Source organism: Lagenorhynchus albirostris, chromosome 2 (genome assembly GCF_949774975.1).
Source record: "Lagenorhynchus albirostris chromosome 2, mLagAlb1.1, whole genome shotgun sequence".
Classification (NCBI taxonomy): Eukaryota; Metazoa; Chordata; class Mammalia; order Artiodactyla; family Delphinidae; genus Lagenorhynchus; species Lagenorhynchus albirostris.
The window spans coordinates 79,979,926-80,052,014 of record NC_083096.1 but is presented as its reverse complement, the minus strand read 5'-3'; the positions used below and the strand labels follow the sequence as shown (position 1 = coordinate 80,052,014).

The following is a 72,089-nucleotide window of genomic DNA, read 5'->3' as shown; positions in this document are numbered from 1 at the left end:
AGTATAATTGCTTTACAATGGTGTGTTACTTTCTGCTTTATAACATAGTGAATCAGTTATACATATACATATGTTGCCATATCTCTTCCCTCTTGCGTCTCCCTCCCTCCCACCCTCCCTATCCCACCCCTCTAGATGGTCACAAAGCACCGAGCTGATATCCCTGTGCTATGCGGCTGCTTCACACTAGCTATCTATTTTACACTTGGTAGTGTATATATGTCCATGCCACTCTCTCACTTTGTCACAGCTTACCCTTCCCCCTCCCCATATCCTCAAGTCCATTCTCTAGTAGGTCTGTGTCTTTATTCCCGTCTTACCCCTAGGATCTTCATGACTTTTTTTTTTCCCTTAAATTCCATATATATGTGTTAGCATACAGTATTTGTTTTTCTTTTTCTGACTTAACTTCATTCTGTATGACAGACTCTAGGTCCATCCACCTCACTAAAAATAACTCAATTTCATTTCTTTTTATGGATGAGTAATATTCCATTGTATATATGTGCCACATCTTCTTTATCCATTCATCCGATGATGGACACTTAGAGGAACATGGCGGAAGAGTAAGACGCGGAGATCACCTTCCTCCCCACAGATACATCAGAAATACATCTACACGTGGAACTGCTCCTATAGAACACCCACTGAACGCTGGCAGAAGACCTCAGACCTCCCAAAAGGCAAGAAACTCCCTACGTACCTGGGTGGGGCAAAAGAAAAAAGAAAAAACAGAGACAAAAGAATAGGGACGGGACCTGCACCTGTGATGGTTAATTTTAAGTGTCAACTTGACTGGGCTAAGGTATGCCCAGATAGCTGGTAAAACATTATTTCTGAGTGTGTCTTCGAGGGTGTTTCTAGACGAGATTAGCATTTGAATTGGCAGACTGAGTAAAGAAGATCACTCTTTACCCTTGTGGGTGGGCATTACCCACTCCTTTAACGTCCTGAATAAAACGAAAAGGTGAGGGAAGGACAAATTTGCTCTCTACTTGAGCTAGGACATCCATCTTCTCTTGCCCTCACATATGGTCGCTCCTGGTTCTGGGGCTTTTGGACTGGGCTATGACTTAATCCATTGGCTTCCTTGGTTCTCAGGCTTTCAAACTGGGATTGGAACTACACCACTGGCTTTTCTGTGCTCCAGCTTGCAGATCAGGAGATTTCTCAGATTCCGTAATCAGTGAACAAATCCCTCATAATAAGTCTCTTACTATCTATCTACCTATCTATCTATCTATCTATCTATCTATGTGTATATATATATATATCCTATTAGTTCTGTTTCTCTGGAGAACCCTGACTAATACAGCTACAAAGTATATGATTCTGATTATATAACATTCTGGGAAAGGCAAAACTATGAAGACAGTAAAATGATCACTGGTTGCCAGGGGTTTGAGGGGAGGGAGGGATGAATCGGTGAAGCAAAGAGGATTTTTAGGGCAGTGAAAATACTCCGTATGATAATATAATGGTGGATTTATGTTATTATATTATATTTGTTCAAGCCCATAGAATATACAACACCAAGAGTGAGCCCTAATGTAAAGTATGGACTTTGGGTGATAATGATGTGTCAGTGTAGGTTCTTTGATTGTAACAGATGTAACACTCTGGTGGGGGATGCTGATGATGTGGTAGGCTATGCCTGTGTGGGGCTGGGAGTATATGGGAAGTCTCTGTACCTCCTATCAATTTAACTTTGAAGCTAAAACTGCTCTGAAATAAAAAAAAAAGTCTAAAAAAATGGAATCAAAAAAATTTTTTTCAATAATTCTCTTTTTTTAAAAAAAACAAGGTGGAAGACTTGCTGTACTAAGCTACAATTGTGTTGTGTTGGTGTAAGAATAGTCAAGTAGATGAATAGGGCACCATAGAGAATCCAGAAACTGGTTCATGCACATAAAGACATTTGATTTATGATGACGTTGTCACTGCAAAGCACTTGGAAAAATAACTTATCAATAAACGGTGCTGGGTGGAAAAAAACCCACAAAGCTTGATTCTTACTTCATATTCTACAAAATACTAATTCCAATTTATAGACATAAATGTACTAGAAATCTTAGATGGTATAATAAGAAAAAGAACTGGGACTTCCTGGTGGTCCAGTGCTTGTGGCTCTGCACTCCCAATGCAGGGGGCCCGGGTTCGATCCCTGGTCAGGGTACTGGATCCCGCGTGCCTCAACTAAAGATCCCACATGTGGCAACGAAGATCCCGCATGCTGCAACTGAAGATCCCTCATGCTGCAACAAGGATCCCATGTGCCACGGCTGAGACCTGGAACAGCCAAATAAATAAATAGATAGATAGATAAATAAATAAATAAATTTTTTTTAAAAGAAAAAGAATGAGAGGTATTTAAACTGAAAGGAAGAAATGTCCCTACTTGCAGAGAACACCTTGGTCCATGTAGAGGATTCCAAGGAATCTACACAAAAAGCTACTAGAACTTACAAGTGATTAGCAAGGTCACAGTATAAAAAAGGTCAACATACAAAAATCAACTTGCATTTCTATTTATTTGTAATAAACAATTGGAATCCAAAAGTTAAAAACGGTACCAATAGATCTTCATAGATGAAGCACTAGGTATAATTATAATAGGACATGCAGGATCTTTATTTTGAAAATCAAAAAATGTTGATGAAATAAAGCAGAGAAGACCTAAATGAATGGTGAGACATACCCTTTTCACTGATTGAAAAATTCAATATAGTTAAGATGTCAATTCTCCCTAAGTTGATATAAAGATTTAATGTAATCCCTATTAAAATCCCAGCAGAATTCTTTGCAAATATAGAAAAGATAATTCTAAAGTTCATATGGAAATGTGAAGAAACTGAAGTATCTAAAACAATTTTGAAAAGCAAGAACATAGTTGGAAGACACATTACACATTAAGATATATCATAAAGCTACAGTAAAGAAGACGGTGGTATTGGTGAAAGGATAGATACATAGATCAGTAGAACAGAATAGACTCCAGAAATAGACCTTCACAAATTCAGTCTATTGATTTTTAATGATGATACAGAAGCAATTCAATGGAGAAAGGACAGTCTTTTGCACAAATGATCCTGGAAAAAATAGACATCCGTATGCAAAAAAAAAGTGAACCTTGACCTATATCTCACACCACATAGAAAATGAATTTAAAACGGATAACAGACCTAAGAGTAAGATGTAAAACTATAAAACTCTTGGAAGAAATTATAGGAGAAAATTTTCATGACTTTGGGTGGGGCAAAAATTTCTTAATACAAAACCAAAAGCATAATCCATAGCAGAACAAATTTATAAATTAGACTTTGTTGAAACTTAAAACTTTTTCTCCTCAAAAGACATTAAGAGAAGGCTTCCCTGGTGGTGCAGTGTTTGAGAGTCCGCCTGCCGATGCAGGGGACACGGGTTCATGCCCCGGTCTGGGAAGATCCCACATGCCGTGGAGTGGCTGGGCCCGTGAGCCATGGCCGCTGAGCCTGCACGTCCGGAGCCTGTGCTCCGCAACGGGAGAGGCCACAACAGTGAGAGGCCCACATACCGCAAAAAAAAAAAAAAAAAAAAAAGTGGGCAAAAGATTTGAACAGACACTTCACTTCAGGAGATATATGGATGGCAAAAAACACATGATGAACCCATTAGTCATTATGGAAATGAAAATGAAAACCAAATGGGAAACTCTTGCACACCTATTAGAATGGCTAAAATAAAAAATAATGACAATACCCAGTGCTGGTAAAGATCTATAGCAACTGGAACTCTCCTACATTGCTTGTAAGAATGGAATAATCATCCTGGAAAACATGTTGATAGTTTCTAATAAAGTTAAACAAATACCTATGTGACCCAGCAATCCTACTTTTATGTATTTAGTCTAGAGAAATGAAAACACATGTCCACACAAAAACTTGTACATAAAGGTTCATAGCAGTACTATTCGTAACTGTCAAAAACTGAAAACAACCCAAAATCGCCTTCAACAGATGAATAGATAAACAACCGTGGTGTATTCATACAACAGAGTGCTACTCATCAGTAAATAGGAATAAGCTATTAATACACAAACAACATGGATGAATCTGAAATACATTATGCTAAGTGGAAGAAGCCAGTCTCAAAATGTAACATAATGTATATTTCCATTTATATGACATTCGGGAAAAGATAAAACTGTAGTAATGGCAAACAGATCAGTGGTTTCTGGGGATTAGGGGTGGGTTGAGAGACTGATTAAGGAGTGTTAGAATTGTTCTTTATCTTGCTTGTGGTGGTGGTTATAAGGATCTCTGCATTATTAAAACTCATAAAGCAGTAAACCAAAAAACAGAAAAAGAGTGAATTTGCTGTGTGTAAACTTTAAAATACTTAATAGATAAATAAGTTGAGATATATTAGTGAAATGGAGCAGGACCCTATGGTCCTTGCCCCACCCCTTGTCCTCAGCCTGCCTTTTGTCTGTGGAAAATCTTTAGCCAAAGAATAGGTTTGATCAGAGAAGTGAGGAAATGCAGAAACCAAGGAAAACAGTCAAAGGAGACCAAATAATAATAGTTTAATCATTAAGCACAGTCAAGGACCTTTAGTTCCTCCTTAGGGGCTATAGACAATATTCTGAGCCATGTCCTGTGAGCTGTTTTGCAGATACCAAAGCCCCCACCAGGTGGAGGAGGATGACTACATGATGACCAAATTGAAGCCATGACATAAGCTGCCACAGTTCCAAGAAGTGGCCTCAAAGAAATGGGAGCAAACTCTGGAACTAAAGATTAACTGTACTTAAAACAACAAAGGTGACACTGATCAGACCACCACATTACCGGTTTCAAGATGACTGTCAGAGCTGACTGGGCTGTTCTGCTCCCTCCCTCTGCCTATACAGCCTTGAAACTCCCCTTTAAAAGCCCCTTCCCCTGAGCAGCAGTTGGGAGTTGGTTCTCACACAGGAGTCCACCCTCTCCCCTGATTTCTGGCCTTGGAAATAAAGCAAGCTTTCCTTCCTACCAACACTTGTCTCTCGAGAACTGGCTTTTGAACAGTGAGCAATCGGACGTGGGTTCGGTAACATTAGAGGTTGGACTCATCATCTTGGGTCAAACTGAAAGTCCACATAGCCTACAATTTTATGGCTGGTAGTGCAGTAAAATAAGATAGTTGCTATTTATGCTCCCTGGCCCCATATATGCCAGTATATTTTAATGGTTATCTATGGTTCTGTTAGGCATTACTGACTCATTCTTACTCTGGAAACACATTTATTTTACCTTTTAAGCCATTTACTAAAGGTCACAGTAACATGCAGTAATATTTTTTATAAGTGGAAATTTAAAAAATCTAGAAGAATCAACTGAATAACTATTTGTACTAAAAAGACAGTTCAATAAAGGGGCAGAATATAAGATCAACATACACAAATTGATGTTTTTTCCTATATATCAATTAAAAAAGTAAGAGAATAAAAGATCCCATTAACAATAGCAAGAAAGGGGGCTTCCCTTGTGGCACAGTGGTTAAGAATCCGCCTGCCAATGCAGGGGACACGGGTTCAAGCCCTGGTCCAGGAAGATCCCACGTGCTGCGGAGCAGCTAAGCCTGTGTGCCACAACTACTGAGCCTGCGCTCTAGACCCTTTGAGCCACAACTACTGATCCCGCATGCCACAACTACTGAAGCCCGTGTGCCTAGAGCCCATGCTCTGCAAAAAGGGAAGCCACCACAATGAGAAGCCTGCGCACCACAACGAAGAGTAGCCCCCGCTCGCTGCAACTAGATAAAGCCTGTGCGCAGCAATGAAGACCCAACACAGCCAGGAAAAAAAAAAAAAAATGAGTCCCTGGAATTCCCTGGTGGTCCAGTGGTTATGACTCCACACTCTCACTGCTGAGGGCCTGGGTTTGATCCTTGGCTGGGGAACTAAAATCCCACAAGCCATGCGGTACAGCCAAAAAAGAAAAAAAAATGAGTCCCTATCTTTGCAGGTGCAATGGAAAAAGTAGCAGCTCAAATAAAAATTATAAAAACAAACTAACAAACAAAAAAACCAGAAAAACAATAGCAGGAAAAACTAAACATTTCCTAAGAATAAACAAAAAAGTAATATGCAAGACCTATTTGAAGAAAACAATAAAACCTGACTAAAAGACATAAAATATGACTTGAATGAATATCTTGTTCCCAGGTAGGAAATCTTAGTATTGTACAAATTATTAAGTTTGCCCGTCTCCCAACATTAATTGGTAATGTCAAGGCAATCCAATCAAAATTTCAGTTGAATATTTATGGACCTTGATGAGTTGATTCTCAAATTTATATTGAATACTGGAAAAGAAAATGTGTTTAAAAAATTAAAAGAAAGACAAACATTGAAAAGAAATATTTAAAAACAAAGTAGCAGTATAGTGATTGAAACAGTGTGGTATAGTTGTGTAAAAAGATAGCCTCATGTACATAAAGGAATTTAGTTTGTAATAAAGATAATGCTTTTTAATCATTGTAAAAAAGGATGAATTATCAATAAATAATGTTTGTTATCTATTTGGGGAAAAAGGTAAAGTTAAGTCCTGACTCTGCATTGTATCAAATTCCAGAGATAGATATAAAAAACAAAACTAGAGAACTACTAGGAGGAAATATAAGAAAATATTTGTATAGTCTGGGAGAAAAGGAAGGCATTTATAATAAGTAAGAGTCTAAAATCCAAGAACAGTGAAGGAGAAGTCTTACACATGCAAATTCAAAACTTCTGTATATAAATAATAATAAATAAGGAATTCAACAAAAATTAAAATTCAAAATGTGTGAAGAGCTTCACACAACTATTAAAAAAAGACAATACAAAGATAAGCAAATGATATGAACAGTCCATTCAAATAGAAGGAACTAAAAACGGCCAATTCGTTTATAAAATGATCTTCAATCAGACATGTAACCAAAGAAACTTTAGGTAATATTATATCTGTTTTCCTCATCAGATTGGAAAACAAAACAAAAAGATTGGTCATATTCAGAATTGGAAAAGTGATGGAAGTGGGCATGCTCATCTACTGTGGATGGAAGATAAACTGATTAAGCCTTCATGTGGAACAAGTTTATCAAAACTGTGAGTTCCTTTTACCACCAATTCCCTTCCAGGATTTCCTACAGAAATAGTTACACATGTGTATAAACAAAGATGTTTATTGTAGCATTGTTTGGGGTATAGCTTAGGTGCTGGAGCCGGACTATGTGGACTCTACCCCCAACTACTTTTCTGACCTCAGGCAACTTAATATTTTTGTGGCTCAGTTTTCTCATCTGTAAAATGAGGAATAGAATATTACCTACCCTGTACATTGTTGTGAGGAACAGAGAAAATAATACGTGTAAAGTGCTCAGCACATGGCCTGGCACATCGAGTTCAAGTGTCAGGTGGCATTAATAGTGAAAAATTTGAAATAACTTCATAAATGTTCATCAAGATGGGGAAAGACTCTATTACGGGACACCATACTATAGACATATATATATATATATATATATGTATATTTTTAAAAATTTATTTTGAATGAGGTGAATTTATTGTACTGACATGGAAAGATTAGCAAAGAGTTTAACCAGCACAGCCCCTGTTTGGTTTCTGTAGCTCTCTTGGCAAAGGGTAGGGACAATCTAAGCAAGCACAGTTAAAGCTTTAGCTCACATTGAGTACATCACATCCACTTGCATTCCACTGACCAAAGCAAATCATATGGACCCTGCATATTGGGAGGAACTGAAGTCATATTAGTTAAGGGCTGGATGTACAGTCATCTTACAGGGGAGAAAGTGAATAGTTGGGAACAGTAATACCATCTACCAAAACTGGCTATCCATGACCCCACGAACCCACCATTGAGTAGACATCCCATACTCTGTGTGTCAGTGTGTGTTTTCTATTTACCTTCAGAATCCGTATCTATGGGCCACACATATGAGAAAAACACTATGGAACATTTGCCTGTGGATTCCCCGAGCAAATGAAGTTACAGTGGGACCTCAACGATGAGAGATAAATCCTGATTTCTTGTGTCTCCACTGGAAAGATGTAGATACTTAGGTGATCACCAGGCTCATTCCCAACTTAACTTTTTTGTTCCTTCACAATACGCTGGACATTCAAATTTGTGTTTAGTTCCTTGTAAAAAATTATTTCATTTAATTTTAACAACACCATTATAGGGTAGCTATTTTATCCTCATTATAAATTATTGTGTATCATAGGCCTTCCAGAAGCACTCTCTTATTGTTAAAACTCTTTGATTATGAGTATTAATTGTGCATGACAATTTTGAGCAGTTTGGGGGGATGGAATTGGGAGAACTCCCTTGCATCAGTGTTATACCAGTGTCTCAGGAATACATGTCTGCAACAGGTGTGCTCATTTTTCAAACCTAAGACCCAGCTTTGTGGGGTTAGGGCATGAGATGGCTTTGGGCTCTTGTCAACCACAGCAGAAGGGGGTTCTTAAGATTGTAGCCTCTTTCATCCTAGTGCAGTCACTAGGCCACTGATATAGGGCACTGACGTAATCCTAACCTGAGCCCAAAGGTCTAAGTCCATGTACTCAAAAGAAGTCTGTACAAATGTTCACCCATGGTCACAACTTTTACTTAAGCTCCAAATCTGACTCACTAGATGCTGCCAGCTAGTGTCCTGCTGTGACCCAACAGAGCAGGGACATAACAGACAGCAAACACAACTTGTCCACTAACCTGTCATCATGCATGTTTTGGTAGGGTTGGCATAGGCCAAAGCCCATCACTGACATGGTTTGGATACTATTAATCTTATCAGGTTGCCGTTGGCAGAGGGTGTACCTTTTCTGTGGTGTCATCAAAGAATTAATATGAACACCATGCTTATATAACCTGAGCAATGAATGAAACAGGACTTGGGGTTATACTTTATTCTGGAAGTTAACACTGATTCACTGGAAAACATTGGACAAGTTGCCTAAACTCACTGCACCTTCGTTTACCCATTTGTGAAATATCCTCTCTGTACCTCAAGGTTATCACAATCATAGGTCCTGGATTTTAGAATTGTTCTACAGATACCTCATTCAAACATTCAGCAATACTTATTATGTGCCAGGTAATCTTCTAGGTACAGTTGAATTTTCAACATATCTAAAAGTGAAATTATCTTCTCTTCCTCAACCCAGCTTTTATCTCCCATATTCTCTGTCTCAGTGGTGGCGTCAACATCCATCCAGTTGCCTGAGGCAGAAACCCCTGGGCGTCAGTCTCAGTGTTTCTCTTTCCCTCAGCCCTACATCGGTCCTCTCAAGTGTACCCTCACCAATTAAAAGAATCTATTACTCCCTTGCTAACCCTGCCTCAGTGTTTCACCCTTGTGGTCTCTCTGCCTCGAACACGCTCCTTCCTGATTTCACATAGCTGGCTTCTCATCATTCAGATCTTAGCTCAAATGTCATTTTGTCAGTGACATGTTCTTCAACCCATCCAATACAGAGCTGCTCCCCAGTCCTGCTCTTAATCTAGTACCCTTTTTTTTTTTTACCATCTTGTTAGCACTAATACTACCTGATAACTCACTTGTACACCGCCTCCCCACCGCCACCACCATTTTGTCTGTCTCCAACACAGGATCTGAGCTCTGTAAGTGCAAGGACATTTTCTGACTTGTTCACCTCCATTCCAGACACTGGGAATGTGGCTAGCATAACCACTATTTATTGTATTCATCCGGAAGAATCCAACCTGGTAAAATCCAGTTCTCTAACTATTCCTCACTTGCACCCAGCACACACTATGCGGACTGGTCTCGCAATCATAAACCTCAAGTGTCCCTTGCTGCTGTTTGGCACTTTTCTCCAGTCAATTCACTCTCCCACTTCCCCAGACAATTATTTCACACCTTTCCCTCCTGAAACCTCTAACCCCACTCCCCCTCCTCAAGCTCATCTGATGACTTTGTTTCTTACTTCACATAAACAACAAAAACAGAAGAGATCTTCCATGTGCTCTCCCCACCTCTTCTGTACATACACTGTGCCTCTGTGTGTTCCAATGCGTGGACTGTCCATGCTCCTATCTGGACCAACCCCTCCACTCGTGCATTGGGTCCCACCTCCTCTCACTCAAGGACATCACTCCTGCAGCATCAGTTTTTCTCTCGATTGTTTTTCCCTGAGCTTTCAATATGCTCTAATGTCACCCATCTGCAAAACAACCCTCCCCTTGACCCTATTTCCCCTTTCAGTTATTGCTCCCAGTTTTCTGCTCTCTTTTACAGCAAAACTCTTTGAAAGAGGCGTGAGACATTTTGTCTCCACTTTCTTTCCACCTATTCCATTTTTAAAACCCACTTCTGTATACAGAAATCATTCTTGTCACGGTCAACAATGACTACCATATTGCCCAATCCAGTGGTTATTTCTCTATCCGACCTTTACTCCACCTCTTAGCTTAGCTGCATTTGACACAATCACTCACTTCTTAAAGTGCCTCATGTGGCTCAGGGACACCATGTTCTTAGTTCTCATACTATGTCACAGGCTGTTTGTTCTTCTTAGTCTCTTCTGCTGGTTCCGCCTCATCTTCTTGACTTCTAAATATTAGTTGTCCAAGGCTTAGTCTCTTTTATAGTTTCAGTCATCTCTTAGGGGGATCCATCTAGTATCAAGGCTTAAGGTCTATCTTAAAATGAGGACTTCCATATTTATACATTCAGTTCCAATCTCTCCCCTGAATTCCAGACTAATCTGATTATCTATTCAAAATCTATATTTGAATATCTAGTAACCATTTCATGCTACTCCATCCAGAAATGAATTCTTCATGTTTCTCAAACCTCCTCATTCTCAGTCTTCTCCTCTCCATAAATGGAAACTCCATTCTACCATTTTCTTAGGCCAAATCCTTGAAATCACCCTTTATTCCTCTACTTCTCTCAGATACTTTGTCAGTGTCTTTTTTTTAAACTTAAAAAAATTTATTTATTTATCTTTGGCTGCATTGGGTCTTTGTTGCTGCGCGCAGGCTTTCTCTAGTTGCGGCGAGTGGGGTCTACTCTTTCTTGCGGTGCGCGGGCTTCTCATTGTGGTGGCTTCTCTTGTTGCAGAGCACGGGCTCTAGGCACATGGGCTTCAGTAGTTGTGGCTCGCAGGCTCGGTAGTTGTGGCTCACGGGCTCTAGAGCACAGGCTCAGCAGCTGTGGCACGCAGGCTTAGCAGCTCCTTGGCATGTGGGATCTTCCTGGACCAGGGCTCGAACCTGTGTCCCCTGCACTGGCAGGTGGATTCTTAACCACTGCGCCACCAGGGAAGTCCCTGAATCAGTGTATTTTATAGGCTCTACCTTTTTTTTTTTTTTTTTTTTTGTGGTACGCAGGCCTCTCACTGTTATGGCCTCTCCCGTTGTGGAGCACAGGCTCCGGACGCGCAGGCTCAGCAGCCATGGCTCACGGGCCCAGCCGCTCCATGGCATGTGGGATCTTCCCAGACCGGGGCACGAACCTGTGTCCCCTGGGCAGGCGGACTCTCAACCACTGTGCCACCAGGGAAGCCCGGCTCTACCTTTTAAAAATATCTAGTGTGTTACCACTTCTCACCACACCACTACCACCACAGTGACCCAACAACTATCATCTCTTGCCCAGACACCTGCAACAGTCTCCTAAGTGGTCTCCCTGCTTCCACTCTGCTCTCTTCTATAGACTTTTCATACAGCATTCAGAGTAGACTTATAGGCATCACCTCAACTAGCTGACTTGGAGTCTCTCAGTTACCTTTATACAGTTACCTAGCTGTGCTTTAGATGCCAGACTAAATATACCAACAGAACACTTAGCTTATAGCTAGTATCTTATCTCTGGTAATATACAAAAACAAATGTACTTTAAATTAAAAATAATGAACACCCTTTTGTTTGAGCTGCAGGTGGTTGATATTGCTGCTTTAGTGGATAAGTCTACCCACAGAGCCTAGAGGGGAAGAAATAAGTCAAACACAGAGACCAGGATGCAAACGCCACTCAGGAGCAGCCACATAGAACAGAAGCCCCTCCAGAGAAGCCAGCAAAGGGCACAAGTCTATGTTAAGGTTTTGAGAAAATACCCAGGTAGGAAATCAGTGTAGCCCCATTAAGTGACTTTCTCTTTCACCTTAACGTTGATCACTACCTGATTTTATTTGCTTATTACTTGTCTCCTCCTTTTGAAATATAAGTTTAAACTATAAACTTAATATAAGTATAATTTACTTAAGTGTTCTACAGATGAGATCAGTGGCCTCTATCTCCAGTGCCAAAAGAGTGCTTGGCACATAGTAGATGTTCAATCAGTATTTACAGAATGACTCAAGACACAAAGCTAGCTTCACAAACAGTGCTTTGTTTGAGTTTTTATGAATAAACCAACCTGAAGACATCTCCTTTGTACCTAAGTTCCCCCCTTTATTTAAAGGGGGTGAAGATGTGGAGAGTGCAACTTTAATCTGTGTTTACTGAAGGTGGAAGCACCAAGATTAACCTAAATGGGAATTCAGTATCCTTATGACATTACCCAGAGAATAACATGTTTCCTGTTCCAGCTTTGTCAATTACCATTCCAAGTCACAGTTTCTTCAACTGTGATGTAGGAACAATTACTGTACCTATTTATAGGATTATCGGGAGGATTAAATGAGACAGCAATTCTAACGCATCAATAAATGCAGGTATTTGGTTGTTATCATAACATTTGTATTAGTGGTACACAACTAATCATAAATCACTACATCTTAAATCCACTTAAAGTTTATGTTGAGTCATGGTGACTCACAATCTAATACATCGCTTCAATTTGCTCCCCATAATTCACTTAAGAAACCCATTGTGGCAAGGACATCTTTCATGATTTTAATTTTCTACCATTCAGAAGTTCCAGCCTACAGACCACAGGGAGTAAGTAAGAGGATTTCAGGGCCCAAGCCAATTTATTACTCGTGTAAACTGAACTTTACAATCTTGCTGTGAATTGCTGAGGGGCAGAGACGATGTCTTATTGAATGCTATAACCCCAGAGCCCAGCAGAGCACCTGGCACATGGCAGTCAATGTTGATTAAATAATAAGTGAGTGACGAGCGTTTCAGGTCATCAGTCGCCTAGAGAGGGCATAAACTGTGAGAATCGAGCCGCCCCACGCACACCCGGCTGCAAGCGCTCCTCAACAGCGGGTAGGATACCTTCCGGCTCTCTCCGCGCCCAGACCTCAGCGCCGGACGCGCCCTCTGGCGGCGGCGGCGCCCGGGGGTTAGGGCGCGAACGTCGGGAAGGAAGCGCGCAGGGCGGCGTAGGGCGGAGCTTCGCAGTGGCTGGATGGAGCGTGAGGGTGCTGCGACCCGCGAGGGCGGCATGCCCGGCTTTCTACAGACTCTTCAGAGCGAGAGCCGAGTCGAGGCGGCGCGGGTGCAGGAGCAGGACTTGCGGCAGTGGGGCCTGACAGGTCAGTGGCCACGGGGGAACTTCCGGCTACGCCGCCCGACTCTTCGGGACTCTCCTCTCCCGGCCCGGGACCCGGCGCCAGGAACGGTCCGGCGGCGCCGCGGGTGGACCGTCTTGTGGGTTTTTAACCCGCGGACAACAGGGCCTTCCCTTCTCGCCCCTGCGGTGGGGCTGGGTGGAGAGGAACCCCGCCTGGGGCCAGGTAGCCGTTATCCAGCCTGCGCAGCGCGCGGCGCCCGCGGACGCGGGAGGAATGTGTTTCCCGGCAGGGAAGCGAGGCCCGCCCGCGGCCCCCGCCACCCGGCACGCTGGCCCTGGGGAGGGGGAACTTCGTGAGGCCCCTGTCCGGAAGGTAGGACTGTCCTCTCCGAAGAAGCGGAGGGCGTCCTGGCGCCCCAAGGGTGTGGGTTTAAAATTTCTGTTCCGGTGGATTTGGAGGCCTGGCTTGGGAGGTTTAACTAGTTGCTTGTGTAAAACTATCAGAACTCTGATCCAAGCTTCACTTTTCTTCTTCGTTTACCGTGCGCGCGCATTTCTTTGATAATACTCCACTGGTTAATTCTCCCTCAAAGCTCTAATTTGAAGTATGCAGCTAAGCAAAGTTCATAAACTCATTACTGCATGTAGCTATTTTATTTATAGTAGCTTTTCCCTAGAAACTTTGAAGCGCGAAAACTTGCATCCCCCTGAGGTCTGCAGGCAGGGGGGCAGACCGCATCTCTGGATGGAGGTCATAGGATGGAGAGACCCAGGTCCTATTTCCCAGCCTGCTCTTGACTCACCACCTAACCTTTCCCATTTCATTTTATTTATAAAATGGGGAACGCAGTGCTGTGCCTTAACTGTTTTACTCTTGGATCAATAATAATGATATAGTCGTTAACTCATTGTTTATTGAGTGCTACTGAGAGCCACATGCTACAAGATGTTAGGTGCAGAGATGAGGATACAAATGTGGGCCCTGCTCTCCTAGAGTTTCTAGACTGGAGTCTGAGTGATTTCAAAAATATAAACAAGTATTTATTGAACTCATACTGTGTGCCAAATACGAAGGAAGTGTGAGGTTTTGTTATGAATGAAACAAAAGGGTCAGTTCTATGTCCAACTTAGAAGAGGGCTGGGAAGAGATAAATGGATAGGATACAGACGTGGAAGAGAAAGAACTCTCCCTTCTTGAGGCTCTGAGTCTATGAAAATGGTATCTCTGTGTCTGTGAGGAGTATGTATCCAACTTAAATATGAATTTACAGACTGATGCTTTTAAGTTTGGTGTAAAGTTTATATGTTTATAGAGCCAAAGTTTATACGTGATTATTTGTGTGTTTGCCTATTTCCTTGCATGTTTTTTGGGTATGGTACTATGTGTGAGAGAAGCCTAGTTCTAATGTGCACATTGGTACTGGACTGTCGGTAATACACTTGGAGAAATATACACATGGACCAGTGCTGTTACTGTAGTGAAATTGAGAAGATAGATAAGAGGTTGCAAGTTTGCCTGGATGAATTAGAGTGAGTGAATGAAGAAGTAAATAGACAAAGGTGGAAGCTTGGTGGTGGGCATGGATAAGTGGATAGTGGGGGGAAAGAAAAATTAGAAGATAGGTATACTCAGAGGAATAACCATTTAATGTTTTTTTTTTTTTTGCGGTACGCGGGCCTCTCACTGTTGTGGCCTCTCCCGTTGCGGAGCACAGGCTCCGGACGTGCAGGCTCAGCAGCCATGGCTCACAGTCCCAGCCGCTCCGCAGCATGTGGGATCTTCCCGGACCAGGGCACAGACCCGCGTCCCCTGCATCGGCAGGCAAACTCTCAACCACTGCGCCACCAGGGAAGCCCCCATTTAATCTTATAACTTGAAATTCCTATTTCTATTTGCCAGAATAAATTAATATTCTTAGAAACTATTCTTTGTGAGTTGGTTAAACATGGTTACTGATTTTTTTTTTCCTTCTGATTGACACAAGTAGTACATTTTCTCTGTAAATCATTTAGGATAATATTTTATGCATAAAGAAAAAACAGTAATATACATAATCCTATTACTGTTAACATCTTATCTATCCTGCCAGTCCTTGGTCTGTGCATGCATATGTGTGTATGTAATTTTTTTTTCTTTCTTTTCCAGGGTGGAGCAGGGACTGAGGGAGAAGTGCAAAAATGGGGTTTCATGTACATACTTTTTGGAAACCATAATTTTTTTCCTTATTATCATTTAGTCTTCAGTATCATATTTATTAGATACAGACTATTTCAGTGTATGGATGTGCTGTAATTTAGCCAGCCACTCTATTTAGGTATTTAGGTTCTTTTTTTGCTATTTTAAATAATACTAAAAAATATCCTTGGAATCAAATATTTATTATTGCTACGAATTTTTTTTTAATTGGGGTATAGTAGTTTTCCAATGTTGTGTTAGTTTCTACTGTACAGCGAAGTGGAATTCCCTGTGCTATACAGCAGGTTCTCATTAGTTATCTATTTTATACATATTAGTGTATATATGTTAATCCCAGCCTCCCAATTCATCCAACCCCCCCTTTCCCTCCTTGGTGTCCCTACGTTTGTTCCCTACATCTGTGTCTCTATTTCTGCCTTGCAAACCGGTTCATCTGTACCATTTTTCTAGATTCCACAAATATGCATTAATGTACGATATTTGTTTTTCTCTTTCTTACTTCACTCTGTATGACAGTGTCTAGGTCCATCCACATCTCTACAAATGAACCAGTTTCCTTCCTTTTTATGACTAAATAATATTCCATTGTGTATATGTACCACATCTTCTTTATCCATTCATCTGTCGATGGGCATCTGTGTTGCTTCCGTGACTTGTAAATAGTGCTGCAATTAACATTGGGGTGCATGTGTCTTTTTGAATTATCGTTTTCTTAGGGTATATGCCCAGTAGTGGGATTGCTGGGTCATATGATAATTCTATTGTTAGTTTTTTAAGGAACCTCCATACTGTTCTCCATAGTGGCTGTATCAATTTACATTCCCACCAACAGTGCAAGAGGGTTCTCTTTTCTCCACACCCTCTCCAGCATTTATTGTTTACAGATTTTCTGATGATGCCCATTCTAACCGGTGTAAGGTGACGCCTCATTGTAGTTTTGATTTGCTTTTCTCTTATAATTAGTGATGTTGAGCATGTTTGCATGTACCTCTTGGCCATCTGTATGTCTTCTTTGCAGAAATGTCTATTCAGGTCTTCGGCTCATTTTTTCATTGGGTTATTTGTTTTTTTGATATTGAGCTGCATGAGCTGCTTGTATATATTGGAGATTAATACTTTGTTGATTCATTTGCAAATGTTTTCTCTTATTCTGAGGGTTATCATTTTTTGTTTATGGTTTCCTTTGCTATACAAAAGCTTTTAAGTTTCATTAGGTCCCATTTGTTTATTTTTGTTTTTATTTCCATTACTATAGTAGGTGGGTCAAAAAAGATATTGCTGTGATTCATGTCCAAGAGTGTTCTTCCTATGTTTTCCTTTAAGAGTTTTGTAGTGTCCGGTCTTACATTTAGGTCTTTAATCCATTTGGAGTTTATTTTATTTTATTCATTCATTCATTCATTCATTCGTTCGTGGCTGTGCTGGGTCTCCGTTGCTGCACGCGGGCTTTCTCTAGTTGCGGCGAGCAGGGGCTACACCTCGTTGCAATGCGCAGGCTTCTTGTTGCAGTGGCTTCTCTTGTTGCAGAGCACAGGCTCTAGGCGCACAGGCTTCAGTAGTTGTGGCATGCGGACTCAGTAGTTGTGGCTTGCAGGCTTTAGAGCACAGGCTCAGTAGTTGTGGCACACGTGCTTAGCTGCTCTGTGGCATATGGGATTTTCCCGGACCAGGGCTTGAACCTGTGTCCCCTGCATTGGCAGGCAGATTCTTGACCACTGCGCCACCAGGGAAGTCCCTCACCGAGTCTTTGTTGTGGCTGTGGGCTCCTTCGTTGTGGCAGCCAGGCTCTTTAGTTGCGGCATGCATGTGGGATCTAGTGCCCTGACCAGGGATTGAACCTGGGCCCCCTGCAGTGTGAGCACAGGGGCATATCCACTGTGCCACCAGGGAAGTCCCTCAAATTTTTTTCTTCCCCAACCCCCAAGCATGCCTTACTGCCTCCTAGAGGTTAGAAGGAAAAAGACTACATTTCTGAGACTTGCCTGGAGTTGTGTTGTGCATGTGACTTGACTCCCACCTAGCAGATGACTGTGGAAGATTTGGAAGAGGAAAGTGAGGGAGAAAGGCTGCAGTTCCTGAGGGATTTTAATTTTCTACATTTCTCTTGGCCATGACTCTTAACCTCAGTGGGGCTGGGTAGGGTACTGAGCATCCGCTTTGCTGGCATGGATTGCAGCTGAGGCAGTAGGGTCCTGGAGCTGACAGTTGGGGTAATGGCCTCCTGGTTTTTCCCCTCTAGGTAACTTATGTCATTTTTCTCTAGCTGCTTTCAAGATATTTTCTTTGTCTTTAGTTTTTAGGAAGTTAATTATGATGTGTCTTGGTGTATATTTCTTTGGATTTATTCTTTTATTATGTTTGAAGTTCATTCACCTTGAATCTGTAGGTCTTTTGCCAAATGTGGGAAGTTTTCACCCATTGTTGTGAGTACTCTTTCTTAGCCCTGTCCTGTTTCTCATCTCTTTCTAGGATGCCAATGAATGAATGTAGTTCTTTTGTTGGAGACTTGCAGTTCCCTGAAGCTCTGTTCATTTGTTTTCAGTCTGTTTTCTCTCCATGTTCAGGTTGAGTAATTTCTATGGTTCTGTCTCACAGTTCACTGATTCTTTCTTCTCTCCATTCTTCTATCAAGTACGTTCTCTGAGCTCTTTACTTTGGTTATTGTATTTTTAAATATCTTCTTTTTCTTTGCTGAGACTTTCTGTTTCTTTACTGAGGCTTTCTATTTTTTCAGTTGTTTTAAGCCTGTTCATGGTTGCTTGTTGAAGCATTTTTATCATTGCTGCTTTAAAATAAGTGTAACATCTGTGTCATCTGGATGTTGGCATCTGTGGATTACCTTTTTTCATTCAGTTTGAAACCTTCCTGGTTCTTGGTATAATGTATGATCTTTTTTATTGAAACATGGAAATTTTTGTCTTATGTTTTGAGACTCAGGATCTTATTTAAACCTTCCATTCAATTGTCTGTTTCATGCTGCTCTGACAGGGGAAGGGGGGTTGCTGCTTTGTTACTACCAGGTGGAAATAGAAGTCAGGCTCCCCGCCCTGAGCTTCTCTTGATACGTGGGGATAGGGAGGGGGTTCCTCCTTACTTCTGGGTGAGAATGAGAGTACTGGCTCCCAACTTGGTCCCCACTGACACTGGTAGGAGTGGTCTCATTACCTCTAGGCAGTGATAAAAGTCCTGAGTCTCCACTGGGCCTCCTTTGACACCATTTCTAGGGGTAGTTGGGGAGGGGGCTCATAAGATCTAGTAGGGGTAGAAGTTCAGGCTCACTATGGGGTCTCCATTGACCTGCATGGGAGGGAGAAATGGAGTGGGGATGGCCTCATTATTGGTGAGTGGGGATGAAAATCCTGGCTCCCTACCTAGCCCTCTCTGGGACCTTCCTGCTGGGGATGTTGGGGAACTTCATTACGGCCTCTTGAGGGTGGAGGTCTAGGCTCCCACTTGGCCTTTGCTGATATGGGTGGGCCACGTTTTTTTCCCTATGGTGTTTGGCTTAACTGGTGTGGTTATTGTCTAAAAGTTTACATTTTCTGTCTCTCTAGGCTGTCCCTTTCCTTTGGCTAGTGGGAGTAGGCTTTTGTGGGCTTTTTTTGTTTTTCTTTCTATGTCCATTGGCATTTCTGGGTGGCCAATTTCTTCACCTTTAAGTCTGGATATATGAGGCCAAAAGAAACCCAGGGAACTCATCACTGTGTTGTTTGCTGGGTTTCGAGGTTACTAACCAGTCTGCCTTCTTCACCCCACCTTTTCAGAGTCATCTTATTATGTTCATTTTCTTTGTAATATTCAGGATTTTTAGTTATATTAGGAAGAGGAATGGGGAAAAGAACATCTCCATCTTCCCCAAAGCAGAAGTCTCCAGATTTAACATTTTAATCTTCTTTGATTTTCTGAATTTTCTAATGTACAATATGTGGATAATACCTAGTGCATGGGATCATTATCAGCATTAAGTGGGGTAACTTATGTACAGTGTTTACTACTCACCGTGGTATTTAGTAAGTGCTTAATAAAAATAATTCATCAATCTTTTTAATGTTCTACAATTATATATTGTTTAGTTTCTTTTTAAATGTCATGAGTTCAAACCAGAGTTGTACTTTTGTTAATAGTTTTTCTATAAAGTATGTTTGGGGTCTTCCGTCTCCCAAAGATATGGCTGTTCTCTGAAATTGGATTTTTTTTTATCGAGAGAGAGAGAAAAGAGAGGCCCCCCGAAGCTCTATGTGGATTTCAGACATTTTCTGTTGTCCCTGTGCACTGTTAAAACACCCTCTATGTAACATTGTTTCCATTCTTAACAGCACTGCTTCTTGATTGAAGCATGATTTATCTAGTCCTGTCTTGATTTTTTTCCTTTAGCACCTGAGGGCAAATTTACATCGTTGCAATTAAGCAGGCAGACACATGTACAGTCCATGTGTTGCTTGCTGTTATATCACATCAGTAAAACCTCATTTCCTAGAATGGACACAGGCATGAGACTCAGGCAGTCTAAAGGCCCAATCCCAGGCTGACTTTCTCAACTGTCAAGTTGATCCTGTAACACTGACAGGCTGTTTTAGGGCTTTGATTATAGTGGTGATTAAGTCTGCTCAAAAAGTAGTTAGGAAGTCAGCAAATATTTGCATATCTGTAACTTCTCAGCAAAGGATATGGCCAGTAAGGTTTGGGGTATGGGAATTTAGGCTGTGTTCTTTAGTCGGAGTCTTAAGCATAGCCTGTGTGTATGCTTAAATGTCTGCTCTTTGGACTTGCTGCTTTTTTTATTTCTAGGGATCCATCTACGCCCTTATCAGCTGGAGGGAGTCAACTGGCTAGCCCAACGCTTCCATTGTCAGAATGGCTGCATACTGGGAGATGAGATGGGCTTGGGTAAGACCTGCCAGGTATGTTACTGTGAAGTGCGTACTGTTCACCTCTACTGAAGTACCTCCTCACGACTCATTACTATCTTTAGCTGCCAGCTGTTGGTATGTATTTTTATACTAAGAGGTAAAATGCCTGAACCTTTGTTAAGAGATCACGACCTTGGACTTGACTTTTCTCATCATGGGGATGGTTTTGAACTGTGTCACTACCTTTATTTTATCTATCCCTTGACATATAGAATTACAATTAATGGGCAGGGTTTTTCTCTATATAAAGCAAATATACCCGTCCCAGGAATCAAATTGACGCTGCCCTCCTTAGTAATATTTTATGTAGTTAAGATAACTGGATCATTTCTCATATTAGTCTCCCTTCCTCAGTGGGTGATGGGGCTAATTCCCATTTCTCTGCCATGCTACAGAAGTACAGAGGAAATACTCTATGTTTTCCAAAATGCCTTGGCCATCTAATCGTAGGATATAGTCTAGACACCTGGAGAATTAGATGTGACTTCCTTGGGCATTGATTAGAGGTTGCATGTGGAGATTGATGCTTCCAGTAGGATGATCACCAGTACAGCTCATGTTGACAGATGTCAGTGGTAGGCTTGGATTGATGAAAAGTCCAGACACAGATACTCCTTGGGTTCATCACACAAGGTTTATTCATCTATAAGGTACCAAAGAAAGTCAGTGCAGTCAGGATACACAGCAGAGGCAACTTGAGCAGAAACCATGGAACTGTAGGTTTCTTGATTCCAAAAAGGTTTCATCCGTGAACCCACAGAGTGAGTAAAGTTCTCGTTAATCCTTTTAGAAGCTTAACCTGCCCCCTCTAACCTCACATCCGTAAACATCCAGCTGGAGCAGTTCTGCTCAGAGTCTGGGCTGACCATGTGTTGGAGACGCCTTAATCTAATCCAGGTGTACCTCATCAATCTTGGGGTTATTCAGGATACAGTATGACCTCCCAGCATGGTAGCCCCAGGTACCTCATTTATTACCTTCAGGTGTCTCAGGCAATAATTCTGGTTCTAGTATATTCCTGAACTGAGAGCTATGGAACAAAGGTAAGTTTCCCAGTGTTTCTGGGAGGGAGGCTAACGGACTCCTGTACTCAGGTACAGAGCCCTCTTTGCAGTCTCCTGTGCCATGGACATTGGAATCGCCCAGACTTCATTCAGGGCCAGCAAATTCCACTTGTCCTTTGCCTTTCCCAGGGTGTTCATATAGCTCTACTTTAAGTGCCCTAAAAATCACACCTCCAAATTCATCTTATTAAAATTTTGTTTAGAATTTTTGCATCTGTGTAATTTTGTATTGAGTAATGTCTTTGTATGGTTTTGGTATTGGGGTGAATCTGGCTTCATAAAGTGAGTTGAGAAGTATCCCTTCCTTTTCAGATTTATGTAAGAGTTTGTGTAGAATTGTTACTGTTTCTTCCTTAAATGTTTGGAAGAATCCAGTAGTGAATCCAAATTTGTTTTGTAGATAGCTGGTTTAAGATAATAAAGGATAAATTTTCTCTAAATAGTGTCTTCAGCAAAAACTAAACAGAATGGTTTTAATTCAGTAAATACTTACTGGGTGGTTGTCCGGGCACAATCTGGGCTGGGAAGCCATGGGTAGTTAAAAAAGAAAAATATTTCCATTATGAAATTAATGTATTATCAGTTAAAACCTGTAACCATAGCACTCTAGCCATAATCATGAATAGCAATATGTGTTTTACATGGTTGAAATTATAGTGCACATATAGTTTGCATTTTATTAATCTAATAGTCATTGTTATTTTCCATTTTATATTCTTTATATTTTATATTCTTCACAGTGATTATTTTCTATTGGCTGCATAATGGTCCATCAAGAGAATTGATCGTAATTTACTTGAATGTTCTACAGATGAGGAATGGAGAGTTCCCCTCTTTTGTGATATTTAAATTAACCTCTATGTGAACATTTTTGGGCTTGTATAGCTTTCTTAGGATTTTGGATTATATCCTTAGGATAGATTTTTCTAAGAAACAGTTCAGCCATTGGGGATGGTGGGCCCTCAAACTTTCTGTTTTATAAAAGAGTGCTATTTTCTCTATATATCACAGCAACCTTTTAAAGAAAATTTAAAAGTCAAACGTGTGTATAGCCATATCCTAAAATAGGCTATTGGGCTTTACAAAGATTTTCAGTTTAGACCCTGACGTGAGTTTATGAGGCTATATTATTGTTTGTTTTCCTCACTGGAATGTGTGCCCCAGGAGAACTAGGAGTTTTGTTTGTTTTGTTCACTCTTATATACCAGAGCTCAGAATAGTGCCTGGTAAATAGAAGGTGCACCATCAATGCACATGGAGGGAGGAAGGAAAACATTGTCTCTTGGCAGATCCTGGCCAACAGCAAGAGGCCACCACATGGTTGGGCCTCTTTGCAGTCAAGTCTTGATACTTCTTGCCTTATGTTTTTAGAGCATTCCTGACCTTGTGCATCATTTGCATTGTTTTCATTGATGTCTGTTGTCTTTCCTGATGTTTTCCTTTGTATAAAAGGTTCAGTTACATAAATTTTGAGTACCATTGTTTGTTGACTGTTGATGTAATTGAGTACCATAAATTTCTTTGGCAGTCATATTGAGGCTTACCTGATTTCACTCTAGGAATGGGTGACTCTCCTAATGTGTGGAGGATTGTACATTATTTTTGTTTTTTGCAAAGCAAGTCTTCTACAACAATTTGTGTTTGTGTTGATTATTTTTGATGCGATTGTAAGTGTTCTCTACAAGGTTGTGGGAACTTTATCGTTGTTTCTCATGTGGAAATGTGGTCAAAACCGTCTTCCTTTTCTGTGTTCCAGACTATTGCTTTCTTCACTTACTTGGCAGGAAGATTAAATGATGAAGGACCATTTCTGATTCTTTGTCCCTTGTCTGTTTTGAGCAACTGGAAAGAAGAGATTGAGAGGTACAAGAGAAGATGTGGCTGAAATTTTATTTTTCACATTAAGGTTTTGTTTTCTAGGTGCTATGTGAAATATGATAAAACAACATATTGTCCTAAGCAGTGAGTTTATTTCTTCCAGAAAACTCTGACATGAGGCAGTGTAGATAGAGACTGAGGATCTGATGGGGGAGGGTCCAATGGATGTTATTGTTACCTTTTGTCAATTTGAAGGTCAGTACTCATTTTTAGTAAATTTTGCTGAACTAAGGAAGAAACCATCTTTTTCATAGTGATATAGTGACACTTCATATGAAGTAACGAATGTGGAAAAATAGTTTTCTTTTTACAGTTAACACAAGGCCCTTTTAGATGTTTATCTGACACGTCTCCCTCTTCACACGGGGACTTACCCTTAGGTTTACCCATTACTGTAGGTAAGATTTCAGGGTCCCAGGACTCATTCTGACTGCAGGGCATCCTGGGGTCTACACATCTGCAGTCCTTCCATGAAAAGTAATTTTCCAGACGTGCACCCCTTTTCCACGGCTCTATGTTTGTGTTCATCTACCTCTTTTCTTGGATTCAGATTTGCTCCAGGTCTTTCCTGTGTAACATATTCAGGTGACAAGGAGGAGAGAGCCCACCTACAGCAAGACCTAAGGAAGGAGCCACATTTTCATGTGCTGCTAACTACCTATGAGGTATCTGTTTTTCTACAGCCAGAACTCTTAACCTGGGACCTTAGAAGTTGTAGAATCTACTGGAATTATATTTAATTTTTTTTTGAGGGTTCATATTGTTCTGAGAAGAAGGTCTACTTTTATTAGATTCTCACAGAGAAGCTGTGAGCAAAGGAAGCGAAAGACCATTGTGCTCCAAGTTAGTTGGCTATTTCTCCCTCTCTGCCCTGGTGGATCAAAGGGGAAGGCTTCCCAGTTAGGTACCACTTGAGCTGCCTCTTGGCCGATGACTAGAAGGAGGCCGGCAGGCAGGGGAAAGGGTTTTTTGGGCTGAGGCATCATCTCTTGTTACTGGAGGGTGGGAAAGGAGGACACTTAGTTCCAGTCCCTGTTTAAGTCCTTGTTCTTCAAGCTAAGACTGTCCAGGTCACTGTAAGCAAGACCTTCCACTCATTCATGCCTCCCTTTGTTTGTCTGTAAGATGGTGCTACTTAGAAGTTATGCTCAGAGTTTCTTATGTAGTGAATGGATAAGACTTAGCTAAATCCTGTAGTTTAGGAGAGTTAATAAAAAGCTAGCTTATTAATATCAGAGTTATATCAATATCAGTCTTTGTAATGTGTCTTCCTTAATTTTACAGATTTGCTTGAAAGATGCATTGTTTCTAAAGTCGTGAGTATGTTGCACTACTTCAGAAATTGTCTTAAATGTATCGTGAAAGTCATTTCTTCACTTCACATTTTAGCACTTTGTGTTTTTTCCTGATGTGTCATCCATGAGTCTTATCTGGTGTGCGGCGTGGCAGGAGTCTTACAGTCTAACCCCCTACTCTTTAGGTGTAAATCTGTGGGTTCATTACTTAACCTCTGTGAACCTCAGCTTCTTCATCTGTAAAATGGGGATAATGAAATTTTTACCTTGGATGTTTGTTGTGAGGATTAAATAAGATAAGGTATACGTGGTGGGTGGTTAATAGATACTAGATTCTTTACATCACAACTTGCACAGACACCTTTCAGGACTGCAGTGTGGAGATTTTACTGTGACACAGCAGGTGAATTATTTGAGCCTTTTCCTGGGAGTATCCTAAAAGAGCAGTGAGTGCTATAAAATTAGCTTTTTAGAAAGGGATTTTTAAGTATACTTCTTTCCAGTGAATTGACTTTCAGGCCTCTCCTCAGCTCGTGAAGTACAGGAAACGTAGATGTAACTCTTAGTACCACCTGGCAATAGGGATGAGGTGTTGCAGTATGTGGTTAAGACAACAGTCACCATGTAAATCAAACAAGAGCTAGTTTTAGGTGAATAAGAAGTTATGTTGACAGAGTTTCATTCTCCATAGCATGTGTAGTTATGACATGGTTAGGTGGGGTTTGCGTCTTTAATATTTGGAAACTTTTCAAAGTGCTTTATCAATATTTTGAATGTTATTTCCTATCCAGGTTCTTCTGAGTTGGATTTTTATTTTCATCTTATTTTGAAACACTAAAGGCTCAGTCATAGATTTCATGACTTCCATCTAGTGTTTTGTTTCACTTAAGTTTCATTTAAGTAAGCATATTACCTTACTTAGGAAAAGGATATGCATTCCCTCTCACTTCTTTTTTATTATCAATATCCAACTTAATATTTATTGAAGATCTGTCCCCTGGAAAGACACTGTTCTGGGAGTTATCAGCAATACCAGGAAAGTAAACCATAGAGTGACGCTAAGAGGACGTAAACTCCAGTAGAGGGGTAAGAAGGGTAGAGATATCCATAATACAAGGCAATATATTGGAAGTCTCAAGAGACAAGAAGATTGGGAGATAGATGTTATTGGGTACTTTACATAAATTATCCTATTTAATCTTCATGAAAACCCTAAGGTGGGTATTATCATCTGTTTTATAGATGAGAAAGGTAAGAGATTAGATGACCCATCCCAGGGCACATTGCTAGTAAATGGCAAAGCAGACATCCAAACCCACCACTCAGTGCTGGGGAGCTTCTTTATAAGAGAGCTTTACAAAGTATCTAGGTGCACTGGAGTTTCACAGTTTCAGCAGAAATACAGTCTTTCTATATTAGATCATCTGCTTTCAATCCATTCCAGGTGAATTTAAGAACCTAAATAATAAAGAGACATCTATAATGTTTACTTAGTGTGAACTCTAAGAACACAGATTTGTTCTTTTTTTTTTAATAGATCTTTATGGGAGTGTAGTTGTTTCACAGTACTGTGTTAGTTTCTGTTGTACACCAAAGTGAATCAGCCATATGCATACACATGTCCCCATATTCCCTCCCTCTTGAGCCTCCCTCCCACCCTCTCTATCCCACCCCTCTGGGTCATCGCAAAGCACCAGGCTGATCTCCCTGTGCTATGCTGCTGCTTCCCACTAGCTAACTGTTTTACATTCGGTAGTGTATATATGTCAATGCTACTCTCACTTCGCCCCAGCTTCCCCCTCCCACCCCGTGTCCTCAAGTCCATTCTCTATGTCTGCCTCTTTATTCCTGCCCTGCAACTAGGTTCATGTATTTGGCAAAGTTATACTTTGTATTACTTACTGCACACTCTGAGAACAGCCAGGGAGTGTAATGTAATCTTTGCCCTAAAGAGGCTTATCATAGAGAGCTGAGGCTGTGCATGTAACAATATGAAAAATCAGAAAATTTTTTGACAGCAGACTTACAAAATCTTTGGATCAAGGGGACTAGAAGTTACTTTGTCCCACTTTCTGTTCAGTGCTGGAATTCCCTCTGCCTCATCCTCTCCAGGGAACATCCCTTGGCATGTCCTTTGATGAGTGACTTGACCTCCTTCTTTCACTGAGCCCAGATCCACCTCCCTGAAGTCTGCTTCATTGAATACACTTTTTATTGGATGCTTGCGGTGTGTAAAAACCTGAATATCTAGTTCTTAGTACCTTAATGATGGCATAATAATCTGAATAGGTTAATACCTAATTTATTTTGAATGGTAATTCAGACAGGAGCCAGGCACTGTACTGCAGCTGCTTTCACACCTTATCTCGTGACCAGTGTCCAACATCAGTTGCACTCTTATTCTTTGTTATCCTTCAGTGCAGCCCCTGGTCTTGCTACCCAGCAGGAATGATCCCAATTCCTGCTGGATTTTTACCCGTGTTTTGGATTTTCTTTGTGGCCTCAGAGGAAGAAGGCTTCCTCCTCGTAAGGCCAACCTCTGCTCAATATCGTCCTCTAATATTTGAGGGATTTTTATTTCCATACCTACTGTCTTCCCAATATTCTGCTTTACTTGTATATACATTTAGTTTTTTAAGTATAAAAATAATGTAATGGCAGTATAGAATGTTTACAAATGAAATAAAAAGTTAAAAACCTTATAACTTCCACTTTATTATCTTTTGCATGTTTTTCACATTTGTGAAAAAGATATATAATACCTTTTTTAGTTATAGAGGCCTGTATATTATAACATAATCATATTTATCATTTAAAATGCTGTGTTTCGTCACCCATTATTGGACCTATTATTATGATTTTCAATTTTTTTTGCTGTTTTAAATAATGGAGCTTGGAACATATTCATACGTACATATTTTTCCATATTTTGAATTTTTTTGGTGGGAAAAACAGCTTCCCAGGAGTGTATGCAGAGGATGTGCTTTTATGACTACAGCCTCTTGAGAGTCTGTGGTCGCCACTGTTACGCTGCAGAAGTGCTCTGGCACAGCTACCAACGACTGCCACGGTAACAGAGCCAATGATGTATCCTACTGTCTGTAACCTTTGATCCTGTTCGCCACGTCCCCATCTTAAAATCATACTCTCTTAGCTACTGTGACACCAGCGTCTCTTGGCTTTTCTTCTGGGTCTGAAGCTCAGTTCTGCCTCACACTAGCTTTATGGCCTTGACCAAGTCATCTATCTTTCTGAGCTTTAGTCTCTGTGTTGGTAAAATGGGCGCAATAATGTCTGCTCACTTTATAGTTTTGGTTTCAATAACATACCTCAAGCCCCAAGCTGAGTGTCTGGCACATAGTAGGTGGTCATAAGTGTTTTCTTTTGCTTTATGTCTCCAACTCCTTTCTTTCTGCCTTCAATGCATAGACCTTTCCCATAAATTTCCTTAATTTTACTACCTTATCCAGATTGTCTTATGTACATGGTTAGCTCTCAGATAAGAAGGCAATTTGGGTGTGTTTCTAATAGAATGGACTTGCTATTAGTCTTCCTAGCAAGAGTCATGGTTTTGTAGTAAGACTTTTGGTTGTGAGATATATGTTTGAGTTACATGAAACTGAAAGCTTGGATTTTTCCCTCACAGCTTCTCTTGGAGTGTTCTTGTTGTGGATGAAGCTCACAGGTTGAAAAACCAAAGCTCCTTGCTGCATAAGACACTTTCAGAGGTAAACTCCCAGGATACTCTTAGCTTTTATATAACTCCCTTTTAAAAAATATTAGTTTAGTCCTGTATAAAGCCAATTCAGTTGAAATATTTTTTTTCAGTGAGATTCCTGCAGGGCTCAGTGAACATTTATGGTGACAGAAGTAGTACTTAATATGGCTTAACTTCTTCCTCTTGTCTTTTACACAGAAGGTGATGTTTACTAAAATCTGGTTATCAAATGAGTAAGACTCTACCCCAGGAAAATACATTGTACTTTTGGAAATGTTTCAACTTGTCTTTTTTTTTTTTTTTTTTTTTGCGGTACGCGGGCCTCTCCCTGTTGTGGCCTCTCCCATTGCGGAGCACAGGCTCTGGATGCGCAGGCTCAGTGGCCATGGCTCACGGGCCCAGCCGCTCTGCAGCATGTGGGATCTTCCCAGACCGGGGCATGAACCCATGTCCCCTGCATCGGGAGGCGGACTCTCAACCACTGCGCCACCAGGGAAGCCCTCAACTGTCTTTTTGATCTTCTTCAAAGAGGCAATTTCTTTAAAAATAATCTTACTGTAGTTTTTCTGTCTGCAGTAACAAACCTATCTGACATATTGTACCCCTCCCCCATTTACCTGTTTAAAAAATTTGACAGTTCACGGAGTCGTGAAGAGACTGATTTCACACCGTTGAATAGTCCCTCCAATCTCTCCTGTCTTTGTCATACTTTTGAGTATGACACCCTTGATCTTATTTCATTCTCTTAATCTCTGGCACCATTCCGGCAAAAGAGATGAGAAATGTCATTGTAGCCCTAGATATGCCCTCTTTTCTGAGGAGCCAGTGGAACAGCTTGTGAGTATGAAGTGCCCTTCTCCTTGTTGACCTAGTAAAGGCTTGTCCGTTCATGAGACCCCCCACGTGTGAATGTCTGGGACCGTCACTGAATTTTGATCCCTATCCTAAAATAGATCAATTAATAAATTTAGAGGTCTTCTGGAGAAAGTCTTAGATTTTAATTCTATATTTATTGGCTAAAAGTTGCAGTTTTTAGTGTTAATGCAGATATGGCCACTGTCTGTTATTAGCACAGTCTCAAAGATTGCTGTCCATTAGTCCCCTCTGTAGTGTCCTTTATGTTCTTTTTAGGGACTCATAACAGTATCTCTTTCCCAAGAGGTTGTCATATCCTGGCACTTAACCTTATAAGAGACTGCTTCATAAACTACCATGCCAGTTTACTGATTTACAATGGGAGAAGAGAAGCAGGTGTAGTAAAAGGACCCTGAGCTTGGAGTGGGGGAAGCTAAAGTCTGTTGCCGGCTCCAGAGCCTTTTCTTCTTACTCATAAGGAAACTAAGGCTCAGAGGGGCTAAGTGAGGAAATTGTTCTGCATCATCTAAGTATTCCTTTTTAGGTGAGGTTTGAATTGCAGACCACTAGTTGGTCAGAAAAAAACACTCATTTTAATAATTTTAATTTTTTTTCTCTTCCGTTATGGTTTATTACAGGATATTGAATACAGTTCCCTGTTTTATGCAGTAGGAACTTGTTGTTTATCGATTCTATGTGTAATAGTTTGTATCTGCTAATCCCAAACTCCCAATCTATCCCTCCCCCACCCCCCTTCCCCTTGGCAACCACAAGTTTGCTCTCTATATCTGATTACTCATATTTATTGATTGGTGGGGAGAAGGGTACTGCCTTTTCCTCCTTCCTAATGGTGTTTTGAGCTTGTTTGTAAAAGTTGGAAGCAACCTAAATGTGAATATAAGGAATTGGTTATACAATTTATGCTATACATATACAGTACACTTACAAAGTAAGGCTGCCATGAAAAATTATGCAGAAGAATATTTAATAATGTAGAAAATATTTGCAAAATATTTTATACAAAAATGTTTACAAAATATTGTACACAAACAAATTGTCTCCGGACTTTTTTTTTTTTATAAATTTATTTATTTATTTGTATCTGGCTGCGTTGGGTCTTCGTTGCTGTGCGCGGGCTTTCTCTAGTTGCTGCGAAGTGGGGGTTACTCTTTGTTGCATTGCACGGGCTTCTCATTGCAGTGGCTTCTCTTGTTGCGGAGCAAGGGCTCTAGGTGTGTGGGCTTCAGCAGTTGTGGCACGCGGGCTTAGTTGCTCCGAGGCATGTGGGATCTTCCTGGACCAGGGCTTGAACCCATGTCCCCTGCATTGGCAGGCAGATTCTTAACCACTGTGCCACCAGGGAAGCCCCATCTCTGGACTTCTTTTTTTTTTTTTCCCCGAGTATAAGTTTTGATGCCAAAATGGACACTGCTTTGAATAAAAATGTTAACTCATGTGATAGTATAAGTTGATTTTAGTGACTGACAACCTTGATTATCTTTGTTGACCTCATTATTTTAGTCACTTTAGTTCTTTGCTTGGTGAGCACATATTTTAAAAATGTGATTTGGTTATTGGAAACCTTTATTGTTGAACTACTATGAAAACACTGTCCTACAAGCAGAACAGGCATGAATGGACATTGATTAGACAATTTAAAAAGAAACGAAAAAAGGGAGAGTGCCCCCCCAAAAAGATTTTGAAATCAATTTTAATTGATTGTGTTGTTTCATTTATCACCTTTTCTTATTTGAAAAGCATTGTCTCCTTTTTTAAATTTAATTTAATTTTTAAAATTTTTGGGTTGCACTGTGTGGCTTGTGGGATCTTAGTTCCCTGACCGGGGATTGAACCTGCACCCTTGGCAGTGAAAGCACGGAGTCCTAACCACTGGACCGCTGGGGAATTCCCAAAAGCAGTATCTTCTTATGACCCCCTCCCAAATCAAAATATAGAAACACAAGAAGAAAAGTGAAAGCTACCAAAAATCCTACTCCACTGCATATGTTACATTTGGTGTATATGCTGCCACATCCTTTGCAGTGCTGTGTATACCCAAACATAAATAGGCATATATATTGTTTAAAAAATAAAAATATATTACTTTAAATATCAAAGTGCAGTGTATATGTGTATCTATATAGATACATACACTCATACCTAATGTATTTTGATGTTTAACATATGTACATAGGATATGGCTTTCTCTTTGTGCTGTATTATTTAACTCAAGTGGTCTAAGTTCTTGTTAATGTTAGTTCAGAGGTTATCCTTTGCTTTACCTAATATCTGTTGTTATTGTTTTTCCTAACCTTTTACTTCATTAGTCTGTTATTCTTGGTGTTCCCGTCTTTTGCTCAAAATTTAAAGAGTTTGTTTCCATTTTGGACTCCGTATGGTCCAGAAATGTCCAGAAGTCTTGATGCCTTGCATTGGCTGCACCTGTAAAGTTTTACAAAAGGACATTCTTTTAAAAGAGATCTTCTTGCTTCTTGCTTATAGTGGTGGGTCCTGCTGCTATTGCTTTGGGCTTCTCAAACTGCTTGGGTATATGCTGTGTGCTTGAATTCCCACATAGATTGAATAACAGTACCCGTATTCAATACTCATGCAGTACTTTAGCATTCAAAATGTGATTTTACTTACCTTATAATGGTGTCTCCTTCACAGGATTATTACCCTTTCTTATAGTCGAAACTGAAGAGGTATTATTTCCTACATCAAACAGTTATATACATTTTGAACCTGAGCCTTCTGATTTCATGTCCCTTTAGTCATTTCATTAAATCATGCCTCTCTTTGTAAAGGCTGTGATGGGTAACTCAGTCTTGCTTTCCAGGGTTATGGAGTTTTCACTTTCTTTATTTATATATTTGAGTTTTCAGTCGTCTTCAGTCTCCTGTTGACCGGAACTCCCATCCAGAACAGCCTTCGAGAGCTCTACTCTCTCCTCAGTTTTGTGGAGCCTGATCTCTTTTCCAAGGAGCAGGTGGACGATTTCATTCAGCGTTACCAGGATATTGAGAAAGAGTCTGAGTCAGGTAAGTTCCCTTCTTACAAATCATGCCCAAGAGGTGTGGCCCAGAGACTTCCCTAGTGCATAAGGGTTACAGACAGAAAAGAAAGAGAATCGATAACCAAAGGACACCTTCCAGGGAGATACAGAGCCGTACAAAGGTAAGGTGATGTCAGAGCCCCCCTGCTGTTCCCAACTCCTGCTATTCATGACTCTCTTACTCGTTTGTTACATGATGCTATAGTCGTGCTTATTTGGGTCATTTTCAGAAGAAATAATATCTGCTGATTTGCAGACCTTTTTTTTCCAACATGTAATTTCTATAAGGACATTGTTAACTTCTCACGCTACTCCCTGAGGCAGAAAAGTACGCGGGTGCTGTAGTCTGAAACTGTCATTCAGCTTTCCACAGCACTGGTGTTTCTTTTAACACTGCACCAAAACCAAAAGTCTGGGATGGATGGTGGTGGAAGTACAGGGGGAAGCCTTCCTTGTTTGTACAGTCACCATTTGTAGTCTTCCTCTTGCACCTTTGCCCCCTGCCTCATAGGATTGTCTGTCTACCTCTGTGATATTATCCCAGGATGATTATTCAAAGCAAGTGGTAGGCATGCCAACTAGTGGGTATGTATGTACTAGGTGAGTGTGAGTTGGAAAGGCTCCTCACAGCAGAGATCGCCACACCACAGGCTGAAATTTACCTGGGGAGCCTGCTCTGATTGTTCCCATATTTAGGGTTGCTAGATAAAATATATGACACCCAGTCACATATTACACAGGACATATTGATATTTAAAAAATTATTTGTTTATCAAATTCAAATTTAACTGGGCACTTGTATTTTTATTTGCCATATCTGGCAATCCTAGGTGCAGTGGAATTCCAATTTAGGCTAGTTTTCGAAGTTCACGACAGCTGGGGAAGGAACAAGGGCGTTGAAGTCAAAGAACTAAGTTTGAGTGCTAGCAACATTAGAGCCAGCTGTGTGACTTTGGATAAGGGGTTTAATTCCTCTGAGCTTCACTTAACTTAGTTATACAAATAGAGACAATATTACCTATTGCCCTACATTTCTGAGCTGTTATACTGATCAAATGCAAAAGTCTCCTGGAAACAGACTAGCTCTGTGCAAATGAGATTATTAGTAAGAATCAGAAGGAGCTGGAAAGAAGAACCCAATGAAGGAAGAAATACTATGAAAAATTACTGTGCTGGCCTGGAACCCAGAATTGGCATGAAAATGAGAAACAAAAATAAATTGTTGTGGGCTTCCCTGGTGGCGCAGTGGTTGAGAGTCCGCCTGCCGATGCAGGGGATGTGGGTTCATGCCCCGGTCCGGGAAGATCCCACATGCCACGGAGTGGCTGGGCCCGTGAGCCATGGCTGCTGAGCCTGCGCGTCCGGAGCCTGTGCTCCGCAACGGGAGAGGCCACAACAGTGAGAGGCCCGCATACCGAAAAAAAAAAACCAAAAAAACCAAAAAAAAAACTGTTGTATGTTCTCTAGTAATTCATTGCCTTGGTCTTGCTTTTGTCCCACACTTCTTGTGTGTGTGTGTGTTTCCCTCATACAGCAAGTGAACTATACAAACTCTTGCAGCCATTTCTGCTGAGGCGAGTGAAAGCTGAGGTAGCCACAGAGCTTCCCAAGAAGACGGAAGTAGTGATATACCATGGCATGTCAGCACTGCAGAAAAAATACTACAAGGCCATTTTGATGAAAGACCTAGGTAATCAGAGGGCACTTGTCCATTTAGAAACTAAATGAGGATGTGATTTGCATGCAAGGAAATATTTTATAATCACACTCACTTTGTATAGCAAGACTATGGGATGGAATTTTGTATTCTGAATAATATTCGGGTCAGCTGCAGAGTATCTTTAATATAACTCAGACTTTATTGGTTGGTGCATTTGTGAAATTTCCTCCCCATCCCCCTGCTCCTGGTTTTCCTTATTGCCTTTAGTTAAGCAAACTCTTCTAGGTGTCCCAGTCATGCCTTTCATTTTCCTATCCTGACACATATTTAACACATTGCAAAACGTTTCAGTTAAATCCTATTGGGTTGGCCAAAAAGTTCGTTTGGGTCTTTCTGAAAGACGTTACCCGAATGAACTTTTTGGCCAGCCCAATACTATCTGGAAGGAATCGGGACTGGGAAGGGAGAGATAGGGATAGACAGATCTCTCAATTTGCACTGTTTTGTCCCTTGGCTCCAGAATAGCAGTTGAAGAAGGAAATTTAGAATTCTGCAAAAGAGCCACAAAGTACCCCCTGAGTTTGTTTTATAGTTAGGCTTCTTTCTTGAAACGAGGTGATGGTTAAGAAAACGTTGTATCGATGTGCTATTAATTCTTAATGTGATTCAGTGAAATTTGGGAAGTTAATAATAGGTTTGAAAGATATATTATTGAAATGAGTAAGGTTATGTGTGGAAACTTACAGGGTTTTTTCTGTTGTTGTCCAGTAGTCCATCTCTCTCTCTCTTTTTTAAATTTCAGACGCGTTTGAAAATGAGATGGCAAAGAAAGTTAAACTTCAGAATGTCTTGTCCCAGCTTCGAAAGTGTGTGGATCACCCATATTTATTTGATGGTGAGGCAGTGCCCTTTTTTCCCCACATTACTTTTTGTTGTCCTTTCTGTGGCCAACTTCACAGCAAAATTCTTCAAAAGATTTGCCTAGACTTACTGTCTATTTTCCCCCATTTTCTCCTGTTAATTTTTTATGTTGATGTTATCTAATGTATTGTTCATATTCAGATTTCTTCAGTTGTCTCCTAAACATCCCTTATGACTTTGTTTTCTTTTTTCTTTTCTTTTTTTAAAGTAATTTTATTTTTATTTTAGATACAATGGGAAAACACAGGAGAATTTTAATCAGAGGAGTGACATTATCTGATTTACATTTTTTTATTGTTTTGAGCTACGGACACTTAAAAAAGAAACAACAGCAAAAACGAAACAAACAATCCAACCCCCAAAACAGCAGGTGCAGAAAGGATAACATATCCATCCCCCATCCCTTCCCACCATGAAGACCTCCTCCCTTTGCTGGGAGGAGAGTGACATGGTTATACTCAAGGGCAGAAATTGGAGAATGAGAGAATTCTGTACAAATAGGCCTTGTTAAACACAATTCTCATTCTCCTTAGCCTTTCCCACATAGTGTGGTTCCTTTTTCACAATTGCCTCTCTTTGTTCAGCACAATAGAAAAGTGTTTAAATTTTGCCACTTTTCTGGGTCTTTCTTCATTTCCTTAGGAGAGCTCCCTGTGTCATGTAAAAACTTACGGGAAATAATGTGTATACTTCTCTCCTGTGAATCTGTCTCGTGTGTGTCTTTTTTTTAAATGCAAGATCTAGTCATAGATCATGCATTGCATTTGTCTTTTTTTTTTTTTTTTCGGTACGCGGGCCTCTCACTGTTGTGGCCTCTCCCATTGCGGAGCACAGGCTTTGGACGTACGGGCTCAGCGGCCATGGCTCACGGGCCCAGCCGCTCCGCGGCATGTGGGATCTTCCCGGACCGGGGCACGAACCCGTGTCCCCTGCATCGGCAGGCGGACTCTCAACCACTGTGCCACCAGGAAAGCCCTTTTTGTCATTTTTTAAAAATTTAATTCACTTATACTTTTGAAGAATCAGGGCAGGTTGTTTTGTGGGATGTCTCATAATCTAAATTTATCTGATCATTTCTTTCTTTTTTTAACATCTTTATTGGAGTATAATTGCTTTACAGTGTTGTGTTAGTTTCTGCTCTATAACAAAGTGAATCATTATCTGATCATTTCTTTATGATTGGAGGCGCCTTGGTCTTGAACCCACTTGTTGAGCCTTTTATCACTACCATTCCTAGTTCACCAGTGGTCTCCGAGTGGCTCAACCAATAGTTGTCAGTTCACATTTTAATTAACCTCTCAAAACCTTGACGTAATTGATTGCGTCTTGAGACACCTTTATCCTTTGGCTTCTGGGACAATACTTTCTCTCGCTTTTCCACCTGCCTTACATCTGCTCCTTCTCAGCCTCCTTTGCTGCTTCCCTTTCATCTTATGGATGTCTGTAAATTTCCCTCTTAAGTGCTACTTTAGTTGCATTCTATACATTTTGATATGTAGTGTTTTCATGTTCATTCAAAAAAAAATTTTTTTTTAAATTCACTCTGATTGGTAGCCTTTGGGGCCATTCCAGACTTTTTGTGGCTCTGAGGGCTCTGTTATTGATAGGATCAGTGTGGAGGGTTTGCCAAGTCATCTTAAGGAAGTCTTTGCCAAGTAGCAGTATGAATTGTTTTAAAATGTCATAGAATCTTAATTAGGTGCATATCAGAGCTTTTTTTTTTTTTTTTTTTTTAAGAGATGGTGCATTGGGAACATGTAGATTTTGAAGGAAGCCCTCCAGGTTATTCTACTATCCCCACCTTGAGAATGACTCATTTATACATCTAAGCCTATTTCTTGATTTGTTTTCTAGAGTGAGAGCCTGAAGATGTCGATTTTGGGTCTCTCTGGTCTTTAGCATCAGCTTCCTAAAGAGTGGGTTTCTTCCTTGGGTAAACATTTCTTAGGCATATTGGGTGTGCCAGGCTCTGTGATTGGTGTTAGGCAGTGCTGAGATCGTCATGTAAAAAATAATTATGAAATGCCGCAAAGAGATATGAGACTTGGGCCCTTTATCAGTTAGAAGGAGCTTGGCCTCTCTGTAGCCTCGGCTATCGGCTTTTCTGTTCAGTCTGCCCTGACTGGGGACACATTTACGGGGAGTGGGTTCTTTCTTTTCCAGGTGTGGAACCAGAGCCTTTTGAAATTGGAGGTCACCTGATCGAGGCCAGTGGGAAACTTCACCTTCTGGATAAGCTGCTGGCATTCCTGTATTCCAAGTAGGTGGTAGTTTCATATTTTCTGCTCTGAGCTGGTGACTGTTAAAACCAGAATAAGGAACAACTCACTGGTTTCTTGAGACTAATCCCAATTCTCCTTTTTTCAAGACCCTGATTCAGGTTCCATCTTCTCTGCAACTACAACCACCCCCCCCATTCCATTCCATCCCATCCCACACCATCCCCTCCATAATCATCCTTTCCTTTCCTGATTTCATACAGCACTTAGGATCCTAATCCAGTGCTTGGCAATGTGCTGCCTTAATCTGCTGTCTGGTTAATTGCTGTATATTAACCATCTCACTCCAGCTATATTGTTTAGCTCCACAGGGACAGAGATAACATCAAGCATTTCTTGTTTCATTTCCTGCTGGTACCTTGCATTGAATTGGCACATAATAAGTGCTTAGTAAATATTTACTTCTGTTAACTGTGGGGCTTGGTTTGAACCCAGGGAGAACTTGGGGACTTTCCCTGAGACATGAGTCGGGCATCGGATGACCGAGTCCCTTCTGGAGCCTCTACAGGTTCTGCTAAGTGTTCAGTGGCCTGGTGTCCAGCCTGTATCTGATCTTTCTGATCCCCAGAGGGACAGAGGAGTCTAGAAAAATCCTAGTTTCCCAAGGATTTCAAAGCTATCCCTTAGGGACAACTGACCCAAGTAGGCCTGAACCAACCTAAAACCTCAGATTTGGCAAAACTGTCCAGCATTAGGAATGTGCAAGTCAAATAACTTCACATCTTACTATATTTTATTGGCTATGATGTATCTACTCTAAGTGTCTTAGTGTTGGAGAAGGACCTGTAAATATCTTCTCTCCAACCTTTTCCTTTCACAGGTGATGAAACAGGCCCAGAGAAGTTGTGTGGCTTGTCTGAGGCCACCACAGCTAGCAGATGACAGAGATGGGATTAGAACTGAGGTCCTCAATTTTAAGTTCAGTGCGATTTCTACCAATCTGGGGCTAGAGCCTTGAAGGAGTCGTTCATAACTGTTCATCTACACCCATTGCAAAATCAGATTAAGTTAGTTTTCCTGATGAGAATGTTGTTTTGACAGTGCTGTGCTTCTTTGTTTACACAAACTTTTTTTCTTTTTCATTAGTTATCTACTTTATACATAGTATCAATAGTGTATGTATGTCAATCCCAATCTTCCAATTCATCCCACCCCTCCCTTTCCCCCCTTGGTGTCCATATGTTTGTTCTCTACGTCTGTGTCTCTATTTCTGCTTTACCAATAAGATACCATTTTTCTAGATTCCACATATATTTGTTAATATACGATACTTGTTTTTCTCGTTTTGACTTACTTCACTCTCTATGATGGTCAAATAATGGCTGATAGCATGGGGCTCTAAGCTTGACTTTGTTTTTTGTTTGTTTGTTTTGGTCGCGCTGCGCAGCTTGTGGGATCTTAGTTCCTCAACCAGCAGTGAAAGCACAGAGTCCTAACCACTGGACCGCCAGGGAATTTCCTTGAATTTGTTCTTGACTTAATCCATTTTAACCTCCTCCTTTCCTCTCTCCTCTCCCTACATAAATTTTCTCATGTATCACATGGGATATGAGATGCCACCTGCCCCTTGCTTCTCTAAAGTGATGTTTCTCAGAATTTTTAACCAATAACGCTATACATTGAAAGGATAGTAACTTTCACCCCCAAGTAGAGAAGAGCTATAGATTGCCAACCACAAGCTCTTTAGGGTTATCAATTTTTGTTCTGTTTTTTGTACATTTGAATTTTGCATTTTTCTCTTCACAAATCTTTTTTATTTTGCTGTTAAAAGTGTATATTTCTTTCCATTTAGTATTTGACATCCTAGAAGGAGGTGTCTTGGTTATCCAGTCTTCCTACACCCTCTGGTGCTTGACACATGCTCCTGGGAATATCCCCACTCTAGTTTGAGAACTGCTCTAAGGATACAGCTACATGTGCAGTTATATCCTTACATAAAGCATTTTGCATTACTGACGAAGTCTCTGTAAATGATTATGACATTTATATTTCTGCTTCAGTATTTCATTTCTTTATAAACTTGCATTCTTTGGTAAGTGTCACCTGAGTGAAACCCACCGTAAATACTATCAGATTTGGCAGTTTTCCTTTTCTTTTTCTTGCCAGGGGCCATCGAGTTTTACTTTTCTCCCAAATGACCCAGATGTTGGATATTCTCCAAGACTACATGGATTATAGAGGTGACATCCCTTGACCACTACATTGCTCAAGACTTTTAGACTTTTAACAGTCCAGATAGGCCCCTGAAGAGTTACCTGGGGTGTGGGGCTGTTACAGAGGAAAGCAGTGTAAGAACAGTATTCAGAACCAAAGGAAGATTGCTTACAGTAGGGGCATGCCTGTATATGAGCAGGGACAAATTAGCATTTGGTTTTGAGCTGACAGTGTTTAATTCCACAGAGAATACTTGGAAATGGTTAATGTTTCTCTGTTTTCCCCCTCTGTGTGAAGGCTACAGCTATGAGCGTGTGGATGGCTCCGTGAGAGGAGAAGAGAGACACCTGGCCATCAAGAACTTTGGACAGCAGCCCATCTTTATTTTTCTCCTGAGTACCAGGGCAGGTAGGCCGCATAGACACTGACCAAAGCAGACAAATAAGGGGTGACACGGTACCTTTACATCCTAACCATTAGTATGTTTTTCCTTAATTCTCTGAAAGGTGAGGTTATTATTACTGAGGAGTGTAAAAAAGGGGAAACTGAGGCAGATGACATCAGTTTATCCAGGTGCTGGACTTCTAGCATGGTGTTCTTTTCTATCCAACTGATCTAAGCTTTCATCTCATCAAGGAAGTAAGGCTAAAACCTGGGGTCATTGGAAAGTAATTCTAATCTGCTTTGACTATTGACCTGGGATCATCCTGAAAGATTTCTATGATTTTCTGCAAAATTTTAGTCACATTTGATAGAGACAGCTTACCTTCCCAGCCATGAAATGAGATAGCAACCTGTCTACTAGTTGTCCTTCCTACAAGTAGCTCTTGAATAGTGTTGTAAAAGCTTAATAAAAATCTAGTATTAAAAAATGTGATAATGGAATTGCCAGCTTGTTAGAATTATTTATAACATTGCCTGTATAAACTTGTTAAATATATTATACATGACATTTATAGTGTTTTACCAGTTACAGAATGTTTTCATTTCTTTAAATAATACGACATCAGCTCTTGGAGATGAAATTATTCTCATGTCATGGAACAAGCAGACCTTAAGTTAGTTTTAAACTCATAGAATCTTAAGTTTCATTATTTTATTTTTTGTAGACCTAAATCTTGATGGAATAGATGCAGGAGCTCTGAAGGGATATGTGTCCTCTATAAATAAAGGGAGATCAATATCTTTATGAGAAGAGAGTTCAGGCTTACTTAGTAAGCATTTATTAAGCGCCTAGTACTATAGGGTGTAAAAAAGAAGTGTTAGATATACTCCTTGACCACAAGGAGATTGTTCTGCCTGTGTACGTCTCACCTCTGTATTGTGAAGATCTGGTCAGATTCATTTGACCCCACTCACTTCCAAGATCATCGACTGCACCCTGGATCTCAGCCATTTGTTCCTGTCATTAGTTGTCTCAGGGGTAGACTTAGGAGAGACCGAAAGGATCAGGGCAAACATCATCACTGTTGGGAAAACAGCCCTATTTATGCTTTACTGATTTCATCATCTTCATATTCAGAGAGCAGCATTGTTTGAAACGTCTAAAATTAGGAAGAAAGAGATCTCTGCTTTTCAGCTAATCTCCTTGGAGTACTCAGAATTAGTTGAAACACAGTGATCTTTTAGAAGCCAAAGCAGTTCTGGACATGAGTCTTTTCCAAACACTGTCCTGTTTGCTCTTGCTTTTTAGCTGTAGATTTGCATCATTATCATTTATTCAGCAGTTTCCCTCCAACTTTCAAATATTTCTGATTGAGTCATATCGCCACCAGGTGGCAGTGATAGCTCATGAATATGTCCCAAAGAAGTCTGGCTACAACTTATTTATAAAATATCACCCCTTCATGAAGAAGAGTTGAACTTAGGCAACATTAACGCAAGAAGAAGAAGAAAATTTTTAGGGAGCACACTTTAATGAAAGAAGTGCCTGGGAGGTATTATGGAATAGTGGGTAAAAATCATAGGCTCTGGAGCCAGACCATGTGGCGCTGAATCTGGTACTTTCTCTTTCCAGCTGTGCAACTTCCAGTAAATCCCTTAACCTCTCTGTGCTTCCATTTCAACATCTATAAAATGAGCATAATAACAGTAACTGCTCATAGGATTGTTGCGAGGATTAAAGGAGTTAATATATGTAAAGTGCTTATTAAAACAGTGCCTGGCAAGGAGTAAAGCACAGCACCCAGGTAGCCATCATTATTACTAAGTATAATTTAGCATCTCGCAGTAATCAGTCTTTATTATCTCTTTATTCCAACTTTAATTTTATATGAAGGGTTTAATTAGAATATTCCTGCCTGGCTTGTCTTGAGATCCAGCATAGAGACAGTAGCCTGTCTCAAAAGTTAGTCCTTAATTTTGGCTCTTGGAACAAGTCGTTTCAGGCTTGCTTGTTTCAGCAACGAGCTGTAACGACCCTGCAAAGAGGGAGTCAGTTTTGTACTTGTTTCCACATTAATCAAAGAGAAGGCTGTAATTTGCCTTCATGGTTCTCTTAATTAATTCCTGTAGTCCAAGGAGCCTCCCCAGCCCTTTTCTTACAGCGCTGAAGAAAGACCGGAAAGTTGTCCCAGGGAGTGTTCTTGTCCTTTGGTTGGTTTTGTTACCTTGTCTTTGATTAATGTGGAAACACATACAGAAGAGACTTAACTGAAGTTTTCTCCAGTCAGAGGGAGGTAGCTTCCCCGCTCCTCTCGGGAGTGTAATAAATGACATCCCCTCTTCTCATTAACTTGTATCAGGGGTCTTACTGCCTAGTTGTACCTTGCAATGGATGTTAAGAGCTCTTCTCTTAATGTTGCCCACTGCAGACCTCACTCATACTTAAAACTGGTTCTGAAAGAGCATGTGGCCTTTTCTATAGACGATTCTAAACAAATTGCAAGGAAGATTTTTAAACAGAAGAGATTTAAGATGGCTTCAGGGCATGAACTTAAGTACCCACTTTTGCTCCTTACCCCTGCTGCCCTCATTCTGTTACTTTCAGTCGTTAAACTTTCCCAAGTCAGGTGATAGGAGCCCAGGTAGGACTTTTAACCACTACAAGTCTCTGTCTGGAGTTGGGGATGGGGGTGTCAGTTTGAAGGATGAAGCCAGTTGTTTTGGCTGCTCTCAATTTACCAATCTGGCCACTGTAGCCTTGCGTCTTTATTGTCTGGTCCCTAGCCCATGTGCTGCTGATAACATTCTTTTTTGCATTGTTTTCAGGTGGAGTTGGCATGAACTTAACGGCAGCAGATACCGTTATTTTTGTTGACAGTGATTTCAATCCGCAGAATGACTTGCAAGCAGCTGCCAGGGCTCACCGAATTGGCCAGAACAAGTGAGAGATTTAAGCATAGCACGGTTCCACTTCCTTGGCTCCTGAGCAGTTCTGGGTTGGGGAGGAAGGTGAAGAGTGTGGGCCGGTGACAGTCCTAGACTGGAGGGCGAGAGACCGCTAGGTTTTAGCCCAGCTCTGTTGCTCACTCACGAGTAGTACTGGGATGGGCATGTTATTATTCCATACTTGCTTTGTTAAAAAGAGCAAAGTCGGGCTTCCCTGGTGGCGCAGTGGTTGAGAGTCCGCCTCCCGATGCAGGGGACACGGGTTCGTGCCCTGGTTCGGGAAGATCCCACATGCCGCGGAGCGGCTGGGCCCGTGAGCCATGGCCGCTGAGCCTGCGTGTCCGGAGCCTGTGCTCTGCAACGGGAGAGGCCACAACAGTGAGAGGCCCGCATACCGCAAAAAAAAAAAAAAAAAAAGAGCAAAGTCAAATTGTGAAAGGACTAGAAGGAAGCTTTAGAAGTTATTTATTTCATCCTTCCTGAGTTAAGGTCTAATTCAGTTAAAAAATGAAGTTATGGCTTTATGGAGCTAAGCTAAAAAGATAAGTCTTACCCTTTGGCCTGAGGATGATTTAGATCTCCCAAAAGTTTTCCTCCACCACAGATAAGGAACCCCAGTTATGGCCATCTCATCATCCCTCCCTTGACTTTTTTGGAAAGGTTCAGTGAGAATTAGAGGCCGGATCTGTCTAACAAATGCTCAGGTTCACATACAACCACTTCCCTTTAGTTGTACCCTGAACATGGCATTTTGGGTTTGTTTTCTTTTAGGTGTATTGACCTTGCATGCTTGTGCCCTTCTTTGCAGACCCTTCTATGTTAGCGCATTGCTTTCCTTTGATTTCTGTACAGGTCCGTTAAAGTCATTCGGCTGATTGGCCGAGACACTGTGGAAGAAATAGTCTGTAGGAAAGCAGCCTCCAAGCTGCAGCTCACCAACACCATCATAGAAGGGGGCCATTTCACTCTGGGAGCCCAGAAACCTGCTGCGCATGCTGACCTCCAGGTAAAACATATTCTTCACTTTAGAATATGTCCTGGTTTAGTCAGTGCTCCTGTGGATGAGAAAGTAAATGAATTAATAACCACCCACTCTCCCCAACCACACATTTGTTCTCTGGCCAAATTCCTACCGGCCATCGTATCTACTGCGCGCAGGCTGCCGTGGGAGCTAAAATGAATCTGATATATAAAGGCGGAAAAATACAGAATGAGGATGGGCTTTGGATCCCTCTGCTTGGAGTCAAATCCAAGCCTTGCCACTTATTGGCTGAGTGGCTTTGAGCAGATCTCTTAACCTTTGTTTTTCTAAAAGTGAGGATACCACAAGTTACCTCAGGGGGCCTTGAGAATTATATAAACAACTCAGCATAATAAATAATGATTAATCTCATACCTCCATCTTAACCCCAGACCCTTTGATCAGTGCTCTACATCACCTTCTTCATACTCAGAGGAAGGTGGACAAGATCAGGAATTCAAAATTATGCCATAGGAAAAATAGACGAAAGAACTAGAGTTAATTGCTTGAAGAAGGGGCGCAGGATAGGAAGCAAGTGCTGGCTTGGAAGACTTTAGAAAAAGCTGTCTTCTGGAAGAGGGCTTAGCGATATTCTGTAGCAGCCCTTGGGTTAAAACTGGAACCCATATTACGATATATCCCAGGTTCTCCCATTTTGACCCAGGGATGAGGGGCTGGAAGCGGAGAGACCAACTCCTAGGATACTGGAAAGATCCAGGTGTGAAGTGAGTAATAGACCTCTGACGGGCCATAGCAGTGGGAGGGTCTGGAGTGAGCAACATTACAAAAGAAGAAATGACGGGAGTCGGCTGCTTAGAGGTGGGAAGCTAGGGAGATGGAAAATTCAAAGATGTCTGTAAGGTCTTAAGCCTGGATGATGAGGATAGAAATTAGGAAGATAGAAGGTAGGCAGAGTTTTAGGAAGGGAAGATAATTTACGCTTTAATCAACAGAGTTTGTAGTAAAAAATAAAATATAAACAAAACTATTATTAGAGGAACACTCAGAGACAAAAATTTCATTTGCAAAAGTTTGTAAGAGAGTAGGCTTTAAAGGAACTAGTTTATCAAACAGAAAATATCAAGACAACAAGTATTTAGAGGAAAAAAATAGTTAAACACTATTATAAGCAGAATTACCCAGTTTACAGTTAGTCTGGTTAAAGAAAACATTTTCTCACATGGCTATCATATCCACAAAGACCAGTGCATATCTTTACACATCAGCTCTGCAAAAGACAGGGCTCACATTGGTTTTGTTAGTGAGTAGATAACTTACAGGAAAGGCTCAAGGTTTCTTTTATTTTAGGTCTAGAACTAGAAAGTATCACTGGGTTTTATGCATTTACTTGTTTGATTTTTGTTTATCTCAAGGTGCAAAGTGTGTTTTTTTTCTTTCTCTGTTCTTCCTTTGGTTCCCAATTGATGTGTGCACGCTTATCCATGCTGGTGGCAGGGCCGGCTGTATGTATTTTTTTCACATTATCCAAAAGGCAATTACAAATGTAAGATGAAAGCTTGAGAGAGAGGTAGGGACAGACTGCAGACTCTTAAGTATAGTTCTTCATGCACGAGTTCTCCCATAGAACCTTGAGAGTGACAAGTTCAGCGTTGGGTCTGGTGGTGGGAATAGATGGCGGAGCCTTGGAGTGCCCACATTCTGGGTGTGGGAGGAGGAGGGCTTGTCAGTGAGAAGTTGGAACTCTCTCCCAGTGCAGGAGGGGCTTGGGATTCAGTCGGGGTGTCCTTGTGATGCGGGCTGCTGGGCATGTCCATGTGATTGAGTAGACATGCCTCTGTGCTGTGGGCCAAATACTAGTGGGAACATAGACCCCTGGCTATTTGAGAGGGGCTCTGTCGGAATCTTGCCCAGCTTGGAAGGTGGTTATCAGAAGGTTACGTTCTGGCTCTAATGTCTGATTTCTCTCTTCCCTGCCAAGACTCTGCAAGTTATCTCTTTGGTTGCCAAAAGCAAAGGTAACAACCCAATGCCCTTGTCTCAGAAGAAAGCAGTGTTTGTTTGTAAAACAAAAAGAATCCAATAGTAAAAGATGTAACTGTTGTTTAGTAAATTTAAGAAATATAGGATCCTGAAGTCCTCAAGGAAGGAAGGTTTGTTATCCTGCAGGAGGAGCGTAATAGAAACAGAGAGAGGCAGATGCAGATGTAGTGAACATTTATTGAACGCTTACTGTGTGCTAAGTATCATATGAAATGCTTCTCTCCGATTGTTTCCGTGAATATGAATAACAAGAGAATGCGGTAGACACTCTCTTTATTCCTATTTTAAATAATTTGCCCTAGGACACTCATTTATTAGGACGCCAATCCAAGTACTCTCTAACTTCCAAGCACATGCCGTTAATTACTGTAATATATTGCTTCTCTGAAAACACAGGTAGTCCCTTGGTGACTGAGACACCTCACAAGTGAAAGCATAAATGTAAGGTAGACTGAAGGGAGTGTCCCAGGACGGACCAGTCTTTTTCATAAATAGTTGGCTTTCTTCTGTTTTTGGTGCCAGTCGCCTTGTTATATATGTCCAGGTTAAAGATCAGTGTATCCAGGTTTGTTTGATGCTTAGGTGAGCTGCCTAAATTTTTTTCAAGCTGATACAGAATACGTTAAGATTTCCAAGTTACTCACAAAATACACCATCTGGAGATAACTGACCCAGTCTAAAGAGACAAGATGCAAATGAGCCAAGATGTGAATGCGGCTTGGTTCGGGGTCTCAGAGTGATCACTTAGGGAAGTACAGAGTTGGAAGTAGGAAGCTAAAGCCAGGAAAGATGATCTGAACGTTTTAGGTGGTTCCTGCAGCCCTAGGGATAGGCTGAGGGTACATTAGAAGAAGGAAAGAGAAGCAGGGTGGTGCAATGCTAGAGGAATGTCCAGCAACATTAGAATTGAGAAAGGGCTTTCAGGTCTAGTGGTTGGGAGTTGTTACTGGTCTTTGTGAAGGCGGTTTCCATAGAGCACTGCGGCAGGAACAGAATTGCCAAAGGAAAGAAGTCACTTAAGAAGTACCCTGTGTAGCCCTCTCGTTCCAAGAAGTTTGGCAGTGGAAGGGATGGGAGAGTAGCTAACGGGGTCTGTGACTTCTCATGTGGCTGCTGGGATTGCCTGTGAAAAAGACTCCATGAGAAGTGCTAAGATAATGCAGGAAATGGCTGTTATTCAAAAAAAGAAAAATTGGAGGCTCAGATTTTTTGTTTATTGAGAATTGTTAAAGTCAGCATCTCTGACTATCATTTATCACTCTCTGCTTACCCATCATCCAACTACAAAACAGCCCCATTGGTGTCATCTGTCATGGGGAGAGAAAGAAGGCTGACCATCAGAGGAGGAGTATGCCAGGTGTCGTTAAGCCACTTTGCAAATCACTGATACCCAATGTTTGTTTTCATGAGGGCCAACTGGACTTTTTGTTTTCTTCATTCAAGTTGAGTGAGATACTCAAATTCGGTTTGGATAAACTGCTGTCCTCTGAGGGGAGCACCATGGATGAAATAGACCTGGAGTCTATCCTGGGAGAAACAAAAGATGGCCAGTGGATCTCTGGTGCCCTACCAGCAGCAGAAGAAAGAAGCAGAGAACAAGAGGAAGGAAGTAAGTGGGGGGTGAGAGCAGAGCCAATGGCGCGGCCACCCCAGGCTAGAACATGAGTGAGATGGGTCCCCAGGGAAAGTCCTGGATCCTGCTCCTAGGACGTCCTTTTCCTGTCCAGCCCTATTCTCATCCTGGGCACACTGTTTAAGACTTAACATGGTTCAAGAACTCTTCCTAGGCTTATTGGAAATTGTCTGGCTGTTCCCTTGTATCTGAACTTTGAACCAAATTGATGATGCTAATGGTATCAATCTCAAGGATTTTAATTTGTGTTTTTTCCTCCCTTGATTGCAAGCATCTTCTCCTTTGTTTATTAGTAAATCCTTCTGTCCTTAGTATGATGCTGCACATAGTGATCCCTTTTCTGAATAGTAGAATGAGTTATTTTTTAAATTATAGTTAACACCAGTTGAGCATTAAGTGTGAACTTATGTGCCTTATACCTGTGTTTTCATTTCACTGCTCTGTGAAGTGAGGTACCGTTAATTTTAATTTTTTTAGTGAAGCAATATATATATATGATCATGAGATGATCTTGTCTTTTTCTTTCTGATTTGCGTCAACATTTGTCTTGTGTCCATTTCTATTTCTATAGTATTTTAATTTCTCATTTGAAAATTTTTTTTTCACATAGTAGCTTTGTAAGGATGTTCCCTGTTGTCTTAGGGTTATTTTGAAATGACTTTATTTTCCCATACCAGTGGCAACAGAGATTCAGTGCAGACTGGGGTGAGAGGTCTGATAGTCTTACTAGGCTTCTTAATTCAAGAGTACCTTATTCCATTTATACAGAGAAGGGCAGTTTCTTTACCCGACGCTGCTTCCTTTTATTGGGTGGAGAGTGGGCTGGCATGACTTCCGGTTTTGTGATTCTCTTTTGTTTCTGTACGACCCTGAATTTCCATCACTTGCTTCCTTCTTTCCCTTTGCCACCAAACTGTCAAAGCACGTCTTCCCCTTCTAAGTTGTCTCTTTCCCCCAGAAGCAGTGCCTTCCCAAATTGTAAGCTGCAACTACTTTCTAGTTCCTTCCTTTCAATTCCTTAGTAGCTGCTGCTCTGATCTGCCAGTCTCAGACCTTTCTTCATTATTTTCCCATTTGGGGTGTGTCCTTCTCGTGTGGGATAAATTTGATCTGTGTCTGACGTTGCTAGAACACCGCTGCCTCTTTTCTGTGCGGTGTCTGCCTGACTCTACTCCAGCGTGGGCTTGGGAGCCAATCAGCTGGTTTGAGATGTTCATTTCTCTACCTACCTGCAAATTGAAGTTTGTAGTACTCTCTGCCTCCTAGTTTTGTAGTAGGCGTGGGTTCAGGGTGGTTTTGGTATCATTGTTGTTCTGTATGGTTTTTATAGGATGTTTGGGGAGATTGGAACGTCAGCAGCTGGCATGATTCTACAAGACAGTGCTCTTTGACTTTCCTCGTAGTTTAGCTTTTAAATTTTTTAATATTAGCATCCCATTTTTATTCTTCAAGAACTCTTTCTTATTCTCTGCTTGTTGTTTTAAATGTATCTTGTTCTCATTCCAGGGATATAACATCCTCTCTGAAGACATTTATTATAGCTTTTAAAAAGTATTCCAGGGAGAATATTTATTGTATCTTTTAACAAAGTATTCTTCTACTCGCTGTGTTGTCTCTCTTTTCTCCGATTGCTTCTCCTTCTTTTTAAAAAATTTGTCTTGTCCTTGTTGGTAGTTTTCCTGAAATACCTGGTGTGCTCTGGCTGTCTGTTCACGTGTGCTGGTGAAATGCCAAAGCTGATGGGCAGCTCCGGCCCGAGCAGGTATCTGGGCTCCCGGGGCTTATTCCAGCATCACTGGTTGGTGAGCTGTCTTTCACACTGAAGGGGACCTTCCCAGATGTCTGTATTGGAAGTCTTTTCTCTGGGCAACTCTGTTTCTCCAGAGACGAATCCTTTAATATCCTTCTTGGATGAGGTGGGTAAGGGTCGGAATAACCTGTTTGCTCAGATTGAGGAGACAACGTGAGTAAAGGGGTTCAGGGCACTCCTGTATTTGGTGTGCAGATTTTCTCTCAGTTCCCCCACCCCTCAGTTCCTCGTCCATGGTAAGTTCTAAGCTTTGGGGGGATTGAAAGGGTCTGTGTTCTTATAATCATCTCCTGACTAGGCACCTGTGTTTTGCTTCCATTGTTCCTTTCAGTCTGTTATCGTCCCTCCAGCCACTTCTATTTTCTAAAGAGTTATTGACCTTTTCATCCACTGTCATCTCATATATCTTTTTAAAAATCCCTTTACTGCCATGTAGTTATTTTAGGTGGGAGAAGAAATAGATGTATGTGGTCCTGTTTTTAAGTTGCATTTTGATTACATTAAGTACTGAAGCTTGTGCGCATTTCTGCATTCATCTAGATTAATTTCAGCCTATTTTCCTAACGTTTAATAGAACAAAATAAAATTTCACTGTTTTCCAGAAAGATAATTACAATTTTTTTGGCAGTTGGACTGAGAATTTTTTTTTTCAGGCAGTCCAGCTGCCAGAAAAGATTTCCCAGTTGTATTAAAATTTTGAATTTTGTCTTTGATCAATGAGTATAGAGTTCACTCTGTGGTAGGTGATTCCATTGGCAGGCTATAGATAAGTGTCTAAGCCTGTGGTCTCTAAACTTCTCTGGGCTGCAGACTGAAGACAGATAGCATGGTTAAAAGAATACAAATAAATATGAAAGACTAGTAATTATAGCATCCCCTATCAAAATTAAATAGAAAACAGGGTGGCTTTATCTTGAATGCCGGGCTGTTTTTTTTTAAAATCAGGTTCGTAAGTTGAGAATTGCATGAAGATACATTTGTTGATATTTTACACTTCTCCACTCTTTATTTTTTTTTCCACTTGTTGCTAGAGCACCTCATTGAAAGCCCCCCTGCTGATTTAATTAGCAAATGCCAATTAGAATTACAGCTGGTTGGATTTGGGTACAAGTGTGAAGCAGTTGATCTCTTGAGAATGAAAATGTTTTGCTTTCGAACTCTCTGGGAAAAGCATACCTACAGCTGATTTTATAATGCTGTGAAAATACATTTTTGGTAACATGTGCTATTAAATATGTTTCACTTTAGAATCATTGTCTCACCTCTCTCTGGTTGCTAGTCTTGGCTTGTTATGACTTCTCTTTATCATGTGATTCATGATCTTGGCACATCACCCAACCTCTTTGAGCCTTTGTGTCCTCATCTGTAAAACGGTGCTATTAGTCCCTGCTTTACTCTTTTACACAGTTGCAAAACACATAGCATAAAATGCTGTTCAAGTTTACACTGTCACCATTATTGTTGTTACTGTAATTGTTATTTGCTGGCCTGTTACCTTTCCATCCTTCTATAGAGAACAGTAATGTACTGAAAAGAGCACATTGGCCTTAGTTAGAGTCAGGAAATCCTGCCTTCTTCACTTATTAGCAATGAGAACTGGGGAGTCTCCTGATCACTGTCTGAGCCTCAGTTTTCCCTTTCTTAAGTGGGGTTAGTTATATCAGAACTGTGGTGAGGCTCATGAAGATGCTTCATGAGATCTGCAAAGAATATTGTAAATCTAAGGGATTGTTTTTGTGCTTCTTTATTCCCTCCTAGATTTTCTACTTGTTCCTTTTAATATTACAGCAAAGGGGGCAAAAAGTTGAGTGTTAAAGGCGTGTTTGGAATTTAAAAATATGCTCTTGGTTACCTTTATTAGATAATCTTAATGTCAGTGAGATTTATGCTGGGGAGTTGTGTGGAATGAACGAGTGATGAGTGTTCCGGAACTCAGCAGGGTGGAGGCATCCAGCAGAGACTCACAGACCATCTAGAGATGGACCAAAAGCCATGCTCTCTCCTTTGAAAAGTAAATACACGAGATCCCCATGTGGATCCCAAACCCATCAGCATTAGTGAGACCAGAAATCCAGTACCTTCATCACAAGCTAGTCTTAGCCCATTTAGAATACAGGCTGCTCTTTTGTTCGCCCTGGTTATGCTTTGACTAGAATCAATGTATTTTTCTTTCGTATCTAACATTTTTCTCTTTGTGTTTTATGTTTTTAGAAAACCACATGTACTTATTTGAAGGTAAAGATTATTCTAAGGAGCCTAGTAAAGAAGACAGAAAATCGTTTGAGCAACTGGTGAATCTTCAGAAAACCCTTTTGGAGAAGACTAGCCAAGAGGGCCGGTTACTCCGAAAGAAAGGCAGTGTAAGAACTATTAATTTGTGTAAGGATAAATTCTCTCAAACGTTCATCCTAAGAGAACAAAAAATGATGCTGGGAGTGATTGGTTAAGAAGTAAGTGTGTAAGTGTTCGTTGAAATACAAGTATCATTGACTATACCCTAGTATAAACACTATGTAAGAAGTTGGCATAAAAATGATAACAAGGAGCGTATATTTTACCGTTTAATGCAGGTGATAGCAGCCTTGTCTGTCTAAGCCACCCCTGAAGGGATCACTGTATTACACCAAAATACCATACCCTGCTGCGGACAATCATGACCCTGTGTCCTTAAGAGAGGATGGCAGTCATAAGTGTTGTATGTAACGCCCGCAGTATTTGGCACTTAATCTGTGCTCATTAAATGCTAGTTGTCATTAAGATAATCATGATGTTGACATATTCTGTTTAAGGCAGAATGATATAATACATTGAGGAAGATTTCCATTAAACATGGTTAAACCTAAAATAGCATCCTGCAAGGTATGCCTTCAATTTTTTTAAAAAGTTATTTTCTGAAGTACCTTATTCCTAATGAAGTTAATCAAAATGATGTATTGCTGTACTAACCATGGCAGTGCTTTGGTTGAGTTTAGAGCACAGTATCCTGGTTACCATGCCTACAAGATGTCTTAATTGAAGTGTCTTGCTACCACTTCCCACCACCCAAGGTGACGTGGAGATGCAATGTCTTGTGAAATATTAAGCACGTTGCTTCTGTTCAGAGTGTGTTTTAGGGATGAATGAAACTCGTGAAGGAACAGGTAGCCCCCAACTTTCCTGGTTATGGAGCTTGTTCTTCCTACAGGTTCTCATCCCAGGCCTTGTGGAGGGGTCTACCAAAAGGAAGCGGATTCTGAGCCCAGAAGAGCTGGAGGACAGGAGGAAGAAAAGACAAGAAGCAGCAGCCAAGAGAAAGAAACTATTAGAGGAGGAGAAGAGGAGAAAGGAAGAAGCAGAACATAAGAAAAAGTATGTATGTGTTATTCGATTGCATTATTAATAAAGCTGAGGGTCCCAGTTGGTAAAGGAGTCACTATTGCGTAGTGAGTCCACAGTTGAACATCACTTTACAATTGCAGAAAATGTCTGTAAAGCTGGTAGTTCCTGCTGGTACTAGAATACATTTTTAAAGATTAAACTTTAACCTTAACAGTTAGTCTACTTAAGAGAACAGTCCTGAGTGCCTAAGGCAGAGAAGATGCATTCAGTTGAAGCTAGAAAATTTTAGGGTTTTATTTCAGCTGCCTAAGGAGAGTAGTTTACTTGAACATTCCCTTTGAGTCACATGTTCTTAAAAACAGTGACATCCGGTGGCTGCTCATGTTTGAAGTGTAGTCAGGAGGCAGTTAGGCTAATCAGTAAGGCTTCTTGTTTATTTACAAATAGGCAGAAAACAGGGTGAGTTTCTAATTGCATCTCCACTTGGCACTTACTGTTTGTGAATAGCAGTACAAGATGTGCTCCAAGGGAAACTGTGAGAAGCCCAGTTAATTTCCTTTCCTCTCTGGCCTGTTGAAGGATGGCCTGGTGGGAGTCCAACGATTACCAGTCCTTCTGCCTGCCTTCCGACGAGAGCGAACCAGAGGACCTGGAGGACTGGGAAGATGAACGCTCTGCCCAACTGGATTATGAGGACCCGGACTCGACCTCCATCAAGTATGTAAGCGGTGATGTCACCCACCCACAGGCTGGGGCGGAGGATGCTGTCATCGTGCACTGCGTAGGTAGGAGAAATGGTGGGGCCTGAGTCTTTATGGTACCAAGGTCTGGGGAAGATGAGGCAGAACCCTGATTTAGGGGTGATTAATGGGCCCAGTGTAGTCTTGTGTGGTCAAAAAGAGTGAATTTTAGAACCAGGAGACTGGGATTTGACTCTTGTCCCTCTTGTTTATCCGGTTGAACAGCCCAGCCTCTCTGGGCCCCAACTTCCTTATCTGTATAATGGTATAAGATCTGCCCTGTTCTCTGCACAAGGTTTTTAAGAGAGTACAAGGAGGTAACAAGGAGGTAACGAATCCTTTCCAAACTCCAAACATGTTCTTCCCTCATGACCTTTGTACTTTTTACTTCCTTTGACTGGAGCTCTCTTTCCCCACTTCGCCACATCAAGCATTGTTCAAATGTCTGCATCTCAGAGAGGTCTCTCTTGATTGCCCAGACCCCATCCTCACCCCTCTATTCTTCTCTAGCCACTTTCTTACCTTATTTTACTTGATGATACATCACTACCTGACGTATTGCCTATGTATTTGCTTATTTGTTTCATTGAACTAGAAAATAGCTTCATGGGAGTAGGGATTTCTTTTTGTCCACTGCTGTAACCCTAGTGCCTAAAACAGTTCTTGATATGTAATACTAACAAATATTTATAGTATGATTGAATGAATGAATGATTGTAAATACCAGGTACTAACTAGCTGTGTTAGTACCAGCTTGAATAAGTCATTTAACCTTTCCATTTTCTTACCTGTAAAATGGGAGTTGTGTGCTGTTGTATTACATCTGCTCTGCATCTTTCCTCAGCCATCTCCCAGGAATTACAGAAGTACCGCAGAGATTCTGCTCTTTCAGAACACTAATTTTTTTGATGCTTTTCTGTTATGATGGCCAAGTATATTCCAGAAAACCTAAACATATTTGAGAAGTCCAGTGTATAATATGTGCAGGAGATTAGTTTCTTCTGCTCTTTGTAAAATCATTCTTCTACAGGTCTCTTCGGTGTATCTTTGTTTTTTTAAATTGTGGACTGGATTTTGCCTCCTATAGAAGAAAATGTTCTCTTTCTTCTATCAGATGACTCTGGCCGCTGGGGCAGAGGTGGTTTATTCACAGCTCTGGAAAAAAGATCTGCTGAGCCAAGAAAAATATATGAGCTGGCTGGGAAAATGAAAGGTAAGAAGCAAAGCAGAGAGAAGGGCTAGGGATGGGAGAAGAGGGGAGAGGACGCTTAGGACAAGTATTAGGTGCGTTAAAAAGCACTAGATGAGGAGCGGGACGAACCAGTTGGAGCCGCATTCTGTCATCAGTCAGCTGGTTGATATGCGACTTTGAGGCAATCCCTTCCCCTCCCTGTGTCTGTTTTCTCATTTGTAATTTGTGAATAATACTTATTCCACCCACCGCATGGGACTATAATGAGGATAATGAATGAATGTGCAAGTACTTTGATAAATGTCAGTCCCTGCAAGCACGTTAAAGTGTTGGCTTGAAGATCATTTCATTGTTTACCCAATTGACTCCGTCTTCTTGAGGGAATATCTCCTGAAAGTGTCAGAGTCCTGTGGGAGAGAACTGAGACATACCACTGAAGTGCTAACAAGACCTGGGTGCTGAAGGGAAGGAGGTTGTATTATGAAGTAACACTCCCTGGAGGCAGAAGTAGAGCTGTGCGGGGCAGAGGAACTTGGAAGCTGAACACTGTTCCCCCTTGGCATAGGGAGGGGCCAGGGCACCTCCTGCTATGTGTGGAGATCACAAAGTGGCAAGAGGAGTAAAGTGATTATTGTGATTAGCCTCTCAAGTTCCATAGGAAATAAAGGATCTTGTCCAGTGGAGGAGGGCTCTTCACATTTCTTAGAGATTGTTTTTTTCCTAATTCTTCTGCTCACTTCTCCAGGGTAGAAGGGGATGTAAGGACTTAGAGTGAATCCTCTTTCTACTAAAACAGTTTACATATTACAGGGCTTAATATGTGTGAAGTAATTAACCCAGATCTAGATATTGATTGGGCAGCTGGAAAAGGAGAGAATTCAGGAGGAGGTCGGAGTTAGAGATGCCAGCTGAGAAGTTCCCATTTGAGTGAGGAATGGGAGGGCAGAGAATAGAGCATGGAAAACACCTCCATTTAGGAGCAGAGGCAAGAAGGGGAGAAAGAAGGAATTGTCAGAAAAATAAGAGAACCTTGAGAATGGAGTGTTTTGAGGTACAAGGGAAGAGAGATGTCAAGAAGTGGTCTGTAGTGTCAGACACTGAAGTGAGGATGAGCATTGGGAAAAGGCCATTGGATTTGCCCCAAGGGCAGTCACATGACCTTGGAGCACTTGGAGAGTGTGTGAAAAGTAAAACCTGGTTGCACAGAGTTAAGGCGTAAGTGGTCAGTAAGGAAACAGAGATGGGGGTGTGCACTGTTTTCTGAAGAAGGACTGAAATAAGGTAGAGCAGGGTAGATGAAAAGTGGGCTTGAGTTATTGGGAGGGCTTCATGGAAAGTGGTGAAAGTTCTCTTAGGCCTGGAAGGATAGGTTGGGTTGAATTTAAATAGGTGGAGAGAAAGGGCAGGAGAGTCCATGACCATGTCTCATTCTTTTTGGTATCCCTGTAACTCCACCGTTCCCATTATGGGATATTGAATGATCCCTGCAGCTACACAGTGAATGTTTTTGGGGAATGCTGTGTAGGTCAGACAGGCTGGAATAGAGGGTTTAGGCTGAGGAGTAGAGGAGAGTTAGATTTTAGAGGAGAGATTTGGGCCACATTATAGAAGACCGTACATGACTTGTCCAGGGAGATGCCATTCTAGGCAGTACCTTATCCAATGGCTAGTGGCTAGATATGGGAGATTTGAGTAGAAGAATGGCATAGCAGAGCAAATATTTTAGAATGACCTGAACAATTGGGGTATGCAGGATGGATTGAGAGGACAAAAGATTCAAACTGGAGTAGGCCAAAAAAAAAAAAAAATTGGAGTATGCAAAGCCATAGAATTAAATTAGCTCGTTTCTCTAGAGAATTTGATTTGATTTGGGTGAGGTAGGAAAATATTCAAATACAAATATGTAAGTATGGTAGAGTACAATATTCGAATAGTTTAAGACAAACGTAAGACTCTTCTGAAGGAATTTTACGTTCATAGTGCCCCAGCCCCTTCCAGCCTGGATGCCTCTGGGTTTTGCCTTCACTCTCCAATGCCTACAGGAGTACGTTGTAGGCAGCGTTTGAGAGGCACTGAATTAGATCATAAAAATTCAGGCGTGAAGGGGGTGACATGGTTGCATAAGACGTTCCTTCTTTAATCTCCCTTTTTAACTGATGGTCTAGACATCTAAACATGAACAAAGGTGCTTTGGTGGGTCTTTTGGGAGACCCAAGAGAAGACTCACCCACCACTGCAACTGGTAAGAGACAGACACACCTCCGTATAGGCAAGGAACCAGTGGAGCCAGCAAAACTGCCTAGACCCCTCTCACTGCTGTAGGGCAAAAATCAGGTGAGTGCTGCCCTGGGCAGGTACACACAGAACGTGCAGAAGCCCAGCCTTCCTGGGAGACTCTGGCACACCGCCGGAGAAAAAGAAAAACACGAGTTTGCTTGCAGCCGAGGTGGTAAGAGACTTTCCCAGCATCAACCCTGCCCCCAAGGAAACACTTCGAGGGGCTGATTTTTCTGGCAGAGGCACCCAGCTTCCCTCGCCAGGTGGAACACAGCTGGAAAAACCTGTTTCTCTCTGCCAGCATCTGGAGTACTAAGGTGGGAGCTCCACGACTGTGGGAAGGAAGGATATTGGGAAAGAGGCAGATAAGAATTTCAAATGGTGGCAAAGACATGTGCTCAGTGGGACGTTCACTCAAGGACCCCTGGGGGTACCACCCTGGGGGGGGGTCTCCCTACCAGGTGTGTGGGCACTCCCAATGCACCAAGTGTTAAGCCCACACCTCCCCCCAACCCTGCTGCTGGCTCCCTGTGCTTGCTCCGCAGTGTGTCCATGAGAGCGAGCTCTGCCAGACCAGGAGCCCACTCAAAACAGGTCCTGTTGATGGGCAGGGAAGAAACCACAAACTTGGTTTCCACCTTCTGGGGAAAAAAGGTGTGCAGCCAACCCGGTGAATTGTAAGAATCAGAGAAGACACAAAAGCTTAAAAATTTGGCCACAAGACAGAGCAAGAAGAGTGGAGCACAAACACATAGGAAAAACTGAGATAATATCAAAACCATAGAACATAGTACCCCATCTGCTGACGGTAATGAGCACAGAGTTTAGGACGTATCCGCTACTTCAGATTCAAAAGCACCAGCATGTACCAGGAATATGAAAAATCAAGGAAATATGGCATCACAAAAAGAAAATGACAGTTCTCTAGCAACCGTGCTCAAAGGCACAGAATATTATGATCTGACTGACAAAGAATTCAGAATAGCAGTTATAAAGAAACTCAATGAATTTTACAAGAAGACTCAGGCAACTCAGTAAAATCAGGAATAAAATATGTTAACATAATGACTTCTTTTCAAAGAGATTGAAATTTTAAAAAACAAAACAAATCGTAGAGCTGAGGAAGTCAGTGGATGAGATGAAGAATGCAATAGAAGCAGCTATAGCAGGGGAGACCATATGGAAGAAAGAATAAGTGACTTCGGGAGATAGGAATTTTGAAATAACACGGAAGAGATGAAAGAACAGAAATTTTAAAAGAGCGAAGCAAGCTTATGTGAGTTATGAGATTGAAACAAGAAAACACAAGTATCAGAATAATTGGGCTTCTAGAAGGAGAAGGGGACAAAGAGTTTAAGAAATAATAGCTGAGAACTTTCCAAACCTGGGGAAAGTCTTGGACACACATGTCCATGAAGCTAATAGATCACCCTATAATCTCAATGCAAAAAGACCTTCTCCAAGACATATTATAATGAAACTGTCAAAAATCAATGATAATCTTAAAAGCAGCCAGGGAAAACAAGAATGTAACCTACAAAGGAACCCCTATTAGGCTATCAGCAGATTTCCTAGCAGAAACTCTACAGGTCGTGAGAGTGGAATAACATATTCAAAGTGTTGAAATATCAAAATTTCCAGCCAAGAATACTTTACCAGCAAAGTTATCTATTGGGTATGAAGGAGAAATAAAGGCTTTCCTAGGCAAACAAAAGCTGAGGGAATTCACCACCACTAGACCTGCCTTGCAAGAAATGCTGAAAGGAGTTCTTCAAGCCAAAATGAAAAGACACTAATCAGTGACATGAACACATTTGAAAGTACACAACACACTGATAAAGGTAAAATATATAGAGTCAGATTTAGGAAACTAACTCAGTGTTAGGATGGTGTGTTAACCACTCAACTATAATTTAAAGGTTAAAGGAAAAGAGTAGTAAAAATAACTATAGCTACTCTAAATTGCTAATGAATTATATAAAAACATAAAAAGAGGTAAGTTGTTACATGTATAATATAAAAGGGAGGAGTAAAAGGGTGGAGCTTTTATAGGCAATTGAACACTGTTCTGTCTGTGTTTCATGTAAGCGCCATAGTAACCACAAAGCAAAAACCTAGAGCAGATCCACAAAAGACAGAGAAAGGGGAACCAGAGTATACCACCACAAAAAATAACCAGTTTACGAAGGTAGGCAGAAAACAGAGGGAAAGAGAAACAATGGAAATACAAAACCACTGGAAAGCACAAGATGACATTAGTAAGTCCTTACATATAATTACTCTAAATGTAAATGGATTGGGGACTTCCCTGGTGGTGCAGTGGTTAAGAATCTGCCTGCCAGTTCAGGGGACACGGGTTCGAGCCCTGGTCCGGGAAGATGCCACATGCTGTGGAGCAACTAAGCCCCTGCGCCACAACTCCTGAGCCCACGTGCCTAGAGCCTTGCTTCACAACAAGAGAAGCCACCACAATGAGAAGCCCGTGCACCACAGTGAAGAGTAGCCCCCACTAGCCACAACTAGAGAAAGCCCACGTGCAGCAATGAAGACCCAGCACAGCCAAAAATAAATACATAAAATGTAAATGGATTGAATTCATCAATCAAAAGGCACAGAGTGGCTAGATGGATAAAAATAACAAGACCCAACTATATACTGCCTATAAGAGACCCACTTGGGCCTTAAAGACACATGTAGACTCAAAGTGAAGAAATGGAAAAATATATTCCATGCAAGTGGAAACTAAAAGAAAGTGGAAATAGCTATATTTATATCACACGAAATAGACTCTAAGCCAAAAATGGTAATAAGAAACAAAGGGGTCATTATATAATGATACAGGGATCAATTCATCAAGAAGATACAACAGTTGTAAACATACATGCACATAACATCTGTGTACCTAAATACATTAAGCAAATATTAATAGCTATGAAGGGAGAGATAGACAACAATACAATAATAATAGGGGACTTCAGTACTCCACTGTCAGTGATACGTAAATCATCCAGACAAAATCAACAAGGAAATGATGGGCTTGAACCAAACATTTGACCCAGTGGACCTAACAGGCATCTATAGAACATTCCATCCAACAGCAGCAGAATACACATTCTTCTTAACTGCACATGGAACATTTTCAAGGAGACATCATATGATAGAGCAAAAAACAAGTCTTAGCAAAATAAGACAATTGAAATCATACCAAGTATCTTTTCTGTTCACAATGGTATGAAACTAGAAATAAAACGAGGAAAGCTGGAAAATCTGCAAGTGTGTGCAAACTAAACAACACACTCCTGAACAACCAATGGGTCAAAGAAAAAACCAACAGGAAAATCAAAGAATATTTCAAAAAAATGAAAATAGAAACGCAACATACCAAAACCTATGGGGTGCTGCAAAAACAGTTCTGAGAGGGAAGCTTATAGTAATAAATGCAAATATTAAGAAATTAGAAAGATCACAAATAGTCAACCTAACTTTACCCCTCAAGGAATTAGAAAAGAGGAGTAAATTAAGCCCGAAGTTAGCAGAATTAAAGGATGTAAAATTCAGAGCAGAAATAAATGAAATAGAGACCAGAAAAACAAAAGGTCAATGAAACTAAGAGCTAGTTTTTCAAAAAGTTAAACAAAATTGATAAACCTTTAGCAAGACTAAGAAAAAGAGGAAAGACTCAAATAAAACCAGAAAAGAAATTATAACTGACCCTACAGAAATACATAGAATCATAAGAGACTACTATGAATAATTGTACACCAACAAATTAGATAACCTAGAAGAAATGGATAAGTTCATAGAATCTACAACCTACCAAGACTGAGCCAGTAAGAACTAGAAAGTCTGAACAAATCAATGATGAGTAAAGAGATTGACTCAGTAATTAAAAACCTCCCAACACAGGAAACTCCAGGACCAGATGGCTTCACTGGCAAATTCTACCAAACATTCAAAGGAGAATTAACATCAGTCCTTCTCAAACTCTTCCAGAAAATTGAAGAGGAGGGAACACTTCCAAACTCATTCTGTGAGGCCAGTATTACCAATATCAAAGCCAGATAAGGACACTACAAGAAAACAACACTATAGACCAATATCTCTGGTAAACATTGATGCAAAAATTCTCAATGAAATATTAGCAAATCTAATTCAGGAACTCATTAAAAGGATTACATACCATGACCTAGCAGGAATTTTCCCTGGGATGTAGGGATGGTTCACATACACAAATCAATAAATGTTATACACCACATTAATAGAATGAAAGATAAAAGTGATCATCTCAATATATGCAGAGAAATCATTTGACAAAATACAACATCCTTTCGATAACATACCCTCTGCAGATTGGGTATAGAAGGAACATACTTCAGTATAATATAAAAGGCCGTATACAGCAAACCCACAGCTAACATTATATTCCACAAGAATTGAAAGCTTTTCCTCTAATATCAGGAACAAGACGGGGTGCCACTCTTACCCATACCTGAGTGGATTTGGAAAAGGCAAGACATAAGGAGGATTCAGAGTAGTCCTTCCTCGGGGATCTCATTCTGTAGTGAACTTTGTGTTCTTTCTGTTCCTCCCTTTTGTTTTACCTCAGATTTGAGTTTGGGAGGTGTCCTTTTATTTCCTATTGATGATAAAGAGTCAAGAAACAAAGGGCAAGATTTGGTAAGTAAACAACCACATCAGTTTATCAGAGCTGAACTTTGACTCCCATCACCTCCCCTTGAAACTACTCCTGCTCCCACCCAGCTAACGATCATTCCTCCTAGTTGGCCTTGATTGTGGCCCAGCACCGTGATCGTGCCAATGTCCTGTCTGGCATTAAGATGGCAGCCCTAGACGAGGGCCTGAAGAAGATATTTTTAGCAGCAAAGAAAAAGAAAGGTAAGCTCTTCCACTTGTGCCCAGGGATAGATGAATTTCTGCTCCCAAGCATATGATGTGATTTTTAAAGGGAGGTAAAGAAATGTCAAGACCCCATTCAGCATACATGGTAAAGGTAAGCCCCAGTATGAGAGATCACAGAAGTAACAACCTCCCCATCTTGTATTTGCAAAGCCCTTTTCCTTTCTACATCACTTTTGTATCCATTATCTCTGTGGACCGCCTGTATCCACTTGGGTATTTGAATCATTTTACAGATGAGGAAGTAAAGGACCAGAGATGAAGTAAACTGGTCATAATGCAGTTGTGAAACGCCTCTTGGAGAGTCCCAGTCCGCATTAGCAGACAGTTCTCTGCCAATAACCCGAGTTCAATTTTGTTTCTAAGCCCAATGTGTCTCACAGTTTCTTGAACTGATTGACTTTTTTTAAATAAATTTATTTTATTATTTTTGGCTGCATTGGGTCTTCATTGCTGTGCACGGGCTTTCTCTAGTTGCAACGAGTGGGGGCTACGCCTTTGTTGCGGTGCACGGGCTTCTCATTGCAGCGGCTTCTCTTGTTGCGGAGCACAGGCTCTAGGCGCGGGGGCTCAGTAGTTGTGGCTCGAGGGCTCTAGAACGCAGCCTCAGTAGTTGTGGCACACAGGCTTAGTTGCTCCGCACCATGTGGGATCTTCCCAAACCAGGTATCAAACCCACATCCCCTGCACTGGCAGGCGGATTCTTAACCACTGCGCCACCAGGGAAGTCCCCTTCACTTGTTAAAGAATCTTTGCTTATTTTAATTACATCTTGATCATTGATCGTATTTTATTTCCATAGTACCTACTTATTTCCAGAGCCTGTAGGTCCTTGTGTTCAATAGAATTAATTTAATTTTCCCCTATTACAACCCCTCCCCAGAATATTTTTGACATTATAATCATATGCTTTGAGTGGGACACACCAAGATTATATACATTTTGTTCACTGGAAACCACAAAGTGACTCAGAATATGTTATTATCTCCTATGTATATTTTATACACATTAATCAATTTGATGAATGAAGACATCATGATTCTTTTTTTTTTTTTTAACAGCAAGTGTCCATCTTCCACGCATTGGACATGCCACAGAAGGTTTTAACTGGTATGGTACTGAGCGACTTATTCGGAAACACTTGGCCTCAAGAGGCATCCCAACTTACATGTATCCTTTTGTTATCCTGATGGTGTGCACTTCCAGCTCAGAAGGGGAAAATGTCTTGCATTTTTCTGGTGTCATTATTTAATCCAAGGCCAAGTCGTCTTCTGCCATGTTGTTCAGTCTACCCCTCTTCAATGAGAAAAAACTAAGGAGCATTTTCTAACTTGTATATATCCAAGGAGGTAAATATACCCAAGCGTTTCTGGGTGCCAACAGCTAAATTAAAAGATACACGAAGAGGGGAATTAATTGAAGAATTGCCATTTGCTAACATACTGAATCTTTTTCACATCAATTCTCTGGAGAGCCTTCCGGCCCATAGACCAAGGCCTGATTCTAAGAACTTCACTCTGTTCACTAAAATAAACACACAAGCAAACAAACAAGTGAACTGTTATTTCTGAACCCATTCAATGAATTCTTAAGGAGCAGTGTGAAATTCATTTTGACCATGAGGATATAATGTAGATTTGCTGGACTAGTATTTTCTTCTAATGACCTGCTTGCTGTATAAGTTAGCATTGTTTGAACTGTACTGAGCCCAGAATTACTAGAAGAAGCTGAATTGGCCCCCAAGTGCTATAATTATACAGAAACTTCATCTTTTTACTTAGATACTTACTGAAATGAATTCACTCAGTGGTGGTTTATTTAAACCAATGTAAAAACTTAGCAGAGAAGTTATGTTTTATACACTTGCACAATTCAAGCAGTATCAAAAGAGTTTTAGTATATCAGATAATCTACAGTAATAAGTACTAACAATATTGGAAAGATTTATGATACGGTAAAAAGAAACTAAGGCATGCTACTTCTGGAGTGGTTATTTCAATAATTACTAAAGAACTAGTCGTTTTAGTAAAGTTGATTTTAAAAGTTTTAAAGTTTTTTAAAGTGATGAAATATATATTCCTTGACCATCCTTATCAGCTACTACTTTCCTAGAAGCAAGGCTGCCATCCTTCATCCACAGGCCTCATCTTCCTCCTCAGGACAGCCGGTGCCTTAACAATCGGCTCAGCATCAGATCCAGCCTTCAGCAACCAGCTAAGATGTTTGCTCAAAGCTACTGTAATAGAATATTTCAAAAAGGAATCAGGATCTGCTGGGCCTCTGAGGTACTCTGTTTTCTGAATTCGAATTTTGTTCTCTTGGATGTGGTACTGATGTGGTGCTTGTAATACAGGGATGCACAAGATATTTGGGAAAAGCCTTTGGCAGCTTGCCAGGGCCCCAGTTTGCACAGCTATTTGCATAATAATAAATACATTTTTTATCTCTAATGGTTTCTTTGCTTTCTTTCCCCTCAGTCTAGTTTTCGTCCCCTCCATCAGACTGATTTCTTTATAGTGAGAAAGGTGAGTGGATTAAGGAGAAAGGAAAGGTAATAGGAGAACAGGGTGGCTCTAGGGGAAGGAAGCACCTTCAGCCAGTTCGTGCTTTGGAAAGATAGGTCTCCGAGGGGAAAGGCTGAGAAACGAGATTCCTGATCCAGACGTGTGGAGCCCCTCCTGCCCTTCTCTCCATCCTGCTCAGCATTCAGAGCTAGAAGAACACACGTTGGCCCAGAGGCCTGTCAAATGTGACTTCAGAGAAACCAGAAGATCACTCCCCCTCCCACCAAATCAGTTCAGCTGCAAGAAATCAGGGAATTGTGGAAATGGCACAAAGCTGACAGGGAATGTCAGACTGGGGAGGGCAGGGGGCAGAGAACCACAGGAGAAGGAGTCTTAGGAGGAGACACCCGTGGAAGCTATGGCTTTTCACACTTGGTACATGAAGTCTCAGTCTTGGCTGACTATCCTCAGCCAGCCTGATTTCTGCTGCTTTGAGGCCGTAAGTCTCAGAGCTGGGACCATGACCTTCTAAGGAGAGTAGGGCTGTTGGCACCTGGGTTGTACTGTTCTGTTTGACTCCCTCTGGGCTCCTTCACCCTTCAACAATTTAGCATCTGTTTTGAAGACCTATTATACCCTAAATCCATGATTCCTTAATTTGTTTTTCCTAAAAATTCTTTTTTACTTTCATTTTTATTGCCTCCTATCTATTACTCTTAACCACCAGCGCTTGACACATGAGTGATTATAATAACTTTAACCTCTTGTCTGGCATCTGAAGTCTTAGAAGCAGAACTGGAACTCCAAAAAGGGAGAACGTAGAGCAATCTAAGCCAGTGCATAAGTAAGCTGCCGGCCCTTCAAAGGCAGCCAGAGTCCAAACAGGTGAGGTATAAGCAGATGCAAGGAAAACTTGATTGTCCACAAGCTGTCTGCCCTCCTGAAAAGCTGTACTTCCTTTGGATATGAGTGCATAGGGCTAGCTGTAGATGTTTCTGAACATCTGAGAGGGCCATCAGAGCGGGGAACTCACCCCCAAAGGGAGCATAACTGACATTTTTAGGGGCACAGGTATTTTTTTTTGAAAAAAAAAGGGGCTTTTCACCCTATTCTGTCCCACTTGCTCCAACCGTATGGGCCTTTTCTCTGGATGAAGGCCCTGGGCCATGACTGTCTGCCCCCTGGTAAACTGGGCAAAACAACACAGAAAGAGATCAGAAAACTCATGTAGCACTTTCTCCCTTAAACATGAGGTCACCTGTTAGTGGCAGCCCCCTGCTTTCCTTTCTGACCTCTCCTAGCTCATCAGTCAAAAATGCTGCTCTGCTTCATCTCCGTATGTCTTTCCTGTCTCATAACCCCTTCACTCTTCCCATCAAAGGGTGTCACTGTCTGAGAAGGAAGAATGAGAGAAGCTACCTACTTTGTTTATCCCAAGGGTTCTGTCCCCTTTCTTCCACAGCATCTTTGATGCCATCTGGCCCTCCCCTCTGAGGAGGCCAAGATAGGGCCAAGAGGACAATATAAGATTTTGTTCACTGATGAGCTTTTGTGGAGAAGTTTGTACCATAAACATCAATTTTAAAAAGCCCTGCTTATTGAGACAGTGAGGAACTTAACTTAAACTTGAAATTTTCATTATGTATAATCTTACATATTTTCTTAACTTTTAATAAACTTTCCTTCACTTTGTAACATGCCTATTGTTTAATTTTTTGTCCCATCAATCTAAACTACATTCTAAGTTAATTAATCCTCTTCAAGTATAGCTTGAATCACCCATTTTAGAGCTCCGAACCATCTCTAGGCCGATGTGTTTTCTTTTGCTGTCTACTAAGTGAAAAATAAACTCACTCGAGCATTACTTGTCTTCCACCATAATTTAACCTAATTTCCCAAAGACATCCTACAGTTTCTTGCTTGAGGCTCTGCTCATTCTGGTCCCTCCCTGGACACCCTGCACCCTCTAAATCCCCTCCCGTATCTCCAACCCGCTATTGTCCCCTATCAAATCTGATTCTTCAGGAATCCAGAAAAATCTAACCTCTCTGTGGTTGAACTACAGATGATTATCGGGTTTATGGCACTTAATTTGTTGACATATTATACTCGTTGGTATATTTATTTAATTACTGCATAGATACTAAGGCCTTTGAGAAAGGTGATTTCTCATTTATTTTCCCTATCACACAAATCAATTAATAGGTACTCAAATATTGAATTTAAAATGGTATGTGGATAACTGGCTAGCAAGTTGGGAAAAGTATTAGACTTCCTGCATATATCATAAATGCCAGATGGCATAAGTACTTAAATGTAAAACTTGAGAATATACAAACTTGTCATTTTTATGGTGTCTTGACTAGCAACTGGCCTTTGAAGCTTCTCCCAACTTCTCACTCAAATACCAGTGGCATTAAGGTGAAGACTCACAACCACACTGAAAATAAGACAACGAACTAAATGCCAGAACATGAGAGGAAATGACACTAGTTATAAGGCAAAGTTGAACTGAGATTTCATTTTAGGAAGCAAAGATTGCTTAAAAACCTAGGACCTTCACCAGCCAGAAAATGAACAACAGTCCTATCCTTTTCTTCCCTTATGTTAACAAAAAGGTCAACTGCCCCCTTCCCCCTTCTGCTGTGAACTCTGTCCCCTCCAGCCTTCTCAAGAATGTTATTCTGCCAATTACTTTCTCTTATATATTCAGTTTGTTCTTTAAATTAGAATCTTTCCATTGACTTATAAACAAGGTCAAGTCACTCTCATTAAAAAGAACTCCCTAGGGACTTCCCTAGTGGTCCAGTGGTTAAGAATCCATTTTGCAATGCAGGGAATGGTGGTTCAATCCCTGGTCGGGGAACTAAGACCCCACATGCCACAGGGCAACTAAGCTCACAGGCCACAATGACTGATCCCATGCGCTCTGGAGCCCGCGCACCACAGCTAGAGAGAAGTCTGCACGCTACAGCTAGAGAGAAGCCCGCACACCGCAACAAAAGATCCCATGTGCCACAACTTAGACCTGACGCAGCCAAAAATTTTTTTACATAATAAAAAAATTTTTTTTTAAAGAACTCCCTAAATCCTCATTCCCTCCCCCGTCACAGCCCAACCTCCAAAGAGTTGTCCCATCTACACTGCTTTTGTTTCTTCACCTCCCACTGACTCTAACCCACACCATTCTGACTTTCTGCACTTTCACTCCACCAAGAGAGTCTGTGTTAAGAATACCAATGACCTCCAAGTCGCTAAATCCAAAGAACATTTTTCAGTTCTCATCTTGACATCTGAGTAGAGTTCAACACTGTCCACTGCTTCCCTCTTTTTGAAACACTATTGCCTTGGCTTCTGTGACAAGATACTCTTCTGTGACACAATAATCCAGGAACTTATCTTTTATCATCTTCGCACAGTTTTCTCCCATGGTCTTCTTTTTACCTAGTGTATTAGTTTGTTAAGGCTGCCATTACAAAATACCACAGACTGGGTGACAACAATAAATGTATTTTCTCACAGTTCAGGAAGCTTGAAGTCCAAGATCAAGATGTCAGAAGGGTTGGCTTTTTCTGAGACCCCTCCCCTTGGCTTGCAGATGGCCACCCTCTTGTTGTATCCTCACAAGTTGTTTCCTCTGCATGCATACCCTGGTATCTGTATTTCCAAATTTCCTCTTACAAGGACACCAGTCAGATTGAATTAGGCCCCATCCTAACGGCCTGACTTTAACTTAATGCCTCTCTAAAGGCACTGTCTGCAAATACAGTCACATTCAGAGGTACTGGGGATTAAGGCTTCAACACATGAATTTTGGAAGACACAATTCAGCCCCAAACACCCAGCCATTAAATGTTGGAATTCCTCACCATAAAAGACACTGAATTGTGAAAACAATCCTGAAGAAAAAGAATAAAGCAGGAGGCATAACGCTCCAAGACTTCAAACTATACTACAAACTGACAGTAATCAAAACAGTATGGTTTGGGCACAGAAACAGACATATGGATCAATGGAACAGAATAGAGAGCCCAGAAATAAACCCACACACCTATGGACAGTTAATCTTTGACAAAGGAGGCAAGAATATACAATGGCAAAAAGACAGTCTCTTCAGCAAGTAGTGTTGGGAAAGTTGGACAGCCACATGTAAATCAATGAAGTTAGAACACTCCCTCTCACCATACGCAAAAATAAACTCAAAATGACTTAAGACATAAATATAAGACATGACATCATAAAACTCCTAGAAGAACATAGGCAAAACATTCTCTGACGTAAATTGTATCAATATTTTCTTAGCTCAGTCTCCCAAGGCAATAGAAATAAAAACAAAAATAAACAAATGGGGGCTTCCCTGGTGGTGCAGTGGTTGGGAGTCCACCTGCCGATGCAAGGGACATGGGTTCGTGCCCCAGTCTGGGTAGATCCCCCATGCCACGGAGCAGCTAGGCCCGTGAGCCATGGCCACTGAGCCTGCGCATCCGGAGCCTGTGCTCTGCAACAGAAGAGGCCACAACAGTGAGAGGCCCGTGTACCGCAAAAATAAATAAATAAATAAATAAAAATAAGCAAATGGGACCTAATCAAACTTACAAGCCTTTGCATAGCAAAGGAAACCACAATCAAAACAAAAGGCAAACTACAGAATGGGAGAAAATATTCGCAAATGATGCAACCAACAAGGGCTTAATCTCCAAAATATACAGTTTATACAACTCAACAACAATAAAAACAAAAAACCCAATCGAAAAATGGGCAGAAGACCTAAAAAGACATTTCTCCAAAGAAGAAATACAGATGGCCAATAGGCACATGAAAAGATGCTCAACATCACTAATTAGCAGAGAAATACAAATCAAAACTAAAATGAGGTACCACCTCACACTGGTCAGAATGACCATTATTAAAAAGTCTACAAATAACAAATGCTGGAGAGGGTGTGGAGAAAAGGGAACCCTCCTACACTTTTGGTGGGAATGAAAATTGGTGCAGCCACTATGGAAAACAGTATGGAGGTTCCTCAGAAAACTAAAAATAGAAATTACCATATGATCCAGCAATCCAACTCCTGGGCATATACCCAGACAAAACTATAATTTAAAAAGACACATGCACCACTATGTTCATAGGAGCACTATTCACAATAACCAAGACATGGAAACAACCTAAATGTCCATCAACAGATGAATGGATAAAGAAGATGTGGCACATATATACAATGGAATATTACTTACTCAGCCATAAAAAGAAACGAAATTGAGCTATTTGTAATGAGGTGGATAGACCTAGAGTCTGTCATACAGAGTGAAGTAAGTCAGAAAGAGAAAGACAAATACCGTATGCTAACACATATATTTGGAATTTAAAAAAACAAAAATGTCATGAAGAACCTAGGGGTAAGATAGGAATAAAGACACAGACCTACTAGAGAACGGACTTGAGGATATGGGGAGGGGGAAGGGTGAGCTGTGACAAAGCGAGAGAGAGGCATGGACATATATACACTACCAAACGTAAGGTAGATAGCTAGTGGGAAGCAGCCGTATAGCACAGGGAGATCAGCTCGGTTCTTTGTGACCACCTAGAGGGGTGGGATAGGGAGGGTGGGAGGGAGGGAGACGCAAGAGGGAAGGGATATGACAACATATGTATATGTATAACTGATTCACTTTGTTATAAAGCAGAAACTAACACACCATTGTAAAGCAATTATACCCCAATAAAGATGTTAAAAAAATAGTAGATTAATATCTTCAAATTGCTGAAAGGAAATAACCTAGAATTATTTACTTGGTTAAAATATCATTTAAGAATTAAAGCAAAATAGATATTTTCAGGCAAATGAATATTGCAACACCAGGCCCAAAATACTTTACAGAAAAGTTCTACTAAATAACCCAGAAGGTCATTCCCTTTTTGTATATACTCCCTTTTGTATAGAAGATAGATAAAGAGGTGGTATCCCTGATTCATTTCATGTGGCCAGTATAATCTTAATAAAGCAAAGCCAATAAAAGCAAGGCAAATGATAGGCTATTCTTACTTATGAACATAAGTACAAAAATTCTAAATAACATAAAAACAAATCAAATCTAGCAACGTGTATGAACTAATTTGGTTAAACTGACTTTGTATTTAACAGATTAGTATTAAAAATCTGTTCTCATAACTTAGCAAGTAAAAGAACTTAAGACTTATCTGCCAACTGAGTGCATTGTCCTACATATTTTAAAATGATTTTTTCCTCAACCTTTTACAATTATCTTGTCCAAATGTAATTTGACATCAATTTTTTGGTGACTCATCTTTAGTAAGTCTTTCCAAAGACACGAAATTTTTCTACACATTTTATCAGTTTATCTGACATTTCTGGCATATAACAGGTGGGCGCAAAGGTGCTGATTCTCAGCTAATATTCAATGTACAAGAGCACTACTGGTTAACACTGAAAAACTTCCACACCAGTTAGTAAAGAGAAACTCTCTACTTATTTAGATTATAAGTTGGAAAGGGACATCAGCATGTGGCAGCATAAGATATTCCTCCTTTTTAATCCCCCTCGTTAATCAACAAATTGTACATCCATAATGAACAAGGTCGCCTCTACGAGGGTTTCCAGATCTTGTACCTTTCCCCAAGGGATCCAAGGGGAATCCTGCCCACCAGTTCAGCCAATAGCAGACAGACATACCTCCATACAAACTGTGGAACCAGCAGAGCCAGTGAGACTTCCTGGATGCCTCTTGCTACTGTTGCGCAAGAATTAGGTGAGTGCTGAAGTGGCCAGGTACTCACCCACGAGAGAGAACTTGCAGAGTCCAGCCCTCCTGAAAGGAAAATACAATACACTACTGGGGAAAAAGGAATAAAATACAATTGGCCTTTGAACAACGTGGGGGTTAGGGGCACCCACCCTCTGTGCAGTCAAAAACCCGTGTAGAACTTATAGTTAGCCCTCCATACACTTGTAGTTCCTCTGTATCTGCAGTTCCACATCCATGGATTCAACAGATCTCGGATCATGTAGCACTGTTGTATTTACTATTTAAAAAATCTACATATAAGTAAGTGGACCCACATAGTTGAAACTCATGTTTGAGTCAACTGTGTATGAATGTGGTTACACAGGAAGCAGGAAGAGAAACTTTCCCAGGGCTACCCACGCCCCCAGAAGGCCCTGACTGGGGCTGATTTATCAGGCAAAGGGGACACTTCTCACAAGACCTGGGTCTTGTGGCAGTGGGTCTTAAATTCAGGGGTTCCATAGAACTGTAACAAATGGAGAAAGAGTTCTTAACCAGCTGCCAGTAAGATGAACCCACAGCCTTCCTGTGAAAGGAGCCAATTAGCTTATCTTCACAGCTGTGGCCTTAGGGGTAATCTTCTAATTAAACACATTAGTGGAAAGAAGGAACTAAAGACTAGAGTGGAAATAGATAAAATAGAGACTAAAAAGAAAATTAAAAAGATGAATGAAACTAAGACCTTTAAAAAAAAAAAAACCACAAAAACCCCAAACCAAAGAAACAAACCTTTAGTTAAATACACCAAGAAATAGAACTCAAGTGAAATTACAAAGAAAGAGGATATATTACAACTGATAATCACATAAATACAAAGGATAAGAGAATACTATGAAAAATATATGTCAAAAAATTGGACAACTTAGAAAAAATGGTAAATTCCTAGAAGTGTATAACCTACCAAGACTGAATCATGAGGAAACAGAAAATCTGAACAGACCAATTGTTAGTAGGAAGATTAAACAGTAATTAAAAACCTCCTAACAGAGAAAAGTCCAGGACCTGATAGCTTCACTGACAAATTCTACCAAACATATAAAGAAGAATTAACATCAATCATTCTCAAACTCTTCCAAAAATAGAAGATGAGGGAACACTTTCA

At 40.9% G+C, this 72,089-nt stretch overlaps 1 protein-coding gene across 4 annotated transcripts; it reads left to right on the top strand.

The window, feature by feature from the left end:
- Positions 1 to 13,291: 13,291 nt before the first annotated feature.
- On the top strand, positions 13,292 to 64,127 carry CHD1L (chromodomain helicase DNA binding protein 1 like). 4 transcript variants are annotated; one of them, XM_060139151.1, is made up of 23 exons: positions 13,327 to 13,474; positions 20,438 to 20,550; positions 23,380 to 23,486; positions 24,052 to 24,166; positions 24,786 to 24,817; positions 28,443 to 28,524; positions 32,248 to 32,410; positions 33,959 to 34,114; positions 34,887 to 34,979; positions 37,169 to 37,265; positions 39,391 to 39,464; positions 39,736 to 39,846; positions 42,649 to 42,763; positions 43,621 to 43,774; positions 47,234 to 47,399; positions 51,445 to 51,593; positions 52,418 to 52,581; positions 53,131 to 53,336; positions 54,406 to 54,504; positions 61,367 to 61,437; positions 61,542 to 61,656; positions 62,739 to 62,847; positions 63,775 to 64,127. In XM_060139151.1, exons 1-23 carry the CDS (start codon positions 13,348 to 13,350, stop codon positions 63,851 to 63,853), a joined length of 2,697 nt encoding a protein of 898 aa, XP_059995134.1. In that variant the 5' UTR covers positions 13,327 to 13,347; the 3' UTR covers positions 63,854 to 64,127. The 4 variants fall into 4 exon arrangements, 3 of the variants coding, with proteins under 3 accessions (XP_059995135.1, XP_059995134.1, XP_059995133.1); XM_060139150.1 differs by having other exon boundaries at positions 20,438 to 20,565; XR_009538789.1 differs by lacking the exons at positions 61,542 to 61,656; positions 62,739 to 62,847; positions 63,775 to 64,127 and having other exon boundaries at positions 13,292 to 13,474; positions 20,438 to 20,565; positions 53,131 to 53,268; positions 61,367 to 61,393.
- Positions 64,128 to 72,089: the final 7,962 nt, after the last annotated feature.

Bases quoted from the DNA above. Each gene is read 5' to 3' on its own strand.
- CHD1L (XM_060139150.1), top strand. From the start codon at position 13,348: ATGGAGCGTGAGGGTGCTGCGACCCGCGAGGGCGGCATGCCCGGCTTT. The intron at 37,266-39,390 runs GTAGGTGGTAGT...TTTTCTTGCCAG, and splicing joins CTGGCATTCCTGTATTCCAA to GGGCCATCGAGTTTTACTTT. The intron at 39,847-42,648 runs GTAGGCCGCATA...CATTGTTTTCAG, and splicing joins TCTCCTGAGTACCAGGGCAG to GTGGAGTTGGCATGAACTTA.